General features: G+C 33.0%; 2 protein-coding genes across 2 annotated transcripts; one reads left to right on the forward strand and one right to left on the reverse strand.

The window, feature by feature from the left end:
* Positions 1-17,195: 17,195 nt before the first annotated feature.
* LOC133198441 (uncharacterized) lies at positions 17,196-28,110 on the forward strand. Its single transcript, XM_061334535.1, has 7 exons — positions 17,196-17,322; positions 20,854-21,081; positions 22,357-22,391; positions 22,646-22,700; positions 24,891-24,955; positions 25,450-25,644; positions 28,051-28,110. Exons 1-7 carry the CDS (start codon positions 17,196-17,198, stop codon positions 28,108-28,110), a joined length of 765 nt encoding a protein of 254 aa, XP_061190519.1.
* A 1,742-nt stretch (positions 28,111-29,852) lies between these two features.
* On the reverse strand, positions 29,853-33,660 carry LOC133198442 (microfibril-associated glycoprotein 4-like). Its single transcript, XM_061334536.1, has 5 exons — positions 33,465-33,660; positions 32,090-32,226; positions 31,815-31,911; positions 31,287-31,454; positions 29,853-30,112 (listed from the first exon to the last, which is right to left on the reverse strand). The coding sequence occupies exons 1-5, from the start codon at positions 33,658-33,660 to the stop codon at positions 29,853-29,855; spliced, it is 858 nt and encodes a 285-aa protein (XP_061190520.1).
* Between the last annotated feature and the right edge of the window lie 38,429 nt (positions 33,661-72,089).

Genomic DNA, 72,089 nt, shown 5'->3' on the forward strand with positions numbered 1-72,089 from the left:
TAGTAGTCTTTTAATACTAAGGGGGGTTGATTATAAAATTTCATTAAAAGAAGCTTAAAGAATTCTGGAGTTATCTGGAAACTGTTATTAGCAGTGCTTTCATTGCTGTTTTTGACATTTGATCTTTTGGTCTCAAAATAATTAGGTTTTGATTATGTTATAATGAGTTGTGTTATAAAATATCGTTTCAAAATCTGAAAAAAAAACTTTTAAGATATCGCCTGGAAAGTGATAAGGGCGAGGCAGCGAAAGTCAGACGGTTTTCCCGATCCCTCGTTTGCACCTTTGGTTTACGCTCCAATCTCACAAGTTATACACAGAAAGTTAATGGTCACATGAAATGACGTTGTTAGCCTCTTTCTATCCTTAATTTTTATTGCTTCAAGGCTTTCTAATGCTATAAATCAAAACAAAACACGGGAAGGCAGAGGCTGATAAAGTTGGACATCGACAGCGAAAGTCAGACATACAGAATTTTAAGTCTGAAGTCTGACATATACCGGTTTCCACGCTTAAAGTTCATTTTCTTCATTTTTTTTTAAATACTTAATCATAGTTGGGAAGACTTTGTAAATATATAGTTAATTAGTAGTCAATGATTGAATTAATTATATAAAAGAGCCATATAACTGCCTTGCTGACGACAAGGGCGACTCGAGAACATAAGAGAAAATAACCTGTTTCTATTTATAGATATACCTTTTCAATTCCATATCAACCTATGTAATATCATTTGTAGACAAGTGTTACATAGTATGATATATAACAATCATTTTACATGTTCATTGTTCTAATTTCAAGATATTATTCTTAATTCAAGACAAAAGATTTAAAAATCAGTAAAAATAAAACAGCTATGAATTACATGTGTAGTTCAGAACTGTCTTAGATTTAGGTACTTCAAAATGAAACCTTATTATAAACTTGTGAAATTAGGCTTAAAATTAAAAAAAAAAACTAATAACGAAAACATACACAAATAAAATAAATGGAAGACGCGGGACTCGAACTTGGAATCACCAAATTTACCGGGTACATAACTGCAATCATACCATGGCACTATGAAATCACTGATGTCGAATTGATAAATTTAAAACAGTTTGTTAACTGTAAAGGTAATAGAAGAAAAATTGAATACTGACAATGTAAATATACTCAAGGTCAGATCAAGAACAATTTCTAAAGGAGTCTATATCCACTCAAAGACAAAAAGCCAGCTCAGAAATCTGTTGACAAACTCCCCCCGACTACCCCTCCGCTATAGATTTGCACATGGTGAGTTTTGTATTTATGTATTCAACTTTTTGTACATTTCAGTATTAAATGAGTTCATTCCCTCACAATTTTTGTGCACAGTTTTTATGAAACAGAAGCTGAAAAAACTCATTTGTCGAATTTTGTTAATTGTGAGTCGAGGTTTCCACCTTGCACAAAATTTGAGGACATCAAAACCCTCTAAAACAAATCACCATGGCAATTATTCCAGTGGTGAGTTTATTTAGCGTCAGTAGAAAGGCTTGCGTGAATTTGATCGCCCGCTAAGTATCGCCAAATTAATTAAACGACTCGGACATATTGAAAGATGAATAAAATATTCCTCTTTGGGCAATATTTACGAATAGAATTGCAGAATGCATTACCTAGTCTTTTATCATCAAACAATGGAAACTGTACGCGTTATCAGAGCAGAAAACTTCAAAGGTGAATGTGCGTTAAACTGTGTGATTGTGGGGTAAAATAAGCGACTCTACAGCCGGGAAGGGGAATTATATTGGTATAAACACAATGTGAAAAATATAATAGAGACCCTTGCTGGAAAAAATAAACTTATCACCTTTGTACAAATTAATAATGTAATATCCTTAGTTTAACTTCTGGTAAATGTATCATCTCCTTTTACATTTTAGCTTCCGGTAAATGTAAATGATTTGTTGTGAAAAGGGTTTATTTTTGTGCAGTAAATATCAATTATCATTAGATAAGAAGGTCTTTATCATTTGAGGTAAAATCGCATAACTATTTCCTGAATATATGATTGACAAGGAACTTAGTACATAATTAATTCACGATTCTATGTAATGAATCAATTAATCAATAGCCTTTATATATCTCAAATCTATCAACCGGATACACACGAGGAAGAAGAAAATGCAACATCGTTTTATTTTAAATTTATTTGGCGTTTATCTAATTATGAAGGGAACAGAATTTCATAGAAACTTCTTGTGTACTAAAGATCAAAGGAAATAAAGCTAAAATATTACATATCCACTTCCTGCTAAGAACTTTTAATGGGTTTCTCATACGTATTTCAAATGCACAGGGGATTTAAATGAGTTCAGAGGAAAAATAATTTTTCGTCGCAAATGTCTAAAAACATTTAGTTTTATTATTATACAAATAAGATCCTTTTCGCGCTAACTATATGATTTATTTATGTAACGCTACAACTGAAAATGGTCATCTACTTTCAGTAATGATAAAATCATACTTTCACCAACTTTATTTTGTTTACTTTGAATGGTTTTTTTTCCTTTTTTTTATAAACGTATTTGAAATAATTGAATATCATTTTCCAACGGGCCGGGTAATTATGGGTTAAGGGGCCATATTTCATTTTCATTTCTGAAATGTACGCTTCGCGGCCAGGTTAACGACTCCCATATTTACGTCAGCCTATGCGGAGGTTCAGGAAAGCTATTGTGAAGTCCTGTTTAAACAATATAAATGAATACTCAACACCCTCAAATACTTTCGTTTCTCACAAATATTGTAAAGATAAATGGATGTGAAAATTATCTTGCCATATTAACACTTAGCAAATGTAGAATGAAAGCCAGTTTGATTTCTCTGTACTTACTGAGATGACGTCATTTCTCAGTTTGACACGAAGTTTCTCTGTACTTGAGGCGTAAATCAAGTTATTATCGTAGTTTGTAAAAATAAAAAAAAATACGAAACAAGCGTAATTGAACCAAAAAGAGACATTAATCCACATTCTATTGCCAAACTTAATTGATAATGTGTACACTTTATATAAAGCCGTAGGGAGCACATTTGTACACAAGCTTAATTGGACCAAAATAGACATATTCTAAAATATATTAATCCACATTTTATTGCCAAACTAAATTGATAATGTGTACACTTTATATATAGCCGTAGGGAGCACATTTTGTACAGTGACGTGCTTGAATGACCGGTCCAGTCCCTCAAAAATATCAAAAGCTCAACGATATCAGCTTCAGTATAAATTCGGAACTTTTAAAGCCGTGTAGCTATTATTCCTACTATTCTGAAAAGTGTTGGGAGGTGGTTGTGCATTGTTTATCTATTCCGTAATATAACATTATTCCAGTACATCTATATCTGGAGTTCATTGAAAAACGGTTAAATTTTACGCAATTCCCGAGCAGTAGGATGGTGCTCCCAGCACTTTTCATGTTAAGGAATTTGTTTCCAACGAAACAGAATAAATTGTATAGCGGAAAGATACCCGTATATTGTTAAATTTTGACGATCTTATATGTTCTAATTTTAAACCTTTCACATTACAAACAGCTGATGTAAGCAATGTCGCTTTGGCCGAACTCAGCAGAGACCCGATATATACAAGTGCAAGCACCACAAATCACATCCATCAAAACTTATGCTGTTAAAAATTTTTAAAATTGTATTCATTTTCTCTAATTATTTTAAGGCGTTTATATTTCATGGGCGTCCTTTACCTAACTGCGTTTGCAGGAGTGTAATTTTCAAGTCACAACAATTGGGAACATGGGCAAAGTTTTGACTCAATCATGGCTCTTTCTAAAAAATGCCTTTAGCGGATCTTTAAACTAATGTGAGTCCAACACTTCCTTCTTCAAACTAAGTTAGACAAACCATAAAAGACATTGTTGATATTGCAAAAGGTTTATCATGTTAACTCTGATGAGATTGCAGCATTTATTGATAAAAAAGTATTTCAGTTTAACTTGTTTATTTCAAATACACAATGTTCTAATACAAACATAAATATGTAAAATTACCATAATCTTGTAATTGCATTATTCATTTTTGAGAGAAAAAGGGGGTGAAAAAGATGGAAAAAAGAAACAGAAAGAGAGAAAGAGGGCGGGTTAAAAAGAATATGGGTGGCAGATAAAAAGGAAGAGGAAGCAAAGTTAATTAAAGATACAGTACAGGCAACGCGGATCCCGTGTTAGACCGCGTCCCCTCGGCGGTGTGTTAATCCTTTCCGCGTTACACCGTCGCGGGTTTTGATTGCGGTACTCCCTGCGACCGTGTTTACACCGCGGCGGGGCCAGCTACCGTTTTTCTTCAGCTTAGAGTTGTTACCTGTAAAGTGTTTTCGATTTTTCATCGCGACGAAAAAGGGGGGGGGGGTAATTTATTGAAGATCATGGCCTACATTATATCGTGAATACCATTAAATGAATTTTTGATTTAATTCTAAGTAATATCAATATTGTATAATAATTATTTATTTCCTATGTTTTTTTATCAATAGCCACTCAAAATTAATTATTTCTCATATTAAAAAAAGCATATACATGTATAGCTAGTACGTGTGGTAAAATTCAATGATTATTTAACACCAATAATTCCAACATAAATTATCTTGAAATCGCTAAAATAATTTGAACATACAACACAACAAAAATTATTATATTCAGAGACAAAATGTGTTAGAGCGATAGGCTACGAGTTTTCAGGTGTCTGTGTACCGGTAACTGGCCATTACCCCAACAAGATACCTGCAAAACCTTCAGATTGCGTAATATTACATCGTAAAGCAATATTGGCGATCTAATAAATAAATGTCCTGTAAGGAGTTATTTTTTTATTTAGTGAAATAGTGTCTGTGGCCGTTACTGTTTCCGTGTTTTTCAGAAACTCGATCGTAGAATTAGACAATCAAAGTCCACAACTGGTCAGTATAAATTGGATACAGTATAATATTATCTGTTCACAGAAACGATTATTTTAATTTGAAACTGAAAAAAAAAAATCCAGAAGGAATTCATTTCATTGAAATTTTATCATGAATATTTTGTTTTAATCGATGGACTCGATAAATCAATGAACTGATTGAAGGAAAAACGATGTGCCGTAACATTCTGTACGGTTTTTAAAATTCTACTTACATAACATATGCACATGTAACATATTTAAACATAAACATAAATATCAAACCCTTTGGCATTTATAGAAAATAGTAATGAAACATATTGATTTGATTTATTTTATTTAAACTCTATTAATTTGTTTTAAAAGTATGATTGATCTTTTTCCTTTAATACACTCATGGAAAAAAATAGCAAGTATGTATTGACTCGCGTAAATTTCATGGTTGTAATATCATTTGAAAATCAAGAAATAATGAAACATTGAAGGGACCGGTGTGTTGTATGACTAGACAACGCCTTGCGCATTCCCAGGTACTCTAGGACAGGTGTGAAACCCCCAGGGCATGCCGTTTTCTGTTCTTGGTCTGCTAATCCCTATACACAGGAAATGATCGCGACTAATACTTAATACACAAAGAAACAGAATATATTCAAGTAAACTTGGCATTTTCATTTTTTTTCTTCACACATTGAGAAAAAGAAGTTTAAGTGTTATACCCCCCCCCCCCCGAGAAATAATTAAATTAAAAACAAAACACTTTTTAGTTTTTACCAAAGAAGTAAATATTGAGGAAAAGAAAAATTATGTTATATTTTATCAATATCTTGTATAAAGTTCACCTGCCCTCACCACCGAATATTACAGCTTTTCGGTCATTCGACAATTTCAGAGAATTCCTTGCACATTTATACAATAATTAAATGAATTAATTAAATGAATCATACTGTAACAGTTATAAATTTGGTAAAAATACAAAAAACATAAACAGTATATAGATGTGTTTTTTTTCCTCATAGGAATGCTGAAAACTGCTAATCGGAACTCGCACTGACTATTGTATAGCACGTGTATGTAACAGTATAATTGCAGTTCGCATATAATTTGAAGAGAGGTTTTAAAAATTTAGAACTTATCTTTCCGACATTAAAATTTGTCATGTTAAACTCTCATATGACACAGCTTATAAATAGTTTTCTTGATAGTATTTAAAACAAAAGAATCGCTTTAGTATTGACATATAATATCAAAAAAATAATTATATATATAAAAAAAAAAACGTTTAAAATATCTTCTGCTGTTTTACAAATTCTTTTTAGGAGTATGTTCATTATTTTCACCTCACTGTTACAAAATGGAAGAAAATACTTTCATAGTACATACACTGCGGATCTTGTTTTTTTTTTTTCTTTTTTTAAAATTCCTGTTCGGGGAGATAACTCCCCTTTGTTTACGATACTAATTGATCGATGATTTAACCGCGGCGGGGACAGGTAGGTGATGAATTTCCCGCGGAGGGAACGCGGTTTACCTGTCTCACCTGGCCAAATCCCGCGTTGTGTTTATACCACGACGGGGCGCGGGAAATACGGGATCCGCGTTGCCTGTACTGTAGGTTCATTAATGTCAGTTTAAAGTATGGAGTGCCATTTTTGCCAGGAGATGATAAACTCATTTATTTTATTGCATTCCTTGGCTATAGATTTCAATGACTTTTAAAGAAGTTTGAAATCATTAAAAAAAACCATGGATAGAGAGGCTAAGGTTTTGACAACAAACTCTGTACATATATTCCTACATTGACATAAGCAAAATATTTGAAGATTTTGATGATATAGTGTGTCTTGTATTCCCAAATATGAAAATTGTACAATCTAAACTCAGCTTAACTTCTTTTTTGTGACAGAATCTTAAAAAGTCATCTACAAATTGCTGTACAGCTGGAAATTGCCAAATTAGATGATAAATTGTTCCTGCTTCATAAAATGTACATAGATTTGAGTCTACTTTACCCATATTAAACATAAGACTATTGGTGGATACTACATTATGATTGATTCTATAATGAAACCATTCTAATTTACTGTCTGGGTTTTTAAAAAGTGTAAATAATAAAAGTGCTTTTCAGTGTGTATCTGTCAAATTGAAAAAAAAATGCCCATTTTCCCATACCCACTGGTTTATTACTGATTTATTTAGCATATCATACATAGGCTTTGATCCTTTTTTTAACACAAAACTTTGATATTGCCTGGAATTTCTGGTTTATGAATGAATTCATTTTACAAAAGTTATAGCTCTTTAAATTTGCCAGTATTGCTTGTCGTGTGCCTTGTTAAGTTAAATGGTTGATTTGAATTTCATTTGAATATCATAAATTAGTTGAATGTTTTCTGATGATAAGAAGTTACTATTTTCATCAAAATGTCATTTACATACGTGGGTTGTCCCAGAAAAATGCGAACATTTCCAATATTTTTTCTTTCACTAATATTATGAAGTTAAGAATTGGCATGCATCAAAATCAAATTTTCTTTTTAAAAAAATCACAGAAATTTCAGTAAAATATCTCTATAAATAAAATTTTTCTCTTTGGTAAACGAATCATTCAAAATAGCTACCGGCGCAACACCGACGACGTCAAAACGTAGCTCGTGTAGTTGTTGAATTTGTTCATGAATCGTGCGTCTTTAAAAATTCGTTCGAAGCATAAATTCGATACTGCATTTTATTTTATTTAGTTACCGAGTTATCCATTTCACACATACTACAGTTAAGAATAAATCAAGGAATAAATTCTTTTTATATACATTTTCCCAACCCCGATCAGAAACCTAATTGCTCGAATAATTAACGTTGGTCAACGTGTATGACGTCCAGCTCCAGCCTTTTCAGTTTGTCGTCATTTCTGTTGGTCTACCAAACGCTTCTTCCATCGGATAACCAGTCCATTCATCTTTGAGTCTCTTTTACTATGTATAAACCTGTGATCGATACATGTATTTGTGTCGTTCCCAGCTCTTTTTCCGTACGAACAGGAGTGAAACTCCGCTCCATACAACACAGAACGATAATTTGATGCGCCACGTCGCCGTTTCTGGTAGTATCTAATTAATAGTGTTTGTGCATATAACGTCATAGTTTTGTTATTTATGATGTCAGGGTATTGATTTTTTACACACAAGTACTCTAGAGCATATAGTTTTTAAGGATATAACTTTTTTGTCACATTATATTTCCGTATAGCCTGGTAATAAAGAAAACATTGCTGTCAATGCTATTTTTGAAAGTCAAGACATTTTCCTTGTGCCGACCACCGATATTTAACACACTTTAAATGTTGTTTATAAATGCATATCGCAATGAATTCATTTTACAAAAGTTATAGCTCTTTACATTTGCCAGTATTGCTTGTCGTGTGCCTTGTGGATATTTTATCTGAACATTTTAAACTTGGACTATATTCATAACGTAATTATTCTAGTTATTAATAGTGACAGTAAAATAAAATAAAAGTTTGTTAAACGGGGATATGCATTGTTTGTGTACCACATGCAGTGATTTTATAATTGGAAAAGAGACTTTAACAGCATGAACTATACTTATATTGTTAGATAATATTGGATGTTGTAATTGATACAATGAACTATAATTTTGTAAACTCATTTGTAATGGAATTGATCAGAATAGACCAATCAAGTCCATCGATACTTAGTAATAAACTTTGAACGGATATACAAAGTTACTATTAAGATTATTGGCCAAGAGTAATAAAATTGGGAACTTTGAAGTAGACAAGTAAAAGAGCACTCTTGGGACTAATCTAACCAGTGTATTGGTCTGTTCTGATGAGATTTCAGAAACTAGCATTGAAAACTCTATACGATCACGGTAGTTTAATAAACTTTTCAAAAAACGTACAAATTTTGTTATTGGCTTACCCTAGCCTCATTTTCTACATCCAGCTGAACAATTCTATTTTATACAAGTCACGTGACACACAGCTGATACATGCTATATAACTGGTATTGAGTAAGCCACAAACCTATCCATTATGGATATCTATAGTACCTTTCCAACATGTTTACATTTACTTTGTTACAAAATTTTTTGAAAATAATACGTATTAAGAATGTACTTAGATTGCATTTTCCATTTCCTTCCTTAACATAGCTGAGTATGCTTATTAAATGTTTGAAAATTCATTGATATATCTTAAGTGTTTATAATTTAATGGCGCTAGTCCACGAATTTTCTGATAATTTTCGTGTGGTGTAGAGCAATCCAACAGATTAAAATAGCAAATCATTTCAACTTATGTTAACATGAAAACTTCTTATTTTTGTGTGATGTCATTTCCCATATAATTTAGGCCAAGTCTCCTTCTTTTAGCCCTAACGGTGCTTTTAGGGTTGAGGATGATCACGGACAGAAAACAAAATTCAATGGGGAAATATATATTTAATTCAGAATAATAAAAGAGAGGAAAGTGGCGGAAATTGAAATTAACGCAAATAAGCAAAAGGCAAATTTAATGAGAAATCCCGGGTAATATCTTCATTTTCTGATGCCTGTCATGATCATGTCATGGGAGAGAAGGAAGAGTTTAAAAGAATAGAAAGAAGATCGGTCGATATATTTGATCAAGTAATGAGAATCTCCTCTGAATTAATGATTAAAAAAATCTCTGTTTTTGTTCTTGATTATCACGGAAACTGATACATATTAATACGTGTTTTTGTTATAATAAAAATGCACAACGCGAATCTTTAATTAAAGTTAGAAAAAAATAAAAGCGATTCAATATGATACATAGAATAATTCATTATACATTTGGTGAAAATCAGAACATGTCACAATATCAAATGTTTCTTTTGTAAGATTTTACTTACTATATGACACAAATATATCCTTAGTTTAGAGATTTCAAAATAAGAAAAATACAAGGTTGTTGCTCTGGCATATTTTTAAAGACGAGTCAGCACTGTTAAGACATGCTATGTGAAAATCCGCGAAATGTAGAAGGACTCAAATAGATACAGTTTCAAACCGTATTTCTATTTATAAATCTTTAATTATGTTACTTACTTACTTACTTAGGCCTGTCGTTCCATTAGGAACATAGGCCATCGACGACAGTCCTCCAACGAACTCTGGGCTGCTTTCACTGCATCCTGCCAGGTCATATCCTGTGTCTTAAGTTCCGACTCCGAGGCACGCCTCCAGGTGTTTCTTGGACGTCCCCTTTTTCTTTTGCCTTGTGGGTTCTAAGCAGAGCCTGGTGTGTGATGCTGGATGGTGGCTTCCTTAGCGTGTGTCCAATCCAGTCCCACTTCCTCTGTCTGATTTGTACGTGCATTGGTTTCTGTCCTGCTCTTGTCCATAGTTCTTCATTTGAAATCCTTTCAGGCCATCGGATGTTGAAGATGCACCTGAGACATGTGTTGTAGAATGTCTGGATCTTCTGCAGGGTTGCTTTGGTCAATCTCCACGTCTCTGCACTATACAATAGGATTGATTTTACATTTGAGTTGAGGATCCGCAGTTTGGTGGTAATGTGGATGTTCTTTGAGGCCCAGATATTCTTTAACATGGTAAATGCAGTCTTGCCTTGCCAATTCTTGACTTGATATCACGGTCTGTGCCACCCTGTTTGTCCATCACACTCCCCAGGTAGATGAAGGACTCAACTTCTTTGATGGGCTCACCACCAACTGTGACTGGTGTTTGGGCAGTGGTGTTTATTTTCATCAATTCTGTTTTCCTCAGGTTGATTTTGAGTCCCGTTCCTGAGTTGTTTTATCCTGCACCTGATTGTTGTTGTGTGAAAGGAGAGTCAGGTCATCGGCAGTCTAGATCATCAAGTTGCGTCAGGAGTGTCCACTGAATACCATTGTTCCTGCCTGATGTGGTAGTCCTCATGATCCAGTCAATGATCAAGAGAAAAAGAAATGGTGACAGCAAACATCCTTGTCGAACTCCTGTCTTGACCTCGAAGCTCTCGGACATATGGCCAGCATGGCAACCCTGCATATCATGCCTTGGTAGGTATTTCGAATCGGGGAGACTAGCTTCTCTAGTACTCCATAGTGCCTCAGTATCTTCAATAATGTCTCGGTCCACGCTATCGAATGCCTTCTCATAGTCGATGAAGCTGATATAGAGGGGGACTTCCACTCATGTGATTGTTCAATGATGATGCGCAGACTGTCTATCTGGTCAGCACATGATCTGTTGGCTCTAAAACCAGCCTGCTGGTCACGGAGCTTTAGGTCCACTGCCTCTTTCATCCTCTTGAGAAGTATCCTGTTGAGGACCTTGCCAGGCACTGATAGGAGCATAATTCCCCTGTAATTACTGCAGTCCCTCAGATCTCCCTTCTTTGGCAGCTTAAAAAGGATGCCTTCTTTCCATTCCTCTGGAATGTTCTCTTACTCCCAGATCTTCTTGAAGAGGTTGTGTAGGATGTTAACGGCTGTCTCTGTATCAGCTTTGATGGTTTCTGCTGGTATCTCGTCAGGCCCTGTCGCTTTTCCATTCTTAAGTTTGTTAATTGCTCTCATGATCTCTGTCTTTGTTGGCTTGTCACAGTTGATCAAGTCACATGGTTAATGTACATAATGTGCACTGTATGGAGGTCAAAAACAAATTTCAATATCGCGAAGGCATACTCTCATTCTATGCAAAATTTCAATGCATAAATTATTTCTATACATTTTCTGCTGTCTGCAAAATTCTGCTGCTTCATCTTGCATTCGCATTTTGTTACCGATAGTTTAAATTTCGAGACAAGGACTCTTCCTAAAAATGCGTGACCTTTGTCAAGTACTATATGTGTTTAATACGTAATGATCTCGATTTCACGAAACAAGCATCCGATTTCAAGATTAAGGAAAACCTATCTTTATTTAAAAAAATGTCGAGATCTATTAAGTGTATGCCCTTGCGCTAGGGGCATTTGTCGAGGCACCTCGATGTTCAATGTGCAATTCCTTTACACAAGATAAATAATTTAATAAATGTTGTAGATAAAAAATTAAAAATGACATTTAATAAATGTTACACATACAAAAGGAACTCATGCTTTATACTAATAATTTTACAATAATGACGCCATGTTAAGTACATAGCGATCAGTGACTTTTTTAATGATGCTGTGTGGGATTTAACTAGCGAAAAAAAAATGCTGTGGTAAGTTTTCATGTAAATTCATACTATAATATATGAGAACTCGCAGATTATTACATTTTATGATCTTTTGAAGGACTCATATTTTTGCATGATGTCACAGAAAGCATTTCACATAAAAAGTAGGGCACATCTCCTTTTTGTCGCCTTATCGGTGCCATACATTGTAAAAACTCTTGCAGTATTTTACAAACATATATGAAGGTTATTAAAATAATCATATTTTACTTTTTAAAATGTACTCCATCGCTTTTTATAAAAAAAAAAATTCGCCCATATAATTTGTATATATACAGAATAATTTTGCTTGTCAACTGCGGGACCGTTGTACGCCTTTAAAATGTTAGAAGTTTTTACACCAAGGAGGACTACTCTTACTATCCCCTGGATTCTGTCCTTTATTTCTTGAAATGACGTTAAAGTTTAAATTTACTCTTCAACCGATTACTACCCTTCTTGTCTATAGTGCACAGGTTATTGGGAGTGGGAATGTTACCAAACCTGTATTAATGCAACCAGAATTAAAGGGACACAATCAAGCTGACCACTCTTTATAAAGTTGACCAATACATTCTAATTATTGATAATTACCTAAGATTTACAAATCACAGTGGAATTACCAATACTATTAATATTACTATTACAATATAAACTAATTTGCAAATAAATTGAACCATCTGAAAATTTTACCCATTTTATAAAAATTGCACAAGTCTACCAATATATCTTACCTGTATAAATGTAACCAGAAAGAGACACAACCCAGCTGACCCCTGGTCGGCTCTCTCTATCTGAGCCACATTTATACTGTATATGTTCTGGATATTTAAGTATTTCTCCGCCCTTAAACACTCTTTAATTTTAATTAATTTATTTTTTTGATTGCATAAAATTTATGTTGAACCTTTTGCATAATTTTTACTTTTTTACGTTTTATTAATTAAAGATAATTTAATTTTGTTCGTATTCTAGCCTCTGACTGGTTAATATCCAAAAAGGAACACAAGTTATTTCTGTATAACCTGGTTTGGTATGGGGACACCCCCCCCCCTGACAACCAGCTGAATCGTCTGTATCCATGCAATCCTCTCATTTCCAGTCCTCGGGATTCATGGAAAATTCCAGATTTAATAAATGTACCTTTAACTTCAAACAGTAACTCGGATCTTACCACCTGTAAACAAACAACATGGCTGCTAGAACTATGTATCAGTTTTTACCTCCCCTTGCTTCCCATCACTTCCGTTACTACGGTTGTATTATTGAGCGGCAAATTTGAACAAATAAAAAGCAACGAAATTTTACACCCACAGTTGTTTAATGATTTTAGAATTGAATTATAAGTAATGACTCTAATTCTTGGCCAAATTATTCGAGTATAACCTGGTTTGGATCAGTTTACGCTGTTTTATAATCCGCTTCGCGTATTGTAAAGCGTAAACTGGCCTAAACCAGGTTATACTCGAATAATTTGGCCAAGATTTAGAGTCATTCCTAAAATAATTTATACAGACGAATGACCTCTGATAAACCTCTTTAATTAGTTACACTCTCATTCTTGACCAAACTTGTATCTTATAAACAAGTGCTTAATCTACAAACAAATAGTAATACACATCAAGCCTCCTATCAGCGAAGAAAATCCTCCACTCATGCCAAACATCTGTTTTCTTCTATTGTTATCCTATATGATCGACTAAACGTTAATGACTTTGCTCTACGTTTTCCCCGAGATTCCCAGATTTCATAACTTTCTATTTTTTTTATTCTTTATGCATTTGTTATGATACCCCCCTAACACAATCCTTCTCCTCCAGATTTGGTAAACATGTTTTCCTTGAGATCTTACATAATATATCTTTATTTACTGTTCGTTATCTTCATAATTCATTTCAGATGGTTTATACATACAACCAAATACCCAATATAAAACTATACATTCACAGGAAGAAAATATGTTACTCACAATACAGATTTTTACTTTTTGTGAATTTTGCTATCTTTAAAGAATTGTTTTGTTGCCCTCTCCCGACCGACTGGCAAAAAATGACCCGACTCAAAACTTTTTTAACATCAACAAACCAATTATTTTTTTATGCATTCAAAATGATAAAGTTTGAAAATTCAGCATTAATGGTGAAATTTTCTGAGAGAAGAATTCGCCACCTACCTACTGACCTATTTTTTGTCTTGAGTCGGGAGGGGGCAAAAACATTTTATTAAAATTGGGCTTATGAAGAATTGATATTTTGCAATATGTCACAGTAAACATTTCCCGTATAAATAATGCCACACCTCCTTTATGGAGAATTAACGGTGACTCGAACTGCTTAATGAATATAATATATCGTTAGTAAATTTTATACAGCGTCTTTTAAATGCCATAAATTGCAAAAAAAAAAAAGAAAAACAAAAACAAAAAAACAAACTTGCAGTATTTTACATAAATAGATGTAGGTGATATAAAGGCTTATAATAAATAATAGTTGACACATGAAGGTCAAAAAAGAAAATATAAAAATGCGTGTCTTCAGTTTAAAATATCAGCTTGCAGCTTGTAAAGAAAAAAATGTCCTTCTTGATATAACAAAGTCCATATAATCATAAAAACCAAATTCAATATATATATATATATATATATATATATATATATATATATATATATATATATATATATATATATATATATATATATATATATATATATATATATATATATATATAATTAGATCTCGCTGTCCTTATTTTGAAATTTCAAACGGGGCGTCTTGCATAAACATTATAAAAAAAACACAATGTTATACTCTCTCACATGAAAGTACTTTTTTCAAAGTGCAGGAATGCCTTATTAAGGTCAGAGGATACGTTCTTCGAATATCCGTTTTAGCATTCCTTTATAATATACCCAAAATATTTATAATTATTATCGTTATATTTTGATTTCTAAACAATTTTTAAAATGTCTGAAAAAACATAACATTTAGGCCAAAAATTGTGATATCAGCAGTTCAAGTGTTTTCAGCGTAGGATTATATAGGAAATATCATCGTCCGGGGTCTTGCACAAATGCCTGGTAATGTACATCGATTTTTTGTGAGGGAACTTCCTAAAGTAGGAGTATTTCGATCTCAGAATCTTGAGAAAAAATATATATTTTTGAGGAACGTGTCGTATGACCTTAAATAGTACAAAAATCCAAATCTTACCACATTTATCAAAAATCAAAAACATTCATTTTTTAATTAAAGAAATAATTTTCTCAGAACTTAACGAATTTTTTTTTTACCAAAAGTTAGAACAATAACTATTGTATTCCGGTAAAATACTCGATCTTTTACCGAATTCCACCATGGTCAGATGTACTCACTAACCGTATTGTAGTGAAAAACTTCCCAAATAAAATATTATGCATAAGCTGATTCCGATCTACGGAACACATCTTTTCTTCCAATTATAAACATGAAGGCAAGTTCTTAAGCATAATAAATTAAGGGTTTTTTTTCATATTTTAACGAAACCAAATCACATTTTTATTTTACTGAGTCTTATATATATCTATATATCTATATATATATCTATATATATATATATATATATATATATATATATATATATATATATATATATATATATATATATATATATATATATTAAACAAATATAAAAAGAAAACACAAGAATCCTCCGTAAAGCTTTAGCGCTTTCATTAAAAATCTTCAGAAGCTTTACATTACAAAAATGTATACAACGGTAACATAGTAACAATGATTATGACGTTAAACTAAGCGGAACGTTTAATGTCTATATTGTGACGTCATAGATAAAATACTGCAATGATGATGAAAAAGTTCGGGAAAATCATAGGTAGTTTATAAGAGACTATTAAGTTTTGGCTTTAGAATACAAATAAAATGTTTTTCTTTTTCCCGTCTCTGGATATCACTGGCACATCTGAGTTTATAAAAAGGGAAAATGTTAAATCGTTTTTTTCCACAAGTTTCCAGGTGTGCACTTAACTGGATTTGTCTATATTCAGGTGTACTGATGTGTTGCTTATGTACACGTACACGGGCACGGAGACTGTTGCCAGTTTCACCAATATAATATTCTTTGCATCCAGGACATATGATGGCGTATATGACATCTTTCGTATCACATGACATGTTGGCATTAACTTTAAATTCACGCCCGTTAAAACTATAACTCGTCCCTTCTGTAATGTAGTCACATGTGCCGCAGCGAGGGTCCGTACACTTTGACACTGTATAATTATGGTCAGCGAATTGGGAGGAACAAAGTATTCTCTTAAGGTTTTTAGGCTGACGTTTACTGCTGATAAAACGACTGTTTTATCTTATGGGATGATGATGTCGACAAATTATCGGAGTTTTACGATCTAATAAACCAAATTAACTCGGATATCAAATTCACGATGGAAACAGATGATACGCAAATGCCATTTCTCGATGTTCTTATATCAAAAGATAATACCAGGTTAAATACGGATATATACTATAAGCCGACAGATACACACCAATATCTGCATTTCGGATCGTGCCATCCCCACCATACTAAAACGGCTATACCATATAATCTCGCAAGAAGGATCTGTACCATTGTGAGCAATATTAATACGAGGGATATCCGTTTGGAGGAATTAAAATTGTATTTATTGAGCCAAAAATACCCAGAGCAACTGGTAGATAATAGTATTATGAAAGCCAAGGAGTGTGATAGAACACAATTACTTTCAAACACACGACGTGCGAAGGACGGAGAAACTATACCCTTTGTTCACACGTACAATCCGAGAAATAAAAACATCAATTCAATTGTTTATGAATTAAATAGCTTACTTAGAGAGGATGAACAAACGAAAACTACATACAAAAACTGTCGTTTTATCAGCAGTAAACGTCAGCCTAAAAACCTTAAGAGAATACTTTGTTCCTCCCAATTCGCTGACCATAATTATACAGTGTCAAAGTGTACGGACCCTCGCTGCGGCACATGTGACTACATTACAGAAGGGACGAGTTATAGTTTTAACGGGCGTGAATTTAAAGTTAATGCCAACATGTCATGTGATACGAAAGATGTCATATACGCCATCATATGTCCTGGATGCAAAGAATATTATATTGGTGAAACTGGCAACAGTCTCCGTGCCCGTGTACGTGTACATAAGCAACACATCAGTACACCTGAATATAGACAAATCCAGTTAAGTGCACACCTGGAAACTTGTGGAAAAAAACGATTTAACATTTTCCCTTTTTATAAACTCAGATGTGCCAGTGATATCCAGAGACGGGAAAAAGAAAAACATTTTATTTGTATTCTAAAGCCAAAACTTAATAGTCTCTTATAAACTACCTATGATTTTCCCGAACTTTTTCATCATCATTGCAGTATTTTATCTATGACGTCACAATATAGACATTAAACGTTCCGCTTAGTTTAACGTCATAATCATTGTTACTATGTTACCGTTGTATACATTTTTGTAATGTAAAGCTTCTGAAGATTTTTAATGAAAGCGCTAAAGCTTTACGGAGGATTCTTGTGTTTTCTTTTTATATTTGTTTAATATTGTAATCCGATTACTGAGACTTTATTTCAATTTTGGATATATATATATATATATATATATATATATATATATATATATATATATATATATATATATATATATATATATATATATATATATATATATATATATATATATATATATATATATATATATATATATATATATATATATATATATATATATAATGACAATTAACACTGGTAGTCTCTGAACGTATCAGACCGACCTCCACCTTGCATAATAAGTGCACGTGTAGCTAATGCATTGCTAGTGGCGGGCCTGATGATCTAGTATTAACGCATTGCACCAATTGTATTTTATTTTTGACATAGACAGCACACTATTTCTAAAGAATAATGATTTAGGATTACTTTTATCATATTACCTGTATCCGATAGATACAACTTTAAACATGTATTAAGTTTGATCTGTTTAAGATGTAAACATTGGAAGTTAGATCATAATTTTTCTATGAATACTATATGGAAAATCGATATTCACGCTATGTATGCAACATGATTTTTTTAAATACCAAATAACAATTGCTAATTTAATACAAGTATTTGGACTGCGTAGATGTATAATGTCTTACAGACCTGTTTTAGACTTGCTCAAGTCTCTATGTTTTTTATTTTAATTTTTGTCCTATTTATTATTGATTCCTCTGCTCTCTACCATGCAGTTAATTGTTATCAAACATAGTGAAAAAACACAGAATCCTTAAAACAAGACATTCTTAAACCTATAAGACCCCAACACTCTTAAGGAAGCATTTGTTCAATTACTAATATATTACAACTAGTTTAGAGTCTTACGGCGGTGCATTTCATATAAGTTATAAGGCCTGCAAGGTACAGTAACAAAAAAATAAAAACAAAAAAATAAATAGAATGATAAAAACGACGGCATGCTAACAACCAGATACGTCTAAATCTTGTTTCAACTCTCTTAAAGAAGCATTTAGAAATTATCAAAAAGAGAGCCCTCCCCTCCCTCCAAAATGTAGAGGCTTCTTTTTCTTGTTTATTAATTAGAAATCTGGAGTTTTTTAAATTGAATTTTGTTTTTGTTTTCTTCTAAAACATGAATTCCTCTATTATTTTCCTGTAAAGATTGAAATTATCAACAAATGAAAAAAAATAAAACAACTTTTATAGATTTTACTATAAATATCTGAAATGATTTCTATTACATTATGCAAACGCTTCGTCTAACTTTTTTTTTTCTTTTTCTAAAAAAAACATGGAATATTTTTGTCGAGTCTTAGATTTTTTTAATTCGTAATTTATTTTCTTTTCTTATTAGTATTTATATATAATAGTGAGGCTTTAAGCATCCATAAAAAATCAGCAAAAGAAACATTCTGGACTTTTTAGCTTGATGAATGTTATCTCCACATATCACAAAACAAATTATTAGCAGAGCAAACATGGACTCATGAAAATGTGGATAAGTGTAAGTAAAAGCGGGTTCTTGATTATATGTCTTACAATATATCAATTTCGCAGAACTGTTAAGGTGTATTATGGAGAAATCAACGGAATATAAACGTGCATAAGTACATATCTTTTTTAAACTAAATTAATTTTTTGTAAAGCTACTATATTATCACATGACTTTAATTTAAATTGAAATGACATTGTATACCCCGCTCTGTACGGAATTTAGTTTGGTCACTTTATTTGACAGTCACGTGATAAATGTATGTTATGTGTACTGTATGTAGGTCATAAACAAATTTCAATATTGCGAGGGCATACCGTAGTTAGAAATGAGAATTTCAATATAAAGTTGTCTCTATATAACTTGTAGTGTATGGAAAGTGCTGCTGCTTTAGATAGACTTCGCATTTTATTAGTTTAAATTTCAAGTTATTTGGCTCTAGTCGAAATATGTGTGACTTTACTATGTACTTCATTTATTTATTTTAATGAGGCACCTTGGCGTGAAACATGCATATCCTGTACACACACAAAAAGACCGGTAGAAATAATTCAATACATTCTCTCGATAGTTTTTAAATATTGGCACTAAACAAAAGTTTCAAATTTGTATTAATGGTCTACCTCAGATTTGCAAATAATACTCCGTTCAATAATAAAATCCGTATTTCACTGTGGAAAAATTACTTGATCTGCCTCTTACTGAACATAAAATGCGTCAACTCTTGGAGGCGGCGAATTCCCAGTTTTCGTAATGGCTCCGGTTCTGACGTTTTCCTGACACATAAAATATCAAAATTGTAAAAAAGCCAGGAAAACGTCAGATATTTCGGACTATTCAGTGATATGTGATGTGTTATATATAAACCTCAGTATCCCCACAAACTAAAAATAAGGGTCCAAATTTAAGTTAAATTTAGATTGAAGAAAAATACAATTTAATTGCTTAACAATATTAAAAGTGATTGACGTTTTTGTAAATTGAATTTACTTCATTAAATTAACATTTTATACATATTTGAATTTATCCAGTGAAATATCAGTCAGCGTTACTTCAACTAACATGTATCTCTCAACACCAAATTGGCCTAACTATTATCTATAGGTGTATCCGTGTCACTCTCCAATATCACGGTATGAATTTAGCCAATTGAGACATTGCAATTGGAGAAAGGTTCACGCATCCAAGATTTTATTCACTTTTCCATGCAGAAAAAGTTCTTTAAGTGTGTCATAGCTTTCAGTGAGGAATTACCTTCAAGTTGTTACATGATAGAACCACCATTTGTGTTTATTTACGGTCACCTAAATGTTTGTAGAGGTCTCATATATCAAAAAGCGCTTATTTGATTAAGATGCATTCTAAAATTTAAAACCCACCAGTTCAGCTGAGAAAAATCCGGAAAAATATGTCGGGAAAAAGACATTTTTTTAATTTTCATGATTGGTGAAAATTAGGGTCGGCGGAATCGTAAACCAAAAGAAAAAGAAAACTTTGGCCTTATTGTACATGTACCTCTGGAGTACCACACAGTAATGTTATCGTTGATATTGCAGCATATTTTCAGAGGATTTTTTTTTTTAAATAACGCGTCCTATTGTTGTAAAATGAAGTACATGAAAATTATATATAGTTTGAAAATATAAAAAATGTGAGGGCGGAGACACGTTAAGGGTTAATATGTAAAATCTGTAAAAACATATTTCATTTAACAGTTTTGATCCCCATTGATTCGGAGTCTTTGACATGTGCCCCTGGGTTTTCCGCCTCAGAGGTTTTGAAATGGTCCCTGGGATTCGTGAATGTGAGTGGATGGTGTTTCTCCTTCCATAAGGAACCCACGTCCATGTTAAATTCCAGTGATATCTGTCATCAGCAAGGAGCTCACATGGTCGTACTAGACTCGGAAGTGAAAGAGAAAGTACTCACAAAATATATTGAAAGTAAGCAAAGGAGTGGATCTAACTAAAGTTTAAAAAAAATAGGCAACATAGAATTTATTTTTAATTTGCTTATTTCTGAATGTCTGTATCAAAGAATCCCATCCATATTTTTTTTTTATGCGTTTTTTAAATTTGTTTAAAAAACCAGTCGATATACAATAAATAAACTTAATTTTAAAAACTATTTGGCAAACAACCAGAGGGCATTGTATGCTGCGCCATACAACGTTTGAATTACCATGTATGTACCCCCACCCCCCTAAAAAAAAACCTTCGTTTATAGGGATTTTTTCGTTCTTTTTTTTAAAAATTTTTTGGGATGTCTAATCTGTTGCAGTTAATTTAAATTATCCAATTTCAGGACAGATTGATGGTTAAATCTTGAGTAGTTAAACATTGTTGTTAATGCAACAATTCCTATAAAAAAAATCAGTTCTAATTAAGCTAACAATTTACACTTTTTTCTGATTGAAAGGGAAATAAAATGCCATATATACTCGCCTCTAAGTCGGATAAGGGATATAAAGTACCGTATACAGTCGCCTTTAAGTCATTTAAGGGAAATAAAATACCGTAATATACACTCGCCTATGAGTCGGATTTGTTAGAGGTAACGTTTGGGCCAAACCTCAATCTCCGAATTATACGCGAGTCAAAAAAATATTTATTTTTTTCTGGAAAACGAAACATGGTATATATTTATATAACTGATTACAAAGGTGAGAACATATAGGTAGATCTAAGGTTTCAATAAGAATACACGTACAAGTCTTTACAAATTTAATTATCTCAACGATAAATAGTCCATTAATGATCAAATATCGATGTCGTACTCAAACATACTCTAAAATAGGAGTAAAGACACTAGAACATTTATCTGAAAGAAATTGCCCCCCCCCCCCCAAAAAAAAAAATAACCCTAACCCTGACTTACAAATGGGTTAGGGGCAAATTCTCTAAAATTATATAAAATATATATAACCCGGATTATAAAAATATATAGCCCGACTTATACGCGAGGAGTATATACGGTACATGAAATGATATAACCCGACTTATAGGCGAGTATATACGGTACATAAAATGATATAACCCGACTTATAAGCGAGTGTATACGGTACATAAAATGATATAACCCGACTTATAGGCGAGTATTTACGGTACATAAATGATATAACCCGACTTATAGGCGAGTATATACGGTACATAAACTGATACTTCCCGATTTATAGGCGAGTATATACGGTAATAGAATAGTAAAACTTTTTATTTCAGAGATGAATTTTTTCAACATATATCAAGAAAGAAATGTAAGTGAGAGAGAGAGAGAGAGAGAGAGAGAGAGAGAGAGAGAGAGAGAGATTTGTGTGTGTGCGAGAGAGAGATGAGAGAGAGAGAGGTGAGAGAGAACGAGAGAGAGAGAGAGAGATTAATACTTATTTTTGAATTATTGTAAGATCAAAATTCAAAATTCATGCGTTTCCATCAATTCCTCGCAAAATGCTTTTTTAATTAAATATACCTTCCAGCATATATAACGTACATCATTCTATTGCATTCACAGGAGCTTTTTAAGATTGCTCAGAGGGAATGGGATGTTGAGACTGAAAAGAAGAACTGTAAGTATTAAGGTTCATTGACCGCCTGAAAAGGGAAATAACTCTTACTGGAATAAATTACTATTGTTTCTGTAGAAGAATCTAGTTAATTGGCCATTTCTGTCAGTTTCTGCACATTTTAATCATAAATAAGATTTTTATAAGGAAAATAATTTTAAAAAGCAAAGAAGAGTCAATAGAGGGAAAGTGATACTTCAGATTTAAAGCTTATCTCAAATAGTGATGTATGGTTACTGATTATTACAAAGAAGAGTCAATAGAGGGAAAGTGATACTTCAGATTTAAAGCTTATCTCAAAGAAGAGTCAATAGAGGGAAAGTGATACTTCAGATTTAAAGCTTATCTCAAATATTGTTGTATGGTTACTGATTATTACAAAGAAGAGTCAATAGAGGGAAAGTGATACTTCAGATTTAAAGCTTATCTCAAATAGTGTTGCATGGTTACTGATTATTACAAAGAAGAGTCAATAGAGGGAAAGTGATACTTCAGATTTAAATCTTATCTCAAAGAAGAGTCAATAGAGGGAAAGTGATACTTCAGATTTAAATCTTATCTCAAAGAAGAGTCAATAGAGGGAAAGTGATACTTCAGATTTAAATCTTATCTCAAAGAAGAGTCAATAGAGGGAAAGTGATACTTCAGATTTAAATCTTATCTCAAATAGTGTTGTATGGTTACTGATTATTACAAAGAAGAGTCAATAGAGGGAAAGTGATACTTCAGATTTAAAGCTTATCTCAAAGAAGAGTCAATAGAGGGAAAGTGATACTTCAGATTTAAAGCTTATCTCAAAGAAGAGTCAGTAGAGGGAAAGTGATACTTCAGATTTAAAGCTTATCTCAAAGAAGAGTCAATAGAGGGAAAGTGATACTTCAGATTTAAAGCTTATCTCAAAGAAGAGTCAATAGAGGGAAAGTGATACTTCAGATTTAAAGCTTATCTCAAATAGTGTTGTATGGTTACTGATTATTACGTTTCATTTGTTCTTACAACGTTAAAAGTACATGACCAGCTTTACTTGAACGTTTTACTGACTACTGACGATTGACTGTAACAGCCAACTAACAACTTGTTGTATGACAAACGAGATGATCTTAGCTCTTACAACGTCATATTTCCTTATTTATCGAGTATTATCTGCTATCACCATATTTTCTAAATATGAAAAAAATATGACAGGCTTCTTTTATTTCAAGTTCACTGGGATAAATCGAGTCGACATATGAATGGAAGTAACTATTGTTAACTGATTATACGTCGTCAATATTTCTGAATATCGAATTGAAGGCCACAGCAAGTGCTTTCTTCTTCTCATGTAGAAGTTTTAATTCTGCTTCATATAGAAACAGGTCGGCTAATAAAAAGATTCAAAAAGAAAAAAAAATGGAAAAACGGGAGGGGGCATACCCCAAGTGCCTGTGAGTAACGGAGCATAATTAGTGCCCATCGAAATTCCAACAGTTTGTTGGCAGATTTGGTCTCTGAAGATATGATAAATTGTTGATGTTCCGCATGAGAACCCAAATTAATTTCACGTCACCTGACTACATTTCACGTCGCCTGACTACATTTTACGTCACCTGACTACATTTCACGTCACCTGACTACATTTCACGTCACCTGACTACATTTCACGTCACCTGACCACATTTCACGTATCGCTTTACTCGATCTACTTTTCAAACTTCACTACCTAAACTACATTCACACCTCATCCTATCTTTTTTTTTTATTTCACACCTCATTTAACCTGACCTTCATTTCATACCTCACGCGCAAAAAAATTCTTTCTTTGATCATAAAGAGTTTCTAATGCAAAGGTAATGTATATGTACATGTTTGAATGCTTTTCCATATAGTATTTTCTATTAAATTAATTTGTCAAAAACGTGTGCACAAATTTAAAATTCGATACTTCTATCCAAGTTAATCAATTTCATGGTGAATTAATAAAGTATCACTTTCTTAAAATAACTCCATTCTGTTTAGCTAATACACACTTGATTTAAAAAAAAAAAAGAGCATTGATGTAAAAAAAAATCAGTGCTTTATTAGCAAGAGACTTGTTATGGTATTAACAAAACCGATGTTATTAACACATTTTTATCAGGATAATACATTTCGAATGAAAATGTTATGCTTTGCATACCTAGGACAGTCTTGGTACAATTTTGTTTTTCTTTGCAGTTTGTGCAGATTACATTAAACACGGTGTAAAAAGTTCTAAATATAGACACATTCCTAATGCAAAGGTATGTACTTAAACAATAAAATGCTTTCTTTGGTTGTTAGTACGGGAAATAATGTTGCAGCTGTTGCAGAGAAAATGCATTACCAGCGTAATCGTAATTTTTTTCTGCAATAGCTGCAACGTTAATTCCCCTACTAACAAACAAAAAAAGACGTACGTTTTATTGTTTATATTTATAGTTGTACAAATAATCATTTAAAGTAGAATTAAATAGATGGAATTGTGTATTATTGGTATGTACGCCATTGTATGTTTCATTGATGGAACAGCCACTTCTCAAGAAATCTGTAGAGGTGATATGCTTAGCGGTGTTTACCGTGTGAAAAACGGCAATAGTTTTCTCAAGAAATAAAGGAGATGATATTCAGTGGATGTAAATACAGCAAAATGAGCTCGAATACTATTCGTTATTTCCATATATCTCATCATAAAATTATTTAATTATCTGTCCTTGACCTATGTTTCGTGTCCTTGACATTATCTTGTACATGTAAGATTCCTCTAGGTTCCCTTCCACATCAGCGAGCTAACCTTACTACGCCACCTGGATTCTCCATAAAAATTTCGTCACTTCCGGGGGCGGGAATGGGCGCATGGGCGGAGACCTTCGTACCTAAGTTCACGATCCTCTGGGTTTATGAAGGACTTATTCACACTGTAGACCGGAAAGATGACTATCACCCATGGCAGGTAAAATTATCTGAAGAATCATTCAAAACAAAGTACAATATCTCATCAACACACAGGACATTCTATATATTCCCGATATACAATGTTTGTAAAAGAATGTTTTAAAGGAGAACATCTAAAAGTTTGACATCAAAAAGGCTGTTAAAATTACTACAACAAAAGAAAAATTTAATCTTTAATCAATCATTTGTATCGAAAATTCTAATGTTTTGATCCATATGATGATTTGTTAAAGAAAAGTCAGCACAATATATGAATGTTGAACCTATGTTAAAATCATCAGTTAAAAAAAGAAATTAATTTTTGAGAATTCATCAGGACATGAACTAGGACGCTTCACGCTGGCTAACGCGCTTCATGATAAATATGCAGGCATGAAGCATTGTAGTTCATGAACCCCATGGATTCTCAAAAATTAAATTCATTTCTTATATTTACATTGTTTTCTAATGACTTACCACATATTTTTGTCATTCAACGATCATTTCTGAAAAAAAAAATTGCACTTTATTTTTTTTTATTTCAATTACTTCACAATGAAAATATTCTAACTCATACCACGGTAGTTCATGAGAATAGGAACTTTTTTCTAATTTGCAAAGTATCTTAAGGAAAAATATTTGGAAATGAAAATAATTGAGATGTTAACGTTCTGAAAGTTTAAATAGTGTTAAAATTAATCGCATCTGCCCGAGCCTTTCCTGCAAGCTCGGCAGTGTATGAAATTTGTAATTTTTCAATTGTTTTTCCATTTTAAAGACCTTGGTTATGGTTTCAAACACCATTCAACGATACTTATTTTCCTTTGTTCTTCAAATTGAATTTTAGTTATGCCTAGACTGGCTTATGCTTACATGTATCAGAAAATTGTACTTTTTTACCTAGGTCGAAAATGGGATACTTTCCCTTTGAACATCTGTTGGTTTTCGATACATAAGTTCAATTTTATCGATTTATAAGTTTTTAAAGGGTATGGGTGTAGAACAACAAACAAATTATATAAATAGAGTTTAGAACGTTTATATGTTATGACACAGAAATCAGTATATCAATAATGATATTATTTTCTTTCCTTTTTCTGCAGAAGTTGATCTGAATGGGTTTTTGGAAATTCTGTGCAAATGTTTTGACATTTAACAATGAAAGACTAATTTTTGATAATTGGACACCTGTGACATATCAGAACTGGAATCCAAACGACGAGGGTGAGACGACAGTTGATCCTATCTTTGGCCTCCTTTTGACTAATCATAACGACGGTAGGTGGCGCGGGGTTACTGAAAGGAATTATACGTAATATACAGGAGAAGACGGACTAAAACTTCCCTTTATTTGTGAGGACTCACCGTTTTATTTGGAGCCGGAAGAGTGTTATATTACGTAATGTTTCATTGTTTTAAAATGAAAATAAAATTTTGCCACCATTATATTTTTATCATTGGAAAAATGCAGTGTTAGACTAGTCAGTAAAAAAAAAAATGTTAATAATTGAATGGAATCTTCTAAATTTTATGTAATACATTTGTCTTCTCGGGAGAGATTTATCCTCAAGTTTTTAAATAAACTTCGGATAGCTTGTAGACAGAATGCATATTGTGGCGTCTCGTTATCTTCGCACTTCTTCAGGGAAACTTACATTCCGATCTCTTTTTTCCATAGGTAGAAAAAAATACCTAACACCAAGTGTTATTATAAAGTTTATGCACCCGTAATCGAAGATTCGGGACCAGATATATTTTGCTCTGACCGCCCGTCTGTTTTTCTGTCTGTCTGTCAGTGTATCTGTTTGTCTGTTAGTCAGTAAAATAATAACATTAACCTTACCCATAATTTTTGATTGGTTAAAGAATGGTTTTCAATCCTTTCAGGTGTATTCCATGCGAAAAGACCTTTCCTAGGGTGTAAATATAGATGACCTTTTAAACTTGATCTTGGAGTTTGACACACTTAAAAAAAATTACCAAATGTTAACCTTGGTCATATCTATTGAACGGTTAAATCAGATAATTGCATGCTCCACGTGTTCATTTCTTTTGACAAGACCCCATCTTGGGTACCAACAATATTGACCATTTGACGTTGATCTTATGAGTTTGACCTACATTTGAAAATCTTTAACCTTGGCCGTAATATCTGAATGGTTAGTGCTAGGGCTTTAATATTTCACCGCTTTATTTCTTGTGGCAAGAGCTTTTCTTGAATACCTCAGACTTTGACCTACTTTTAAAATCTTCGATCACAACTTTTTAATGGCTGATTCTAAACCTCCCATATTTCACCTGTGTTTTTCTTCTGAATTTCAATTGTGTACTATTAGTTTTGGTCCTTTGGCCTTGACAAGTTTTGACTTACTTTTGAAAATCTTTAATTTTGGCCATAATTATTGAACTGTTGGTGCTTTTATAGCTTTTAGATTTCAAAGATGAACTCATTGTGACAAGACCATTTTTTGAGTACCAAAAATGATGATCTCTTGACCTTGACCTCAGAGTTTGACTTGCAAATGACAACCTTTGCTATATGCCGCCATACGAGGGCATCATTGTTTCCCCGAAATTTTGTTGTTTTAACATCAGCTCCTAAAAACTTTTATTCTTTACTGGACGACAAGTACCAAACAGCAGTTTATAAAATTTTTGGATATATGTATCATAGTCCATACACCGCATAATAGAGAATGAATTGTCTCAACACACACTTAAGCATTTAATCATTTTTTTTTAAAGATGTTGTCCCATAATATTAGCGGTGTGTGCAAACAAAATGAGAAACGTGCGCTAGCGACTTATGAAAATTTGTTTCCACACACCGTTGGAGATTCGAGACTACATCTTTCAAAAAATAATGATTCGATGCTTATATATACTTTTTTTTTTAACTCCTTGCTTTGCTTCTTTTTTAAAAATATTTGTATTATTCCTCGGGTAAATTACAATTAATGGAAGTAAACGTGAATTTTTATTTTCGCTTATGACATTGCACTTGTACGGCGTTGAACTTTTCTGACAACAAAATAAATTGCATACTATAACTTTTTTCGTCCCCGTCTTTGTTACAGTGTTTTGAATGGGTAGCTGTCAACACATGTTATAACCAAAGTACTTGTGAAATGTAAATATATCTATCTGCGTTCCAACTCGACTAAAAATTACAGTTTCTATATGTCTTCGATGACGGATCTTGTACATTCAAGAGCGGAAAACTCTAATTTTTATTCTTTTTTTTTAAATAAAGTATATTAAGTATATAATGGAATATGTCTGCTCATCTATTCAAAATACTGCATGCATGGAAAAAAAATGGGGGATATCTCTTTTAAGAAGCATAATCCTGGATATATTGTACTGCGGTACATGAACATCCAATGTAACTAATTATGATTAGGTTATGAAATATCTTTAATACAATGAAACCTGTTTTATCCGACATGCACTTGGAGAAAATAAACATGATGTGAGATTACACAGTGTAAAGATAATAGAAATTATTAGAAATGAAATTCAATGTCGGAATTCACGGATTGTACAGCTGTCGGAGAAAACAGTTCCCACTGTAATACGTTTAATAATAGAGCAATTTTTATCTTAATTATCCGTCAAGGCATCTTCATGTGGCAGTGTTCGTAAATAAGAACAAAATATTTCTAATTTCCAATTTATTACAACACATATTATGTACAGCTTTAACTGGGTACATTTGGTAAGGAAAATTGATAAAACATTATTGCTTCAGCAAATAGTTCAACCACAAAACCCCCTTCAAAACACAATCCTTCACAAGTTTTCTCTCTTAATATATAACATTGTCTAAAAAAATTGAATAGAATCCCATGATAAATTTAAAAATTGTCTCTTTTAGTAGAAATATTTTATCTGACTGATTGTTGGTCGTCGTCAATTTGAGGCCTGGTCTCTCAATTTTGAATGTCCATCTGTTGTAAGTAAAAGAAAATAATAAAAGTATTAAATAATGTTTAAGAAAAATAAAAGGGTTTGTTTTATTAAAAAAATAAAAGAATTAGATAAAGTTTTATGAAAAAATAAAAGAATTAAATAATGTTTTATGAAAGAAAGTAAAAGAATTAAATAATGTTTCAGAAAAAAAGAAGGGTATGTTTTATACCTCATACAAATTTTCTAATAACCGTTTAAAATGTTCAAGGAAATATCAAAGAGTAAATACGGGTTTTAAGTTTTAGTGTTGTATACCTAGTGACGTCTTATTAACATTATGGTCTGCCTCACATTTGTCCCCCACTCTACTGTAGGATGCCAAGGTCTCCACCATTCTGCCGGGGACCATTGACCGTTAAGGAAGGCGAAGTAACAGAAGTTAAACCACCAGCCTCCTCTCACGATACTGACAGCAGCACAGTTACCACTACTCCCGTCATTATCTCTCTCTGGTGTGCTGAATGACATCCCTGACAGATCACCGACAGAACTCACCGTGTTTAACATACTGTCACCTGTAGAGAAAATACATCACAGAGATCATTGATTGATTGATTTAAGCAGTGATTCATTATTTTATGCAGGATATAGTCTCATAACTGCAGCAGTATGTGCAAACGAATTGAGTAACGAGCTTTATCGCTTATATTTACATTTTTTACTCCTTGCCTTGACTGTGAATTTGATTTAGATTTCAAATTCCCTGTATTATCCCTAGGGTAAGTTGTAATTAATGGAAGAGACATTGCAACAGATTCTGTTCAATGTTAGCCAGAATTTTGATTTTGATTTTCACTTATTACGTAGCATTTCCACGGCGTTCAACGTTTGTGACGACAAAATAAAACGCATACTGTAACCTTATGACCCCCTGTCCATTCTATGGTGTTTTGAATGCCGTATCTTTTCTCACACTTTATAAGCAAAATACATGTGGAATATCAATATATTACATTAATTTTATTGTCAATAATACTGAAGTACATCTAAGATAGACGACTTCTCGTGCTGTCTTCTGTAAATAGCGATAATGTTTATTAAAAATACAATACAAAATACAAAACGCTGTGCAATTTATAAAGCATCCTTTCTAATGGAACAATAAACTCCAGGCGTGTTACACTTTTAAAGTATGATTAAAAAAAATAAATAAAATAATTGTAATAATAGAGACTTTGCCTTTAAAATGTATAAAATGCAATACGAAGCAAATCATTCAAAATAATAAAAAGGTAAGAAATGATGTACCTGTAAATGTTTTAAAATATTAGATTTTCATTTAATATAGAATAGGTATTGTAAAAGTGTAATGCGTTGCGATTTTTTGAATTTGATTTTTTTTTATTTGACTATGTTACGGCTCAAATCATTTTCTTTAAACATTGAGCTTTCGAGAACATGTCACATTATATATCAATTACGTGCTGTAATTTCCTATTCCGTAGTAGTTCAAAATGTGGATAATTGAAAAAAAAAATAAAAAAATAAAAAAAAAAAAATTCGTAAATTATATCTACGAATGATATCGTGAAATATTAAAATCTTGGAATTAAAGACGTTTATGGAATATTAGAAAAAAATATATCTGTATATTTTTTCAACAACTTAATAATTGGTCTATGCATAGAAGTATATAATTTTATACTTGATTCGTAACTAATTTTAAGAACTTAACTTAATTACACATACCTAAGGTTCCCGTGGCAGGTCCTGCTAGAAAGAGTTGATATTTCTCTGTTTCATTGGAAACAGAGAATCGATCGTACATTTCATACAGCGTTGTACCATTCTGTACAGTGATGGACACATAAAGGAATGGGTTCTTTTCTTTTGTTAACTGATGTATTACGTCATTTCCTGCATTTAGGTATATTTGAAATCAACTGTAAAGTCTATTGGAATACAATAATTCTATTTTAAATATGAATATACATTAATGAAATATCAAATTATTTTCCTAAGCTGTAGACATTGATGCTAAATTTGGTATCTTTCAAAGACCATGCCGCTGAGTGATGTAATCCTCTCGCTCTCATTTGTTTTCTTTTTTATTTCAGATTGTAATTAAACCTGATGTGTGAGTATTGTCATGAACATATAATCCAGACTTACAATTAGATGTTTGATGCGATTCCATTTTTTATTTGGCACAGTACAGCAATTTTGGAAAATTTTGAAGCAGATGAAAGTCCTTATTTGATAGTGATTTACACTTACCAACCCAGACATCCTGTTCAGGTGAACCGAAACCATTTTTATAATCTGTCCAACTCCTGTCAAAACTCAGAGATCCGTTTACGCGTTTTTGGATTGCCTTTCAAAGTGAAGAAAATGTATAGCAATACAATTCATTGTTTCAAACAATTGTATGATCAATATATTATGATATAAACTAAAAATATTCATATTTTATTATTCTTTATTCTTTTGAACAACGGAATCACTAAATATGAATTATATAATCCACCCTAATTTTGAAATAAAGTACATACTGTCCATCCTCCGCCCATTGTTACCATATCACAGTAAACTCTCACAGGACTGGTAATGGTTCCATAGGGATAAATTTCATACACTCCTGAATTAGTGTGACCATCTTTATAAAGATCCTTACAATCTATGGGAATAACTAAAGCAGAAAAATAAACTGACAATCTACAATGATAGAATCATTTGTTGAGGTTTCAGCGGTATACTAGTATGCTTTTATAAAATCTACATTATTGTTTAACGCTGAGTTACCAGAATCGCAGTATATATTAAAAATTTCAAAAGATTTTTATCCCACCGCTTTTTCCTTTAATTTTCAGTTTAGTCTATAACTTATATTAAGCATTTATTGAAAAACAACCCCCCATTTTTTCCTTACTATTTGAAATTGTATAAACTCTCATCTTTATTTTCCCTATTTTTTTCTGCGTTGACATTATACTACATGTATGGCCTGCCACCAAAAAATTGATTGCTTCAGTCTCCTCGGCTGGGTGACTTGGTGGTACGTTTATTTATGTATGATTTATTTACTTAAAAAAAAAGATTTATTAAATATATTTATACGGTCATGCAGAGGCCTATCCATTTCTACTTCACTAGGAAAGTGTTGAGAAGAGGGAACAGTGATTTGAGGCTGGAAGTATAAGGTGAACAAATAAGAAAAATAAAAATTCTTATCACCAATGAACGATTTATCCTGATAAGATTAATCAAATATATACACAGGTAGCAAGAGGATACATAATACCTGTAAGAATGATTAAGGTTAATTGCTGAAGTTGTTAACCACAATGTAGATTATGTTAAACCGCTCCTCATTACTAAACATTATTTAAGTTTCACAAATTTGTCAAGTCTTTAATCTATAATTTCTTATAAAAAATACCGGATGGCAGAGAATGCTTAGTAGTCAATGGCGCAGGGTTCCCATCTCAGCTTTCAGAACAGTTATTGCGAGATAATAATTTAGAGTTACTAAAGCTTGAAGAGCATCCTCTTTTTATTTTTTAGTAAATTATAAAAAAAAAAAAAACTTTCTTATGATTAAAAGTGGTATAATGTTATGATGCTTAAAATGAAGTTCATTTCTGTATTGTCACAGTGTAAGCTCTGATATTATTTTTTTCATTAGTATTTCCTTCACAGTAGAAGTTCAAAATTTTTATCAAAGATAATACTAACAAAATGTAAACATACATAAAAAAAAAATAATTTCTTCAATTTCAAATTCAGTTTTCATTCAAAATAAGATTAATTAGAATAAATAAGTAAATAGACAGGACTATTATTTAGATTAAATAATGTTGAGCGATAAAAACGAATGATGTTTATGTGAATTGTGGCAAACGAAAAAAAAAATACAATTATACATACAGTCATGGGAATAATATTTCCAGCCCCCCTCATGAGACATCGACGACGTGAAAATTTTCTTGTGGGCACGACATTTCTTCATCTGAGGATTAAATCCATAGAAACTACACTCCCTTTGACAGAGCGCTGCACACTCTCTCACTGATGTAGAATTGTATTCTCCTAAAAGATCGTCATTTGATTTCTTATCATCCATTTCCAGTTTTGCAGTATAATTCCGCGAAATAATGGTAGACTGAGACACCGCAAAGAAGACAAAAATTAAATAGATAGCCCAAAGAGCGCCCATATCGTAATTTGTATTTAAAATACTTGCTGCGTTGCTGCGTTCCTGTAAGAATTTGCAATATGGTATACCAAACGCCAAATGTAAATATCAAAACATATATCAGTTACCCAAAAGTGATTGGCTAACTGTTACGTACTCCGTATGTTTCATTCATTAGAATATTGATTTGTTGAATCCTATGTAGATTACCATACATGTTTACTTTGCAAATCCAAATATTAAAATGAAAGTTTGCTTCTATTTAATGCAAAGTTCATGTCTATAGCATGTCTAATATTAATTCAGTGTTATGTGTTTCTGAATTAGCTATCCTTAAATTATCGAACTTTTAAAATTATTTTCTTCATTAGATGAAGATTTCCATCTCCTAATAAAATTAAAATTTAAATATTTAAAGGTCACAAGGACAACTATCTTATTTGACAATAATATATAGATTTTTTCTTCAAGTGTTTCGACTTTTGTTTATACTTTTAAGCCTTAAAAATCAGTCAGCAACACCTTATTATCTGTCTTATTTAAAATCTTAAAACATTGTCAAATAAAAAAAAAAATGGGGAAGAAAACAATCAGTGGTCGATCTAAACTGAATACTCAACAATACAAATCTGTAAACAGGGCATAAAACAAGGACCCTGGAAACTTATGAGGAAGGATCAGGTGTCTAGCAGGAGTAAGCATGCTCTGTTGTCCAGTCAAAGCCTCCTTTATTGATAAACATTGTGTAAAAACAAAGTGTATAATTGATATGGAAGACGAGCAATTGAAAAATTGTATTTTCTAACTAGGTCCTTATAATGACAAATGAATTAATTAAGTGTAAATGTTTTCAGCCAGTCTTTTTTGTGATGTTACGATTTTTTTGTTGTTGTTGTTTTTGTTGTTGTTGTTGTTGTTTTTTTGGGGGGGGTTTGTGGATTGAAATAAAAATCATGTATATTTTGATTATTCTGAAGTCTGTTGATGTGGATTTCAAGTTTTTATTATAATATTGATCCTTCATACGAATTTTAAAGCATATGGTTTTTAAAAATATTAAAATAAGGGGTTTCCACAAATTATACTGGATAAATTAAAAAGTAAATTCTACGGAGCTTAATTTTATTGGATATATTTTCTAATATAAGAAAGACATGCTCTCAAAAATATCATTAAAACATTTTATATGAAGAGATCCTCCTTAAAAATAGTAAGTGTTCGTATCATTTGTTTTAAAGCTATTTAGAGGGGATAACCTGAAATTTATATGCAATCAAACCTCTTAATTTCGATGGGACTTGTTCCTATCCTTTAGATATATTTATACACAATAGATCAATACATTTAAATCATCAGTTGACACTAATTTCGAGAAATTGTGAAAAATTTGATTTATTTCAATATGTTTCAAATCGATACTTTTTCCGGTATTCTGAATAATTGACGTTCTAGAGTGATACCCATCTGCTTTTTTTCCCTTAAAACAGATACAAGGTCCATGATTTTGGGTACTCCACACAATCTTCCAGTCTCAACTGGAACAATTAATTGTTCTTCTGTGTGGAATTCGGATATGGCCAAATAGTTTACTATTGCATCATCGTTCTAAAAAAGAAATATTCTAGGGTTCGAAATGTTTAGAAAATATGTGCTTTGGACTCCTTATCACTTCAATATATCCATGGTATTCGAGATATCCGTGTTCAGGATACTAAAGTTTAAGTGTGGTTTTCTTAAAAAGTCCATTTTTAATGAGGCAAAATACGTCCATGTTTTCTTCTCTGTCTAAATGATTAATCCTGCCAAAGATTTTACATTTATTTTAATATTCGATAATCGACGCAAACGTTAGTATCCTTCACTATTGCTTGAATCTAATATGATAACATTTATAAGGATCCTCTTTAGAGAAAACAGAAAAATGTTAAACAGCATATATGATATGATGATTTCAGTTTTTTTTTTTTTTTTACCAATTACCTTTAAGCATTAATGACTCAATGCAGTTTATATGAATTTCATATGGACCCTCAGTTCACGATGTTAGGTACCTTTTATCCCCTGATCCTAATATCATGCCTATTTTGCATTTTTTTTACTTGTCAGTCGCTCTAGAATGACGTCACAAAAACATTTTAAAACCGAATAAATCAAGGAAACAATAAAAACTTAATTGGAACCAAATTTAATAAAAGTAAACTTATACAAACCAAAAAAAAAACCCATAAAACTAAAAAAAAATAAATAAAGAAAGAAAGAAAGAAAATAAATGAAATGAAATGTTAAACTGTTTATAAAGTTCAGAATCTTGTTCAGAATTTCATGTTTCCCTTTGGTGTATTTTCCGAATATATAACATTAAATTTTCAAACAAATCACTTTTTCAAACTTTCACAGACCTTACGGTAGTTTTTAAGTCTTGGATTTAAACAAAGAATTTTTAATGATAAATGTTCAATTCATATGCTGTTATTTCTGCATCAAACGGACGCTCTCATCCTGGAATGGCTATTGCAGCAGCAATAGAAAATCCAGCACCCTTGAAAGAGAGCCGTTGTCATCATGTATCGATAATCATTCACCTGTTTTGGAGATATTTTGGGTTGCGAAGAGCATAATGATTTCCGATTTGTATTTCAAAGCTTATTTATCAGATAAAGCCTTTACATTAAAAGCTTCTCTAGCCCACATTTACTCTTATTTATTAGATAAAGTCTTTACATTGGAAGCTTCTCTAGCCCACATTTACTCTTATTTATTAGATAAAGTCTTTACATTGGAAGCTTCTCTAGCCCACATTTACTCTTATTTATTAGATAAAGTCTTTACATTGGAAGCTTCTCTAGCCCACATTTACTCTTATTTATTAGATAAAGTCTTTACAGTGGAAGCTTCTCTAGCCCACATTTACTCTTATTTATTAGATAATGCCTTTACATTAAAAGCTTCTCTAGCCCACATTTACTCCTAAAGTAATATTGTCCGGACACGATTCTTTTTTACAAAAATTATCATGAATCTTTGGGACATTGATCAGGAAATGTACATGTGATTGGCTGCATCCTCAAGGAAAGCTTTATATCATTTTAAAAATAATGAATAGATCACCAATAAGTACAGCAAATTGCACACACACAGAGAAAGAGAGGGAGGAGGAGGGATTTTTTTTTTTTTTTTTTTTTTTTTTTTTTGGTCTGTTTAATGTATGCAACATTATATTTCCATTGTGTAGGTCGTACATACAATTATTTTTTTTTTTTTTTTGCTTCATATAAAGTATACCTGTAAATAAAGCAGATTAAGCTAGCTCTAATTAATATAAGACATTCATTTGTTTGCATCATGTCTATGAATCTGATCCAATGATAAATTTTCATTACCCGTTATTTTGTGAGGCCTATATGTAGACATTTGAAGAAAAACTTCTTTCAAAATTCTTTTCACACGTAGATCTGTATGTACATGCCAATGTACCTGACTTGAGATTGGCATATTATTTGACTCATCGTCGTTTGATTGGTTGTATGCTGTTTAACGTCCCATTCAATTTTTTGTTCCACTCATATATGGGAGTCACCGTATGCCTTCAAATTTAACTTAAAAGCACATAACTTTTCTGCACTTTATTCAACAAGTCATCAGGTTAAATTAGAAACTAGAATTTTTTTAATATCATAGACAAATGCTTCAACGTTAAAAATGGAACTCAGAAGTCTTCAGATCCTATGATTGGTCATCAACAAAATTACTTTGTTAAAAAATAACTCACTAAAATAACTGATTTTACATACAAATATTCTGAAGTTAATATTTAAAGGATGCTGATGTTCCTTATTGACAACATCTATGTAGTCTTTGGAGACCAGATCTTCCAACAAATTATGGGAATTCCCATAGGTACTTACTGTGTTCCTTTATGAGCAAACCTTTTTGAGGCAGAATTTATTTAGAAACCTCAACATAAGAAGAAAAAAAAACTTGCTGTAGCCTTCAACTCGACATTCAGATTTATCGACGACGTTTCATCAATTCAGAATGGCTACTTCCATTCAATTCAGTGCACACAAAATAAAAGACACAACAGAGTCTGCCACATCTGTTTCATATTTGGATGATTTACAAGCTATAGACGATAGGGTCAACTAACATCTAGATGTAATCTGTATGATAAACGAGATTAACTCAGAGGATGCTTATTCATCTTAAACATCTGATCCCATCTCTGGAATTTCCAGAGTCCGTGACTTATTCCGTGTTCACAAATTTGTATTGTTCTATGATTTGTTTTTATATCGATCACTTTTTTATATCAATGTTCGTTACCATCATGTTTTTCCCCCACTTTCCCATAATCAATTTTTTTCATTAATGAAAAAAAATTCTGCTATCACCTGCATTTTTTTTTACTCCCAACCTATTCGATACTGAAGAGCTTGCTGCTCTTAGTAGGATTTATTTTTAAACTGAAGCAGGATACTGACAAATTAATTGGTGTCACAAGATTTCAACAAACTTGTTTAAATTTACCGTACCATAAATTCTATGGTCATTTAAATGACCTTGTTATTAAATAAAACCTATCATTAAGTGGTTTTTTGAATAACACATTTTATATCAATTGCATGGCGTTTGATTTAATACTTATTTTGACTAAGGTGTATACCGTCTGCTTGATTAAAATTTTGTGTGACCGATCGAGAGGGGATGCTTTCTCCTCCTAGATGCCTGATCCCATCTCTGGAATTTTTTAGTGTTCGTGTTTTATGCGCTGCTTAAAGATTTGTTTAATTTGTAGTTTTTTTTTTAATCTTTAAACCACTTTAATTCACCTTACACCTTTGATAAGGAGTTTTTATTGGTAAAATATTATTTAAAAAATAATTTCGTCTCACCAATTAAAAAGTAACGTATTTGTTAACTCGTGGCATAAAGATTTTTAAAAAGAAAATTGATTCTGCAAGATGGCCATGAACTAGATTTCACGACCTGCTCCTCCATTATGAACATTCTAACAATCACACAACCCCCGCTCTTTTTTCAGCTGCTTATTATACATTCTATATCATTGCGTAATTTGTATTTGACTTAAATTTGTGTTATATGGGATATTTTCTGACTGTAGACTGTTTGATAATTATATTTAAAAAATGCACTTCAATATTTGCTATATATCATAATTGAAGAATGGGATGCCATGAAATGACCATATTATAAATCATGTATTTACACTAATCTTCTCGCTTTTATTTTCAAAGTTAAAGAATTGGAATGCAATAAGAATAACAAATTTTTAATCAAAACAAATATATCTACTGAAAATAAAGGGGGAAAAGTATAATAAATATGGCGTGGATATTCAAGTTTCTGTGTGCTAAATTATTGTACAGTCTTTACGAAGCATTGGTCTTAAAAAATGTTTTATGATGGTATCCATTCATTCAATCTTTATTTCTCCCTTTCGGGGATTTCATGATACATACAAATTAAAAATTATAATGCATAAAGAACATCATAGAAAATGTATACGACATGTAAAATAACATATATACATGTCAAAGAGAAACAAAAAGAAAAAAAAGAGAGAGAAAAAAGGAAAAATAATCATACTTTTAGTGGACATTTTCAACATTTTGAGTAGCCTTGCCATAGTAGGCAGTGGCACCACAAAACCATTATGAGCTTGTACAAATAAATTCTTTAATGTCATTTATATCTGTTAAAGACGTTGTTCTGAGCCCTCCTAGTAACGTAAAATACAACACATCATTGATTGACTGTGAGAGCTCTACGTACAAGTGTACATCAAAGTTATCTACTATGTTATCAAAGAAAGCATTTCTGATATGACCAGTGAGTGGGCACCCCAACACACCATGCTGAAATAGATTATGATACACATTTTGACATAAACTACAGATTTGTTTCGTAGACGAAGGTTGGATAGTCCAGGGTTTGGCGAGAAATTTGATGAATGGAGCATCATTAAAGGAAAAGATTAATTTACAAATGTTGATAGGTTTAACGCTATTATGAAGGATTCTAAACATTCTGAAGTCGGTGTCTGCAGTAGAAGTAGTAGTAGCAATAGTAGTAGTAAGATTAGTTGTAGTAGTGGCAGTAGTAGTAGTATATTTTTATAAGTGACATAACCAGATATCTTTGCAAGGCTTCAAATTTAGACCCAAACTCGACAGTAAAAGGCCAAAGAGTAATGAGGGTTTTAGCTTTCCACTGTCTGTCGCGAAATGAAATCTCTATTTTTAAGGTCTCATCTAAATGAAACGAAACGTTCACTTCAATGTTGCCGAATGCCTGTCTAAAAACAAGACAAAGAACTAAGTACGTTACGTATTATTCGAAGGCCCACAATTTTTCGTATTTTGATATACAAGTTTGTAAAAATATAACTACTATGTACATGTAGAAGACGATTGGTAGTTTTCATATATGCATAACAAAATTTCGCAAGTACGTTGATTAGAGGTATTCACGTGATTTAAACATCCGTTCTTTCCGGAAATTGCTATTTTTTCCACTAATTTTACAACAAATTCCCAAAATTGAAGTAGTGCACACTCCTCGAGCAAAATAAAACATATATATTTGAAAATAAATTGATAAAAGACAAGCAAAAATAATGGTAAGAATTTGCTCGAGGAATGTGCAGTATGTTATTTTTGACATTTCATGACTATTTCCGGTGGCGGATACCGAGTTAGTCGAGGGGCGATTTCTTATCAAGGAGTTATCAAGGAGTTATAATAATGGTGTATTTCGTGTAATAATGTTAAAAAATAAATTTATCATTGATTGACTATATTTATATTGCTCATACAAATATATTTTTCATGAAAATAGCATAAAAGCTCAAAAAAAAAATGTTTATAGAAATGACAAATTGCAATATTGTTTTATACAAATAAGCCTTACACTTGATAAATGCTGCCAGGAAGAAGGGAAGAGATCAATTTTAATAATATACTAAATAAAAATGTTCAGCTAATAAATGAAATCACTTAAAGTATTATTGCAGAAAAGAAAATGCTTAAATCCTAGCCTTTATTTTATTTTGCTACTGAAACGGCCTAGTTGACTTCTGCATGTATGTAAATAAATTACGCAATAAACTCAAAGATGACGTCACAATAGGTCCCCTTGCAACACGTACATTTTTTGTAAAGGGGGGGGGGTAAATTCCCAATCTTTTGGATGCCGTTTGTCAGGACTGATCAGATTAATTAATATTCTGAAGTCTTGCACGGTTGATGTTTCAATATATTTTCAGATTTTATGATTCCACGCACAATATATGCGTGTTGCATCTGCACAAGTTCATATTGTAGACATTGCCTGCCGTTATTATTATGCATATAAAAAAGGCTCATATATCACCTAGTAAAATTTATTTTTTACCCGTATATTCTACTTAAGATCATTCCACATATATACCAGAATTGTAATTTCTTATCTGTCGAGGATCCAGTGACGTTAAAAGAAGACTGGAATGAGAAAGCGACAGAAAGGTCCAAAAAAGAATTTCTGTCAAAAAAAAAAATAAATAGATAAATAAATAAATAAATAAAAAGCTGTATCGGACGAAAGGTTCACTTTTCAGCAAGGTTACCTGTCACTAATTTATTTTATCCCATTACGGCGGTGTATGTGCATCACACAATTTAATATAAGTACTGTGGAACAAAATTATCTGTCAGTGTGGACAAGTCTGAAAACAAGTTATTTATCAGGCACGAAGAGTCAGGGGAGCAGGGCCCCTTCCCACTTTCCCCAAACTTTGAAAATGTTCATTCCAAGGCTAACCCCCCTATTTTTGCTTTAGCATAGGTAAAGTTAAGGAATTTAGTGTATTGGGGGAAAATTGGTTGTGAAAAAATAATTGTGAAAAGAAGTTTGAACTTTCCGTGACACGGGCCCTCGGTTTTTAAGGTCTCATCCGAAAGACCCAAAACTTTCACTTCAAAGTGGGTCGCCCGCGTGGCGCAGTGGTCAGAGCGTTTGCTCTAGAGTCGCGGAGTAAGGAGTTAATCCTTACATCGGAGGTTCGAATCCCACTGTGGGATGTGAGACCGGTCCTTCGGATGAGACCGTATAAACCGAGGTCCCGTGTCGCAGTAGGTGCTGGCACGAAAAAGATCCCTCACTGCTCAATGGCCCTCAGTGCCGAGTATAGGTCAACATTTTCAGCTCTCCACCGGCAAGTGGTGGCGTCTCCATATGAGTGAAAAATTCTCGAGAGGGACATTAAACAACAATAAACAAACACCTAAGCACAGGCACTTGTTCCGTATACGGGGCACCCCTACTTATAAGTAGGGGTCGCCCGTATACGAAACAAGTGCTTGTGCTTATGTCGGTAGCGGTCGTGATTCGAACACACGACCTTCCGATCACGGAGCGAGCGCTCTGCCTGAAATGGATTGAAAAGCAGGCATAAAGGCCTAGGATCTTTCTTCCCATAGGTTTGGTATCGAAGGCTTACAATACTTAATAAAAGATAGGCTCTCATATTGAGCGAAAGTTCAAGCAACAAAGTCAAAACTTTAAGCAACAGTATTTATCTTTAATTATATGTAGTATTCAAAAAAGATCGTAAATGTGTTCTTGAAAGAGAGTAAATGTTTATGCTTGTTTATTTTAATTCATTTTTTTTTTTTTTTTTTTTTTTTTTTTTTTTTTTGAAAAGCTATACTAAGTTGGTAAAAAAAAAACCTCAATAAGTTGCTAAAGACAATGCGATAGAAAATTGCCTATGCCAGCTATCCAAGAGAAGTGCTGCATCTCTACCAGCTTGTAAAGGGGTGCGGAGTGGGGTGAAACTTGATTCGTGCATTTGAGAAATACCATCCAGTGACATATAAAATTATTAGTCGAATGACAGTCCTTTTTTCCAGTTTTTTTTAAACTTTCTCAGATGAAAAGACAGAAACGTTTTAAACACATTTTGTTTAGATAAATTCATGAATGACGCCGCGACTCGTTGGAAAGGATGGGCTGGGGAGTTTGCCCTTTCAATGTTATCTATTAATTAAAATTTTAAATACTTTTCGAAAATATCTTTAATGCTTTCTCATAAAATTTCATAGGGAATCTGACATTCTAGAAAGTAGTGTTAAAAGTTTTAATGCAATCTTAAAATCAAACCAAGTAATTTGCATAAAAAATATTGTCTAGCTTTTAAAAATCAAAATTTTGCTTGAATTAGAATAATCGGATACTTATAATAAACGTACTATTAGATATATGCGTTACGCATCTCTCTCTCTCTCTCTCTCTCTCTCTCTCTCTCTCTCTCTCTCTTGTTTTAAAATCATATAAATTAATCTTTCATTTGAACGTATATTGTCGGACCCAAAAACCAAACTGTTTGTCCGAGGCCGTTATTTAATCGATCGATGGGTCGACAAAACTCATTTTCCCATATATTAGTCAATAAATGTTTTGTTATACCTTTGTATCTTGAGCTGGCTTCCATGAGTAAATTAACTTAAACCACACTGCGTTTAAACTTGGTCAATTTCGTCACTGTCGAACACCAACGAATGCAAATGAGAATTAGCTGAACCCGCCCACAATTTTGACGTGAGCGGTCTAGTTTCTCATCGACGGGTCAAATATCTTACTCCGCGGCCAAACATCGATGTTTTTAATGACCATTCAGTACAACATTGGAAATGTGTATAGATGTATATAGAAATCAATTTCTAAAGTTTTACAAAATTTTGTGTTGTACTCTGAAAATCTTCAGAATAAACTCTGAAAATGTCTCAAAAGCGATTTGTGCATATGTGTATAAATGATAGAGGCTGTATTCGAATGATTAAAACTCTTTATCAGACAAGGGCGTTCCGTGAGAAAATGAATTTTCTGTAAAAAATCTTAACAGAAACTTTGAGTTGATAAAGTCATGGAAAGAGAAAGGCGCTTCACAGTTGCTGATCTTGTAAATGCACAGTTAAGCGGTAAAATAATAATAATAAAAACATGGACAAACAAAATTATGCTACTGGTACGATTGTTAGCAAAATAAATTAAAATTGATAGAGAAACGTTTTTAATAAGTAGCTATTGGGCCAAACTCTGTGAAATGTAAAGGGAGGAATTTTTAAAACACCATGACGCAATGTTTTTGACGTTATAATGCATCTCCGGGGTTACCAAAACATGTTAATTTTAAAATTAAGTAAATTGATTTCTGTTAAGTAGAATGGAATGGAACTTCACACATCAACAAAATAAATATTTGATATAAAAATGTGTTCTTTTTTATATTTTTTGAAAGTAATATAACGAACTTTCCAATAACCCTCGTATTTGCGTAACGTCGCTAGGTAGACGTCATAACGTCATAGTGTTATTTTCCAAAGAAACTCTCTATATTCAGATAGTTTTGTAGGAAAATTGATTTGAGATAATTACAAAAGTTAAGCTGAATTAAAAAGAGGACATCTTAGACATGTTTCAAAAAAATCTTCATCAGATTTGGGGGCATGGCAGATTTTGGTCCATAACGTATTTTCTTCTTTCATTTCTTCACTTGACTACGGATTATTTCATTAGGAGGAAAGGGAAAGATTTCTACTACTAGGCACCATATTCCGCACCTGGTATTTCCTGAGAACCCTTTTTATGCCCTGTTCACAAATTTATATTGTTGAAATGAAATTTGAGATCAATCCCTCTTCGGTGTTGTCAACTTTGTCATTTAGGATGTTCATTTAGACACGGTGTAGGAAGATAGAAATTAAATCTTTTTTTATCAAGGAATCCTGCAGTCTCACGAGTTTATCTGATAAACCTTTTCTATCATGTAATATGGAGATAAAAAAAAACAGTATTTAAGCTCTAAAATCCATTTAAACAATACAAATCAGGAGCAGAGCAAACACGAAACTTGAAAACATAAGAGGTGGTATCAGGTGCAATGGAGGAAAAGCATCCACTGCCGATAGATCACAACCACCGTGTACTCCTTCCCATTATCGGGAAAAACGGAAAAATCATCAGACAATTCACTGTGAAAATAATGGCCTAACAATTAGTATGAAAAATGAAAGACCGCATTCGACTTTATGATAAATTGTATTTGCTGACAAGGTCATTATATTGATCATAGAACTTGCAAAATGATGAGACTGTTGATATTTTTGTTTCATCAACTTGTTTGACAATAGCTAGCCTCGTTTTTGAAATTGTTCGTAAGTAGAGCATGTTTTTGCGTATCGAATCAACTGGGAGATATAAACCCCATATGCAGGTGGTAAGGGTATAATGCTACATAAATAAGGGTAGTTGGCGATTGAAAAGGCGAAGTCACCACGCTTATCATAAAGCTTGGATGTTAGGTTACTATTCACGTCTTTCTCTAGTAAAATATCGAGATATGAAACAGATGTGGCAAACTCTGTAGTATTTTTTATTTCAAGCTCACTGGGATATATCGAGTCGACATATGAATGGAAGTAACTATTGTTAATTGATAATACGTCGACTATATATCTAACTGGTGAGCTGAAGGCCATAGCAAGTGGTTTTCTTCTCATGTAAAGTTTTTGAATAAATTCTGTTTCATATGAATACAAAAATATATCTGCTAATAACGGGGCGCAATTGCTACCAATGGGAATTCCGTCAGATTGTCGGAAGACCTGGTCTCAAACAACTACGTAAAAATTGTCAATCAGAAATTCAAGCATCTTTTCAATTCACTTTCAGAGTACTTGTGTGTACAATCAGAATGTTGTTTAAAAAAAAAATGCAAAAGACCAAAGACAAGGTAAGCTAAATTTACGAGTTCCATTTTTATTGAAAAAGCAGCTTAAAAGTTTAAAGTATCCACTTCTCATTTACAACAATTCTTGAAAATTTTCTTGCACGGTACTACTGAAGATTCTCCTTCACTGTTGTTAATTTTTTTAATTGAGGAGTAAAGGGAGAGACTTGTTAGAACATTTACTTGAACCCGCTAGGTTTCTTTGTTTGAAAGGATTTTTTTGAAGTTTAGGAATTCAGTCTAGGTATGGTAATTCAAATTCATTTTGACTGTTGGGAATTTTAAAAATATTCAAAACTGACAACTGGCTTTGTCAGCTCGGACCAGTACTGACTGATCCCGTAATCAATTTTTTTTTTGACTTCTGTGATATTGAAAACACAGAAAGATAAATGGTTTTCATATTGCACCCAATCGCGTAATCACTTTTAGATTTTATCATCCATCTGATACAATTAAACAATTCTCACAAAGTGTCAAGGTCTCCTTTTAATGTTAAAATACTGCAATGATGATGAAAAAGTTCGGGAAAATCATAGGTAGTTTATAAGAGACTATTAAGTTTTGGCTTTAGAATACAAATAAAATGTTTTTCTTTTTTTTTTTATATCATCATTGCAGTATTTTATCTATGACGTCACAATATAGACATTAAACGTTCCGCTTAGTTTAACGTCATAATCATTGTTACTATGTTACCGTTGTATACATTTTTGTAATGTAAAGCTTCTGAAGATTTTTAATGAAAGCGCTAAAGCTTTACGAAGGTCGTGTGTTTTCTTTTTATATTTGTTTAATATTGTAATCCGATTACTGAGACTTTATTTCAATTTTGGATATATATATATATATATATATATATATATATATATATATATATATATATATATATATATATATATATATATATATATATATATATATCACAGCCTTATAATGTGGTTAAATACAACACAACACGGCTGCTGGGTTCGATGTTTATATATAATATATAATCTACGATTATGGAATTTATAACATAGAAGGAAGGGTGACCTGGAATATAACAACAGGTATTAAATATCTCTCGCCTCACTCACACTTTTACGCGGATCATAATTTAAATTTTATAAATTTGGATAATTTAGAAAATACTCGATTTGAATAAAATGATCAAATAGATATTGAATAATAATTGAATCCTTAGAAATAATTTACCACTATTTCTTACCGTAATTCCTAGACTGAAGTTCACAATTATCGTGAGATAAAGTTGTGTTGGGGAGAGAGAGCGTCTTCTCTCCCCAAAGTCTTAGGTTGGAGTGCTTGAGAATTAGTATTGGCGCGAATGCGCAGGGGACAGAATAAAACCAATTTGACCACTCACACACCCGTACTCTCACTGACCACTCACCCGTATAAATGAATGAATGAATGAATGAATGAATAAGGCAATGAATGAACATAGTAAATTCCGTAGTGAGAACGGAATTCACTAGTTACTATAATAATATAATGCCTTAGACAAATGTATGAATTTCAATATGATATGAATGATAATTAGTAATATTAATTAATTAATATAATTCACCCTGTGACATTCTCCTCATCTTTGAGAAAATGTGTCCTCACATTTCATCAAATTACATTGTAAAAAATATATATCAACTGAAATAAAAATATTAAATATCAAAAATATCAACACACATATAATTGATAATTAATGTTTTGCAACATCTTCTGCTCTATAACTGAAAGCATTTTGTGTTAGCACAAGCTGAAATACAAAATCATTCAATCAATTCATATCAATGTATTATTGTCATAAAACTGGAATCATGAATGGCTAAGCTGAAAAGCAATCCATGATTAATAAAGTATCCTAAAATCTAGGTAATATGATCAACTAGCGATCATGTAAATCATAAAACTATCAACTATCACATACGTCCTAAAACTATCAACTTTAGATGTCTACGTCATAAAACTATATACAACTGGCTATATGAAATATAGTATCTGAAATCTAATCCCTGTAATAATCCTGTGACATTCTCCTCCTACACATACCATACTTGAGCATCATGCTCCCCACAACCCAATTTCCATATCTATCAGGAGGATTTTTAACTCTTGTGGAACGTCTTATACTTGGTTGAATAGTAGACGGGCTCGATTCACTACATCGCGACAAATTATCACGCATTTCGGACAAATTTGTACTCGATATTGTGTTAAAAGAAGAACCACTATCCTGTATTTGATATCCAGGGTCAACGGAGGAAGAATTTTCTAACCTTGACATAGGTCTACTAAAATCTGAAATATTAAATGTGTTAAATGTCAAACCATCTGATCTCATTTGTTCATTTGAACTATTAAGATGAGTATTATGGTTAACACGTGAAGTGTTATGAACATTTTTACACTTATTTGTATTCGCTGGTTTTGTCACCAGTAACACCTCTGATTCAGAATCACTTGATTCAGAATCTGTTCCACTTTCTGTAAACACACTATGTTTGTATTTAACAGATTTCTTACTTTTCTTGGTCTTATTAGTTGTAAGACAGTCATCATCTGACAAGAACATAAACGGTAACAGTAAGTTTCTGTGAAGTAAACTTACTGGTCCTTTGCCAGATGACTTCTGTACTTTATGAACAGGAATGTCACTATTGGGAATATCTAACACAACATATGGATCTTTTTCCCATTTATCAGATAGTTTACTTTTTCCAGTCTTTACTAAAAGACGAACTAGAACCCTGTCTCCGATCTCTAACTTTGAGAATCGGACTCTATTATCATAGTTCTCTTTGTGTCTTGTAGTATTTTTTTCAACATTAGATCTTGCGACATTATAAGCAAAGTTTAATCTTTTCTTCAATTTGTCAACATAAGTTTGATGACTAACTAGCTATCAGACATTTCTGAAGGATCTAAATTTAAAAATGCATCAACGGCCAACTTTGGATGCTAACCAAACATTAAATAATGTGGAGAAAAACCAGTTGTATCTTGTTTGGTTGCATTATAAACATGAACCAACGGTAAAATATAAGATTTCCAATCATCTTTCTTGTAATTTTCTAAAGTTCCCAACATTTTAAGTAAAGTTTGGTTAAAACGTTCAACTAGACCATTACCCATGGGGTGATATGATGTTGTACGTGATTTACTCATACCTGCTAATTTACAAAGTTCTTTAATAACTTTACTTTCAAAATTTCTTCCCTGATCTGAATGTAATCTTTCAGGAAAACTATAATGACATATAGAATTTTCAAATAATACTTTTGCTGTTGTTCTAGCAAGTTGGTTCTTCGTTGGCACAGCCATTGCATATCTAGTAAAATGATCTGTGATCACCAGTATATTTTCAAATCCACCCTTTGATCTTTCAAGAGATAAAAAATCTATACATAAAATTTCTAAGGGTTTAGTACTTTGGATATTAACAAGATCAGCCCTTGGGGTATCACCAACTTTTCTTCTTACACACCTTCCATAAGTTTCTACTCTGGATTTAATATCATTATCTATTCCATTCCAAAAGAATCTTTGTTTAGCTAACCATAGAGTCTTATCCCTACTTTGGTGTCCTGCATTGTCATGAATTCCTTTAAAAGCTACATCTCTGTACTGTGCTGGTAGGACTAATTGTTTAATACTTACTCCATCTTGAATAGTGTTTCTATAAAGTATACCTTTACAAATTTCTAAGTTCTTCCACTCTCTAAGATACTCCTTAACGTCTTGACTTTCGTTTTGTAAGTCTTTACCTGAAGGTTTCAATCCAGTGTGTATTAACTCAACTACTCTATTAATGGCTGTATCTTTATCTTGTTCCTCTTTCCAATTGATATTACTGGTACTAAAATCTGTATTCTGACTCTCTATTTCTACATGTTTTAACTGAGCATTCTGTGATAAAACAATACATTCGGCTAAAGGTAGTTCTTCCTTTTCAATTAAAACTGCAGATGTTAAAGCTTTTATAACATCAGGAAAAACTTCTACCTCTGTTGGTCTCCGTGATAATCCATCAGCATCTCTATTAGATTTGCCAGTTTTGTAAACTAACTTGAAATTGTAATTTGAAAGAGACGCTAACCAGCGGTGCGATGTTGCATCCAACTTAGCTGTAGTTGTTACATATGTTAAAGTGTTATTGTCAGTATAGACCGTAAACGTATTCCCATATAAGTAATCATGAAATTTATCACACAGTGCCCATTTCAAGCATAAAAATTCCAAATTGTGAGCGGGGTAATTGCATTCACTGAGGCGCAATCCCCTACTTGCGTAAGCTATAACCCTGTCTAACCCTCCTTGATTCTGGTATAAAACAGCGCCAAGACCTTCCCTACTAGCATCAATATTTACAATAAAAGGTTGGGAAAAGTCTGCATAGGCTAAAATAGGGGGTGACGTGAGGTTTTCTATTAGGGAATCAAAATCAGTTTGTTCTGTTTTACCCCAAATCCAAGGTACTTTCTTTTTCTTTGACTTGCTTGCTCTTTTGTTTGTAGGGTGACCCACTAATAAATCATTTAGGGGTTTTACAATTTTGGCATAGTCCTTAACAAAACGCCTATAATAACCAGTGAATCCTAAGAAAGAACGTAATGATTTGATATTTTTAGGGACAGGCCATGTTTTCAAAGCTGATATTTTATCAGGGTCTGTTTGAATACCTTTCTCAGACACAATATGTCCTAAATATTTGACCTCTGACATAAAGAATTCACATTTCGAGGGTTTCAATTTCAAATTATGTTTTTCTAATCGCTTAAAAACACCCTGAAATCTCTCTAAATGTTCTTCAAAAGTAGATGAAAATACAAGTATATCATCTAGAAATATCAAACATTCCTTAAGATTCATCTCACCCATGCAAGTTTCCAATAGCCGCTGAAATGTAGCGGGTGCATTAGTCAAGCCAAATGCCATACGGTTACACTCATAAAAACCAAGTGGACCAAGCGAAAATGCAGTCTTATGTTTGTCTTCCTCTTTAATTTCCACCTGCCAATAACCAGATCTTAAGTCTATCTTAGAAAAATACTTACTGCCAATTAAAGTGTCAATTGTTTCATCCACTCTAGGAAGATTATATGCATCTCTTATAGTTTTGTTGTTTAACTTCCTGAGATCAATACAAAATCTAAGTGAACCATCTGATTTTCTGGCTAGTACTACGTTTGAACAATAAGGACTCTTAGATTTTCTAATAGCATCAGCATCTAGCATTTCTTTGAGATGATGCCTTACCTCCTCGAACATTGCTGGTGGAATCCTTCTGTATGGTTCTTTAAAAGGAATATTATTTGTTAATTTTATCTCATGTTCAACTAGATCAGTTCTCCCTATGTCCTTGAAAGATGTAGAAAAGATGTGTTTCCACTTGTTAAGAAAATTATGACACTCGTCTGATTGATCTGGGGTTAAGTTATTATGATTAACCTTTATACCTGCATCCACAAGATTAAATGAATTATGGTCCTTAGAATCTAACAATGGTGAATCTAAAGTATCAACCACCTTTGCAGCACTTACATTACAAATGACAGATTTTGGTGCTATTTTAATTGGTTGTGCTGACATATTGCAGACACGAACAGGTACTCTACAAGTTTTGCCACTTTTCATTGTAACAACCCTTGGACATATCAAAAGACTACCATTTTGATTTGTATTAATTTGCTCTGTAATAGCAGTACTTACCTTGTCCATGGTCTTAACTAAACTAGAAATTGTTTTCACCTCGTATGGTGCTACTGTAATGGGATACTTATTTGTGCTTTTGACAGGCATATCACTATCAATGCTTAAATTTGTGAAAGCTAATTCCCATTCATCTGGAATAGTTGTTTCCATGCACATAGAATATTCTTTACACAGTCTTATAATATTAGTACCAACAATTATTGGGACTTTACTACTGTATTCTGTTCCTTTCATAACTAAGACTGGTACATAGAATGATTCTTTTGACAGAAAAGGTACTTGAAACTCTACTTCAACATAACCTGAATATGGCAAAGTACTACCCTCAGCCCTATATACTTTCAACTCAAACTCTGCAATACTGTGAAGTTCAGGTTTATGACTCAATGAATGCTAAAACTCTTCTGACATGCAAGTAACCATAGAACCTGTATCTATTAAAGCTTCTGTCTCAACACCATTTATAATGATTCTACTTTCATTTGAATGACCCACCATTTTTGACAACAAATTTTGTTCAGGGCTCTTATTTACAGATTCCTCCCCCATTTGCCCTTTAATAGAAGAGGTTACTAGTTTGTTGAATTGTTACTCTTTTGAGGCACTTGATTGTTTGACCGAGTTCGGTTGTTCTCATTTACATTGAAATGACCTTGACCCCGAAATTGACCTCGTCCGCGAACATAGCCTCTACTAGAATTCCACGAAAACCAAATCCTCTTGCTCTACATCTACCTGACCCAATAAAATTTGGACTTTGTTGGTTTGACATTTTTTCCAACTGATTAACTTTATTGCTTAATTGCTGAAAACTTTGAGAGTTACCGTCAATTTTGCTCTCTAACCTTTGCATTGTTGATGTCAATTTCTGAAATTCCTTTTGTAAATCTGTTGTTTCTGCTCTCTCAGCCTGTTGGAATACTTTCTGTGTCTTTCTCACAGGAGTTGATAATTCTTCCTGGTGTACTTTTCTAATTTCCCTAAGAAGATGTTCAAAGTTTTTAACTGAATCAAATAAATGCCTAGTACTTTGTTTTAATTGTACATTGTACAAACCAGTCCAAAATTTACCTCTAAGCATAGCATCTTTTGCAACGGCATCTATATGGCCAAATTTTATAGCTTTGGGTAAAGTATCCTCTAATCTAGAAGCATACACTACAAGTGATTCTCCCTCTTTTTGCATATCATTATAAAAAGATTGCATAAGAGTTTCCCCTGAAGCAACATTTCCAAAAAATCCATCAAGTTTGGTTAGAATATCTTTTAGAGAAGCATTTTCTCCAATAGAAACTAACATTGATCGGGCAAGCCCTTTTAATGAATTTCTTACAGACTGGAGCAAAATGTGCCCAGGGTACTGGCCTGAATTTTGAATACACTTGACCTCAAAATTCAATACTTCATTTTTTTTTTTTTTTTTTTTTTTTTTTTTTTATTGTTATAACACTTTCATAGGTATATGTATACAACATAAATTTCATCATCTGGTACAAGTTAACATCCGATTACACATATTTTGTCTTGTCTTAATCATATTTACACAGATCTACTTTTATACACTATGAAAGTTGTTTAGAGAGAGAGAAAAAAAACAAACAGAAACAAAAAGGGGGGGGGGGGTCAGCAAAGAAAACAATTATTCTATATTACTTCATATTTGACCTCACCATGTTTAGGATCATCAGCACCACTAAATGTTGGTAATTTTGGAAAGTTGTATTGGGTACTGATTGTACATGTAGGGGTAGAAGGGACATCTGGTGTTTTGGGGAAGTCAAAATTTAATGGTTTACTATTTAAGAGTCTTGCCATTGGTGACATATTTGGTTTACCCAAAGGGGTACTAGAGGCCCTGGGTTCGAGTCCCGGTTGAGACTTGATTTTTCACCACCTGTGACATTTGGCGTCCAACGTACAAAATACCCACTATTCCCTAGGAACATGCCTTACAGCATTTCCTTAACTCCTAGAATTCGAGGACGAATTTCTACAAAGAGGGGGAATATGTCACCGGGTTCACAGGTGCGTGAAAGTCAGTCAATATATCGGGTCACAGTAGCTCAGTGGTTAGAGCGCTGGCATGGTATGCCAGAGGCCCTGGGTTCGAGTCCCGGTTGAGACTTGATTTTTCACCACCTGTGACATTTTTTAAAACATTTTTAAACTAGCATTTACTAAAACGTCATATTCCTCTTTAGTTAACACTCTGTAGTTGGGGTCTTTCTGTACCTCAGAAATATGATGCTGTATAGAGATTGCATCAGTATCCTCACCTGTTCCTGCCATGTCTGATGGTATCTTTTGTTCTTTCTTACCTGCTTCTGCCATTTTGTAAAATAATGACAGTATCACATGTAATAGTAAATTTACAACTTATTAGGTATAAAAGTATGATTGGGTCAATCCCTACCAATACAAACCCAACAGTGTAATACTATGTACATGAATAAATCTATGATACAGTGTATTGAGTAACAGGTATGATTTCTGTGATTGGGTCAGTCCCTGCCAACAGATACCTGTTCCCAGATGAACAGTAATGTATCAATAACACTGTATATATTAAGACATTTAAAGGCAGAGATTTTTTACCGGGTGGTAAATTCCATGTGAGGGAGGAGCTTATTTTGTACAGGTGTGAATGCCTTGAGGGCTAGCAGTCTACCTGCCGTCGTTTGTCTCCTAATCCCTATACACAGGAAGTGATTTAATACACAGTAGAGTACCCAAGAAGTCAAACTTTATCTGTGTTGGAATTTTGAGATGATTTTAAAATAGAAATAAAAAGTTGTAAATAAAGTTTAATCTCAATAATTTTTATTAATATGTAATTGAATGTGTTTCAAAGTATCCCCACCCATTAAAAATGCATTTGTTGAGCTTTGGAAAAAAGTTATACCAAATTTGATATATTATCAATATTATATTATCATAAAGAATATCATAATTATTTTAAATATTAAAGGTGTGTACGTATATATATTATCAAGCTAAAAATTCCATAGTAATACAGGTTCTCTATTGTTTATACCATGTGTGGTAAAAATCAAAGAATCAAAAGTTAATTCGAAGGACACCACAAGTGTCAAACAAGGTGTACAGGGTATACACAGGGACTAGTAAGTAAACGTCAATCAAGTTCTAGCACCCAATGATGTACCTTAACTCACTTGATTGACAGGGGTACACAGACCAGGTATTTTTGAAGGCGGTGCTTAAAATCTCTGCCTTTAAGAACTGTGTACAAAAATGTTCTCTATAAGTCTTTTTAACCACGCTCTGGCCAACATTGGACCGGGATGAACTCCATCCAAATACAATTGAAAAAATAAATGAAACTCTTTGAGATTTTCCTTTATCTTTTCTGTACTTCAAAATATCGAGTTTAAGTCTGGGACTATAGACAGATAATTTATTGTTTACATTCCTAATATTAAAATTTATGGAATCTATAATTTCGATCAAAACTTTGTCCTGATCAAGAAATCTATCAGGATCAATATGTCCTCTACTTTTATTCCATTCTACTATAGAATATGGAGGAATTTCTACAAATATGAGTTTGACTCTCTTAAACTCTTTCACAATTGAATGAAAACTATCTATATGGTGAACAACATTCTCCACAATAGACTGTGAGTCATCGAAAACTAAAGAAATAAACTTACCAGATTTACTAGTGATATCACATGTTCCAAGCCAAACATACAACGTCAAATGGCCGTAGTCGTCCAAAAGAGCACGTAAATTGTAATTTAACCAAGGATAAAAATCCGTAAATCGAGTACCACATCTACATTCAAAATGCAAGAATAAATGATATTGTTTTAAAAGATCTAGATGTTTTTTTCAGGTAGTTACCCAAACTTGTACTAACTAATACAGGTTGACTAACTAATTTCTTCTTTTCTACTGGTCTATCTAAATATTTCTGTAACTTACTATTACTCATTAAATATCAAAGCTAATTACAGTAAATTAAACTCTTAAAACAACAAATTATAAACTAAATACAAAAGTAAATTTTGGTTTAAATCTGTTGATTTCTTGTAATCTGTAATAAAGAAAATAGTAATTAATATTTCTTTGTAACTGCTATACACCTTATCCTGTAATCTGAAATAACAGAACGAAGTAATGTACGCGGCTATGATAAGGCTGTCCGAAGAATGTCACAGTGTACCAGCCGTAGTAACTTCTCTGAACTACCTAGATATGACGTCATAATGGCATATGACGTCAAGTCACTGCATACTTGAGCTGACATGACGGGGAAAGTGTCATAACTTTTACATTCCTTTCACATCACATGTAGATTTTTTTTACGTTGATGTTTAATTCATGTGTCTGGATTGCTGTTTTAAGGCTGTAATGATGGTGAATATTTGCATTATAAATATCGTTATTACTTTTTCTTGTCTAACATGTACGTATTCAAGCAATTGAAAAAAGGATGTGAAATGCCCCCTTTACTTGTCTCTAGACAGAGTTAGAATCTATAAATCTTATATATATTAGACTGGCACAAGTGAATAATAAGGATTAATTGAACATATTCTGTGTGAATCTACTAGAGAAATATGTCTTCTAACTGATTTTTGCTGGGGGATTGTCTGTAATTTATCCTATTTTGTATAAATTGCGATGAAGAGTGGAAAATGACCCCTTGTATGTGGGTAAGTTGAATTTCTCGTGAAATATTTTCTTATGAAATAAAATTCAGACTTGCCCCCAGCACTTTATATATACCCAAGAATACGTTTAATTGATTTATATAACAAGCCGTTCACAATAATTTTGTTTTTCACTTGTGCCGATGCGATTTTTGTGCAACATTTAAGAAATTTTTAAGTGTCCGTCACGTGATCAACACAGTCATGTGACATCACAAAAATGCTTTTTTGTAATACCTTATTCAACTTTCTTTACAACTTAACTGTGTAAGTATACATAGATTACAAATTGAAATCAAAACATTGCTCAATATAAAATAGTATGTATTTAATGCATATTAAGCCTTCGGACAGCCTTAACCTAGCTGCGTAGATCGTGTATCAGCTAGTCGTAAGAGTGTAAGTCTGAGCTCTATTATGACTACACTGTACAATTTAAATTTAGTCAAATATTAGCACTGTTAATTTCATAATAATGATGAATGAAATGAATGATCTAAATGATGACTGAAACTGTCACAATCTAACGCGCACCTGTTCACTCGAATTTCCTCTGCTCAGAAAAAAATAAGAGAATGTTAATAGAGTGCAATAAAAATGTTAGCGCATGCTGACATGTTAACTTGTCACTAATTTAACTGTAATGCCACTTGACTGTGTACTAAATTTCAACTGAATTAAGTTATTTAAGTTTTACACTCTCTTACGTGCACGCTCTTCACACACGTCTATACATGAATATAAACAATGACAGAAATATACGATATTAAACAAATGAATTGAAAATTAACAGTCAATAAAATAAATATATAGAGAAAGTCACAGTCCCTGGAAAATGAATCCTGGATGGCATGCGAAATGTCTAGATGGGAAACGCATTCCAGCGGTGTAGGCTTATCGGTGTATATATAGTAACAGCTGTAAAAGTCACGCACGATGAATGAAGTATTGAATGGTTTGGTGATCAGCGTTCAGTTCTGCTCGAGCGGGTCCAATTCAATATAACAGATGAACAGATGAAGACACAGTTGAATTGAATATTAAATAACAGCAATCAAAGGAACATTTATAAAATGATGAACAAATGAAGAACTCCAACGATGATATAAATACGAATCACCCTTTAGACTTTATGAAAAAATGAAAATTCCAGCGTAGAAAATATTAATCACGTTGGGCGCCATTATCACAGCCTTATAATGTGGTAAAATACAACACAACACGGCTGCTGGGTTCGATGTTTATATATAATATATAATCTACGATTATGGAATTTATAACATAGAAGGAAGGGTGACCTGGAATATAACAACAGGTATTAAATATCTCTCGCCTCACTCACACTTTTACGCGGATCATAATTTAAATTTTATAAATTTGGATAATTTAGAAAATACTCGATTTGAATAAAATGATCAAATAGATATTGAATAATAATTGAATCCTTAGAAATAATTTACCACTATTTCTTACCGTAATTCCTAGACTGAAGTTCACAATTATCGTGAGATAAAGTTGTGTTGGGGAGAGAGAGCGTCTTCTCTCCCCAAAGTCTTAGGTTGGAGTGCTTGAGAATTAGTATTGGCGCGAATGCGCAGGGGACAGAATAAAACCAGTTTGACCACTCACACACCCGTACTCTCACTGACCACTCACCCGTATAAATGAATGAATGAAAGAATGAATAAGGCAATGAATGAACATAGTAAATTCCGTAGTGAGAACGGAATTCACTAGTTACTATAATAATATAATGCCTTAGACAAATGTATGAATTTCAATATAATATGAATGATAATTAGTAATATTAATGAATTAATATAACTCACCCTGTGATATATATATATATATATATATATATATATATATATATATATATATATATATATATATATATATATATATATATATATATATATATATATATATATATATATATATATATATATATATATAAGCGGTCTCCTCAAGTCCCACTTGAGAGGAGAGGCTACAGTGCCCGCACCGTACAAACTGCTATTGATGAGATGGCGGGACATGACAGGCAAAACCTATTACGCTACAAGGAAAAAGACAATAGCGGCAGGGTCACTCTGGTATCTACATACCATCCCGTCCTTAGGAACCTCAGCGGTATCCTTCAAAAGAATCTGCCAATTCTCCATTCAAATAAACGAATGGCAGAGGTCTTTAAGATTGATTGGCTGCATACAGACGAGCGAGGAACCTAAAGGACATGGTAGTAAGAACCAGACTGTAAGAACCAGAAAGTTTGCTCCAAAGAGTATGTTGGTGAAACAGGAGATCTCCACAGGAGAGCCAATAATCACCGTTCTACCATTAGGACCAAAAAAACTCAATGAACCCGTTTGGGGAACATTTCAACCTTGAAGGTCACAAATGGAAGGACATGACAGTAGTGGTTATTGACCATAATCCAAGATGGACAGAAGAATAAGACAGTGTACGATTTACATACATGGTCGTAATCAATTAGCGATAATTAATTCGTTCAATTATGAAAATCGCACTTCACCAGAGTACACCCGATAGACCGGACGCAATTCATAGCGCTCCGGATTTCTTTCTTCACAACTGTTTATGAACTTCAAATTAAACATGTAACACTGTAAATATTTAGTGTTTGGTATTTTAGTAGTAGTGCTAGCTGTTTTTGTTTCTCTGTTTCCTTTGTTTCTATGACTTCTTAACTGTCTTCTTTGTCTTGAGGAAGGGACAGGTTGTCCCGAAAATTTGACAATTTTTATTGTTCGTCATTTTTAGTGATATATATTTATATATATATATATATATATATATATATATATATATATATATATATATATATATATATATATATATATATATATATATATATATATATATATATATAAAACTTTACTGGTAAAGGCCTAAAAAATGGAACGAAAAAATAGAACGAAAGTTGTCTTCTGGAAATCATTTTATGCAATATGTAAATTTTCGACCTTGATATTTGACCTTTTGACTTCAAAACCACAAGAGTCCTCTCTTGGCCATAGAGAGTTTAAAATTTCAATGCAAGATTTCAATGGCTTTTTAAGATATGATCCAGAAACGGGAGTTTTACACATTGACAGGATGTATGAATTATTTATCATGACCTTTGATCTTTCTTACCTCAAAATCAATAGTAGTCTTTTAATACCAAGGGGGGTTGATTATAAAATTTCATTGAAAGAAGGTTAAAGAATACTGGAGTTATAATCTGGAAACTGTTATTTGCAGTGCTTTCATTGCTGTTCTTGACATTTGATCTTTTGATCTCAAAATAATTAGGTTTTGGTTATGTCATAATGAGTTGTGTTATAAAATATCGTTTCAAAAAAAAAAAACTTCTTTAAGATATCGCCTGGAAAGTGATAAGGGCGAGGCAGCGAAAGTCGGACTGTTTTCCCGATCCCTCGTGTGCACCTTTGGTTAACGCTCCAATCTCTTAATATATTAACAGAAAGTTAATGGTCACATGAAATGACGTTTTTAACCTCTTTCTATCCTTAATTTTTATTGCTTCAAGGCTTTGTAATGCTATAAATCAAAACAGAACACGGGAATACAGAGGCTGATAAAGTTGGACACCGACAGCGAATGTCGGACATATAGAATTTAAAGTCTGACATATACCGGTTTCCACACTTAAAGTTCATTTTTCTTCATTTTTTTAAAGACTTCTTCATAGTTGGGGAGACTTTGTAAACATAGTTAATTAGTACGTCCTGTAGTAGTCAATGATTGAATTAATTATATAAAAGAGCCATATAACTGCCTTGCTGACGACACAGGCGACTAGAGAACATAGGAGAAAATAACCTGTTTCTATTTATAGATACACCTTTTCAATTCCATATCAACCGATGTAATATCATTTGTGGACGAGTGTTACATAGTATGTCATATAACAATCATTTTACATGTTCATTGTATGAATTTCATATGTAGTTTAGAACTGTCTTAGATTTAGGTACTTCAAAGTGAAACCTTATTACAAACTTGTGAAATTAGGCTTAAAATAAAAAAAAACATAATAACGAAAACATACACAAATAAAATAAATGGAAGACGCGGGGCTCGAACTTGGAATCACCAAATTTACCGGGTACATAACTGCAATCATACCACGGCACTATGAAATCACTGATGTCGTATTGATAAATTTAAAACAGTTTGTTAACTGTTAAGGTAATAGAAGAAAAATTGAATACTGACAATTTAAATATACTCAAGGTCAGATCAAGAACAATTTCTAAAGGAGTTTATATCCACTCAAAGACAAAAAGCCAGCTCAGAAATTTGTTGACAAACTCCCCCCGACTACCCCTCCGCTATAGATTTGCACATGGTGAGTTTTGTATTTATGTATTCAACTTTTTGTACATTTCAGCATTAAATGAGTTCATTCCCTCACAATTTTTGTGCACAGTTTTCATGAAACAGAAGCTGAAAAAACTTGTAAATTGTGAATCGAGGTTTCCACCTTGCACAAAATTTGAGGACATCAAAACCCTCTAAAACAGATCACCATGGCAATTATTCCTTTGGTGAGTTTATTTAGCATCAGTAGAAAGGCTTGCGTGAATTTGATCGCCCGCGAAGTATCGCCAAATTAATTAAACGACTCGGACATATTGAAAGATGAATAAAATATTCCTCTTTGGGCAATATTTACGAATAGAATTGCAGAATGTATTACCTAGTCCTTTATCATCAAACAATGGAAACTGTACGCGTTATCAGAGCAGAAAACTTCAAAGGTGAATGTGCGTTAAACTGTGTGATTGCGGGGTAAAATGCGTGACTCTACTGCCGGGAAGGGGAATTATATTGGTATGAACGCAATGTGAAAAAGATAATCGAGACCCTTGCTGGAAAAAATAAACTTATCACCTTTGTACAAATTAATAATGTAATATCCTTAGTTTAACTTCTGGTAAATGTATCATCTCCTTTTACATTTTAGCTTCCGGTAAATGTAAATGATTTGTTGTGAAAAGGGTTTATTTTTGTGCAGTAAATATCAATTATCATTAGATAAGAAGGTCTTTATCATTTGAGGTAAAATCGCGTAACTATTTCCTGAATATATGATTGACAAGGAACTTAGTACATAATTAATTCACGATTCTATGTAATGAATCAATTAATCAATAGCCTTTATATATCTCAAATCTATCAACCGGATACACACGAGGAAGAAGAAAATGCAACATCGTTTGATTTTAAATTTATTTGGCGTTTATCTAATCATGAAGGGAACAGAATTTCATGGAAACTTCTTGTGTACTAAAGATCAAAGGAAATAAAGCTAAAATATTACATATCCACTTCCTGCTAAGAACTTTTAATGGGTTTCTCATACGTATTTCAAATGCACAGGGGATTTAAATGAGTTCAGAGGAAAAATAATTTTTCGTCGCAAATGTCTAAAAACATTTAGTTTTATTATTATACAAACAAGATCCTTTTCGCGTTAACTATATGATTTATTTATGTAACGCTACAACTGAAAATGGTCATCTACTTTCAGTAATGATAAAATCATACTTTCACCAACTTTATTTTGTTTACTTTGAATGGTTTTTTTTTCTTTTTTTTTATAAACGTATTTGAAATAATTGAATATCATTTTCCAACGGGCCGGGTAATTATGGGTTAAGGGGCCATATTTCATTTTTATTTCTGAAATGTACGCTTCGCGGCCAGGCCCCAAGACCATAAACTGAGAACAAACTTAAGTCAAAATTTCAAATCAATATAACTTTTGAAATAATTTTGATAACAAAACAAAATTTTTACCATTTGTTTAAATTGAAATATTATACAAACCTGCAAATTTTTGATTACGTATGTGTTATAAATGAGAAGCTATTCAAAATCAAAATTTTGACTTAAGTCTGTTCTCAGTTTATGGTCTCGAGGCCAGGTTAAGACTCCCATATTTACGTCAGCCTATGCGGAGGTTCAGGAAAGCTATTATGAAGTCCTGTTTAAACAATATAAATGAATACTCAACACCCTCAAATACTTTCGTTTCTCACAAATATTGTAAAGATAAATGGATGTGAAAATTATCTTGCCATAATAACACTTAGCAAATGTAGAATGAAAGCCAGTTTGATTTCTCTGTACTTACTGAGATGACGTCATTTCTCAGTTTGACACGAAGTTTCTCTGTACTTGATGCGTAAATCAAACTATTATCGTAGTTTGTAAAAATAAAAAAAAATACGAAACAAGCGTAATTGAACCAAAAAGAGACATTAATCCACATTCTATTGCCAAACTTAATTGATAATGTGTACACTTTATATAAAGCCGTAGGGAGCACATTTGTACACAAGCTTAATTGGACCAAAATAGACATATTCTAAAATATATTAATCCACATTTTATTGCCAAACTAAATTGATAATGTGTACACTTTATGTATAGCCGTAGGGAGCACATTTGTACAGTGACGTGCTTGAATGACCGGTCCAGTCCCTCAAAAATATCAAAAGCTCAACGATATCAGCTTCAGTATAAATTCGGAACTTTTAAAGCCGTGTAGCTATTATTCCTACTATTCTGAAAAGTGCTGGGAGCTGGTTGTGCATTGTTTATCTATTCCGTAATGTAACATTATTCCAGTACATCTATGTCTGGAGTTCATTGAAAGACGGTTAAATTTTACGCAATTTCCGAGCAGTAGGATGGTGCTCCCAGCACTTTTCATGTTAAAGAATTTGTTTCCAACGAAACAGAATAAATTTTATAGCGGAAAGATACCCGTATATTGTTAAACTTTGACGATCTTTTATGTTCTAATTTTAAACTTTCACATTACAAACAGCTGATGTAAGCGATGTCGCTTTGGCCGAACTCAGCAGAGACCCGATATATACAAGTGCAAGCACCACAAATCACATTCATCAAAACTTATGCTGTTAAAAATTTTTAAAATTGTATTCATTTTCTCTGATTATTTTAAGGCGTTTATATTTCATGGGCGTCCTTAACCTAACTGCGTTTGCAGGAGTGTAATTCTCAAGTCACAACAATTGGGAACATGGGCAAAGTTCTGACTCAATCATGACTCTTTCTAAAAAAAAAATGCCTTTAGCAGATCTTTAAACTAATTTGAGTCCAACACTTCCTTCTTCAAACTAACTTAGACAAACCATAAAAGACATTGTTGATATTGCAAAAGGTTTATCATGTTAACTCTGATGAAATTGCAGCATTTATTGATAAAAAAAAGAATTTCAGTTTAACTTTTTTATTTCAAATACACAATGTTATAATACAAACATAAACATGTAAAATTACCATAATCTTGTAAATGCATTATTCATTTTTGAAAGAAAAAGAGGGTGAAAAAGATGGAAAAAAGAAACAGAAAGAGAGAAAGAGGGCGGGTTAAAAAGAATATGGGTGGCAGATAAAAAGGAAGAGGAAGCAAAGCTAATTAAAGATAGGTTCATTAATGTCAGTTTAAAGTATGGAGTGCCATTTTTGCCAGGAGATGATAAACTCATTTATTTTATTGCATTCTTTGGCTGTAGATTTCAATGACTTTTAAAGAAGTTTGAAATCATTAAAAAAAAAAAACATGGACAGAGAGGCTAAGGTTTTGACAACAAACTCTGTACATATATTCCTTCATTGACATAAGCAAAATATTTGAAGATTTTGATGATATAGTGTGTCTTGTATTCCCAAATATGAAAATTTTACAATCTAAATTCAGCTTAACTTCTTTTTTGTGACAGAATCTTAAAAAGTCATCTACAAATTGCTGTACAGCTGGAAATTGCCAAATTAGATGATAAATTGTTTCTGCTTTATAAAATGTACATAGATTTGAGTCTACTTTACCGATATTAAACATAAGACTACTGGTGGTTTCTATATTATGACTGATTCTATAATGAAACCATTCTAATTTACTGTCTGGGTTTTTAAAAAGTGTAAATAATAAAAATGCTTTTCAGTGTGTATCTGTCAAATTTAAAAAAAAAATGCCCATTTTCCCATACCAACAGGTTTATTACTGATTTATTTAGCATATCATACAGAGGCTTTGATCCTTTTTTTAACACAAAACTTTGATATTGCCTGGAATTTCTGGTTTCTGAATGAATTCATTTTACAAAAGTTATAGCTCTTTAAATTTGCCAGTATTGCTTGTCGTGTGCCTTGTTAAGTTAAATGGTTGATTTTAATTTCATTTGTATATCATAAATTAGTTGAATGTTTTCTGATGATAAGAAGTTACTATTTTCATCAAAAGGTCATTTACATACGTGGGTTGTCCCAGAAAAATGCGAACATTTCCAATATTTTTTCTTTCACTAATATTATGAAGTTAAGAATTGGCATGCATCAAAATCAATTTTTTTTTAAAAAAAAATCACAGAAATTTAAGTAAAATATCTCTATAAATAAAATTTTTCTCTTTGGTAAACGAATCATTCAAAATAGCTACCGGCGCAACACCGACGACGTCAAAACGTAGCTCGTGTAGTTTTTGAATTTGTTCATGAATCGTGCGTCTTTAAAAATTCGTTCGAAGCATAAATTCGATACTGCATTTTATTTTATTTAGTTACCGAGTTATCCATTTCACACATACTACAGTTAAGAATAAATCAAGGAATAAATTCTTTTTATATACATTTTCCCAACCCCGATCAGAAACCTGATTGCTCGAATACTAAACGTTGGTCAACGTGTATGACGTCCAGCTCTAGCCTTTTCAGTTTGTCGTCATTTCTGTTGGTCTACCAAACGCTTCTTCCATCGGATAACCAGTCCATTCATCTTTGAGTCTCTTTTACTATGTATAAACCTGTGATCGATACATGTATTTGTGTCGTTCCCAGCTCTTTTTCCGTACGAACAGGAGTGAAACTCCGCTCCATACAACACAGAACGATAATTTAATGCGCCACATTATCGCTCGACGTCGCCGTTTCTGGTAATATCTAATTAATAGTGTTTGTGCATATAACTTCATAGTTTTCTTATTTATGATGTCAGGGTATTGATTTTTTACACACGAGTACTCTAGAGCATATAGTTTTTAAGGATATAACTTTTTTTGACACATTATATTTCCGTATAGCCTGGTAATAAAGAAAACATTGCTGTCAATGCTATTTTTGAAAGTCAAGAAATTTTCCTTGCGCCGACCACCGATATTTAACACACTTTAAATGTTGTTTATAAATGCATATCGCAATGAATTCATTTTACAAAAGTTATAGCTCTTTACATTTGCCAGTATTGCTTGTCGTGTGCCTTGTGGATATTTTATCTGAACATTTTAAACTTGGACTATATTCATAACGTAATTATTCTAGTTATTAATAGTGACAGTAAAATAAAATAGAAGTTTGTTAAACGGGGATATACATTGTTTGTGTACCACATGCAGTGATTTTATAATTGGAAAAGAGACTTTAACAGCATGAACTATAATTATATTGTTAGATCATATTGAATGTTGTAATTGATACAATGAACTATAATTTTGTAAACTCATTTGTAATGGAATTGATCAGAATAGACCAATCAAGTCCATCGATACTTAGTAATAAACTTTGAACGGATATACAAAGTTACTATTAAGATTATTGGCCAAGAGTAATAAAATTGGGAACTTTGAAGTAGGTAAGTAAAAGAGCACTCTTGGGACTAATCTTTTGGACTCTTTATTATTCGGACTTTTAGTTCTACGCTCTCTGAAATATTTGGGACGGATCTTAAAAACTTTTGCTATAACCAGTGTATTGGTCTTTTCTGATGAGATTTCAGAAATTAGCATTGAAAACTCTATACGATCACGGTAGTTTAATAAACTTTTCAAAAAACTTACAAATTTTGTGATTGGCTTACCCTAGCCCCATTTTCTACATCCAGCTGAACAATTCTATTTTTATACCAGTCACTTGACACACAGCTGATACATGCTATATAACTGGTACTGAGTAAGCCACAAACCTATCCATTATGGATATCTATAGTACCTTTCCAACATGTTTACAGTTACTTTGTTACAAAGATTTTTAAAAATAATACGTATTAAGAATGTACTTAGATTGCATTTTCCATTTCCTTCCTTAACATAGCTGAGTATGCTTATTAAATGTTTGAAAATTCATTGATGTATCTTAAGTGTTTATAACTTAATGGCGCTAGTCCATGAACTTTTTGATAATTTTCCTGTAGTGTAGAGCAATCCAACAGATTAAAACAGCAAATCATTTCAATTTATGTTAACATGAAAACCTGTTATTTTTGTGTGATGTCATTTCCCATATAATTTAGGCCATGTCTCCTTCTTTTAGCCCTAACGGTGCTTTTAAGGTTGAGGACGATCACGGACAGAAAACAAAATTCAATGGGGAAATATATATTTAATTCGGAATAATAAAAGAGAGGAAAGTGGCGGAAATTGAAATTAACGCAAATAAGCAAAAGGCAAATTTAATAAGAAATCTCGGGTTATATCTTTATTTTCTGATGCCTGTCATGATCATGTCATCGGAGAGAAGGAAGATTTAAAAGAATAGAAAGAATAGAAAGAAGTGAGGTCGGTCGATATATTTGATCAAGTAATGAGGATCTCCTCTGACTTAATGATTAAAAAAATCTGTTTTTGTTCTTGATTATCACGGAAACTGTTACATATTAATACGTGTTTTTGTTATAATAAAAATGCACAACGCGAATCTTTAATTAAAGTTAGAAAAAAATAAAAGCGATTCAATATGATACATAGAATAATTCATTATACATTTGGTGAAAATCAGAACATGTCACAATATCAATGTTTCATTTGTAAGATTTAACTTACTATATGACACAAATATATCCTTAGTTTGAGATTTCAATATAAGGAAAATACAAGGTTGTTGCTCTGGCATATTTTTAAAGACGAGTCAGCACTGTTAAGACATGCTATGTGAAAATCTACGGAATGTAGAAGGACTCAAATAGATACAGTTTCAAACCGTATTTCTATTTATAAATCTTTAATTATGTTACTTACTTACTTACTTAGGCCTGTCGTTCCATTAGGAACATAGGCCATCGACGACAGTCCTCCAACGAACTCTGGGCTGCTTTCACTGCATCCTGCCAGGTCATATCCTGTGTCTTAAGTTCCGACTCCGAGTCACGCCTCCAGGTGTTTCTTGGACGTCCCCTTTTTCTTTTGCCTTGTGGGTTCCAAGTCAGAGCCTGACGTGTGATGCTGGATGGTGGCTTCCTTAGCGTGTTTCCAATCCAGCCCCACTTCCTCTGTCTGATTTGTACGTCCATTGGTTCCTGTCCTGCTCTTGTCCATAGTTCTTCATTTGAGATCCTTTCAGGCCATCGGATGTTGAAGATGCGCCTGAGACATTTTTGTAGAATGTCTGGATCTTCTGCAGGGTTGCTTTGGTCATTCTCCACGTCTCTGCACCATACAATAGGATGGAATTTACATTTGAGTTGAGGATCCGCAGTTTGGTGGTAATGTGGATGTTCTTTGAGGCCCAGATGTTCTTTAACATGGTAAATGCAGTTCTTGCCTTGCAAATTCTTGACTTGATGTCAGGGTCTGTGCCACACTGTTTGTCCATCACACTCCCCAGGTAGATGAAGTACTTAACTTCTTTGATGGGCTCACCACCAACTGTGACTGGTGTTTGGGCAGTGGTGATTATTTTCATCAATTCTGTTTTCCTCAAGTTGATTTTGAGTCCCGTTCCTGCTGATGTTGTTGCAAGGCGAGTTGTTTTATCTTACACCTGATTGTGGTTGTGTGAAAGGAGAGCCAGGTCATCGGCAGTCTAGATCATCAATTTGCGTCAGGAGTGTCCACTGTATACCATTGTTCCTGCCTGATATGGTAGTCCTCATGATCCAGTCAATGACCAAGAGAAAAAGAAATGGTGACAGCAAACATCCTTGTCGAACTCTTGTCTTGACCTCGAAACTCTCGGACATCTGGCCAGCATGGGCAACCCTGCATATCATGCCTTGGTAGGTATTTCGAATCAGGGAGACTAGCTTCTCTGGTACTCCATTGTGCCTCAGTATCTTCAATAATATCTCTCGGTCCACGCTGTCGAATGCCTTCTCATAGTCGATGAAGTTGATACAGTGGGGGGACTTCCACTCAAGTGATTGTTCAATGATGATGCGCAGACTGGCTATCTGGTCAGCACATGATCTGTTGGCTCTAAAACCAACCTGCTGGTCATGGAGCTTTGGATCCACTACCTCTTTCATCCTCTCGAGAAGTATCCTGTTGAGGACCTTGCCAGGCACTGATAGGAGCATAATTCTCCTGTAATTACTGCAGTCCCTCAGATCTCCCTTCTTTGGCAGCTTAATAAGGATGCCTTCTTTCCATTCCTCCGAATGTTCTCTTACTCCAAGATCTTCTTGAAGAGGTTGTATAGGATGTTAACGGCTGTCTCTGTATCAGCTTTGATGGCTTCTGCTGGTATCTTGTCAGGCCCTGTCGCTTTTCCATTCTTAAGTTTGTTAATTGCTCTCCTGATCTCTGTCTTTGTTGGCTTGTCACAGTTGATCGGGAGGTCTGTTTCAGCTGGTTGTATATCCGGAGGTGTTTCTGATGTTGGTCTATTTAATAGCTCTTCGAAGAGTTCTACCCACCTCTTCAATTGTTCTTCTGTTGTTGTGAGAGGTTTCCCGTTCTTGTCCTTCACTGGCTTGTCTGTCTGCTGGAACTTGATAGCTTCTTTGTGACCATATACAGTTCTCTCAAGTTTCCTTGTCCAGCTGCTTCTTCAGCTTGTTTGGCCAGGTTGTCAATGTGATCTCGTTTATCTTTCCTTATGCTTTTCTTAACTTCTTTATCTGCGGTTGTGTAGTCCTCTTACGCTTTTGTCTTTGCTGTTCTTGTCCGGCTTGTATTCAATGCCGCTTTCTTTTCCTTCCTCATATTCAGTTTCCTCATGGTATCAACAGAGGTCCACTCCTTGTGTTGAGCCTTTCTTCTGCCGAGGACTTCCTCACATGTGTCTTGCCACATTTCCTTGATGTGCAGCCATTGGGACTCGATGTTGGTATCATTGTTTTCTAGCTGGTCTTGTAGCAACTGGAATCTGTTGGACAAGCTGAGGTGGAATGCTGTCTTCACTTCCTTTGTTTTGAGGACACTCACGTTGTACCTTGTCCTCATGTTTGTCATGTTGTTGAACTTCTTGAGGCGCAGTCTTAATGCTGTCATCAGCAGATGGTGGTCTGATGAAATGTCTGCTCCTCTCATCACCCTGACATCTTTCCATGCTCTTCGAAATTTCTTGTTGATGCAAATATGATCAATCTGGGTCTCCGTTACATGGTGAGGGAATCTCCATGTGGCCTTGTGAATCCGTTTATGAGGAAAGATGCTTCCTCCTATTACAACCTGGTTAAGGGAGCATAGGTCTGCAAATCTCTCGCCGTTCTCATTCATGTAGCCCAATCCTTGTGTACCCATGACTTCATTTTAGCCAGTGTTGTCAGCTCCAATCTTGGCATTGAAGTCGCCCATGAGTACTGTCATTTAATTATGTTACATAGATTTAATACTAATTGAAATGACGTAGTAAAATTCCAATCTGTGGATTTGGCTTGGTCAACTGAGTTGACAGTCACATGGTTAATGTACATTATGTGCACTGTATGGAGGTAAAAAAAATTCAATATCGCGAAGGCATACTCTCATTCTAAGCAAAATTTCAATTCATAAATTATTTCTATACATCTTGTGCTGTCTGCAAAATTCTGCTGCTTAATCTTGTATTCGCATTTTGTTACCGATAGTTTAAATTTCGGGACAAGGACTCTTCCTTAAAATGCGTGACCTTTGTCAAGTACAATATGTGTTTAATACGTAATGATCTCGATTTCACGAAACAAGCATCCGATTTCAAGATTAAGGAAAACCTATCTTTATTTAAAAAAAATGTCAAGATCTATTAAGTGTATGCCCTTGCGCAAGGGGCATTTGTCGAGGCACCTCGATGTTCAATGTGCAATTCCTTTACACGAGATTAATAATTTAATAAATGTTGTAGATAAAAAATCAAAAATTACATTTAATAAATGTTACACATACAAAAGGAACTCATGCTTTATACTAATAATTTTACAATAATGACGCCATGTTAAGTACATTGCGATCAGTGACTTTTTTAATGATGCTGTGTGGGATTTAACTAGCGAAAAAAAATGCAGTGGTAAGTTTTGATGTAAATGCATACTATAATATAGTAAAAACTCGCAGATTTATATATTTCATGATCTTTTGAAGGACTCATATTTTTGCTTGATGTCACAGTAAGCATTTCACATAAAAATTAGGGCACATCTCCTTTTTGTCGCCTTATCGGCGCCATACATTGTGAAAACTCTTGCAGTATTTTACAAATATATATGCAGGTTATTAAAATAATTATATTTTACTTTTTAAAATGTACTCCATCGCTTTTTATAAAAAAAAGTTTGCCCATATAATTTGTATATTTACAGAATAATTTTGCTTGTCAACTGCGGGACCGTCGTACGCCTTTTAAATGTTAGAAGTTTTTACAGCAAGGAGGACTACTCTTACTATCCCCTGGATTTTGTGCTTTATTTCTAGAAATGACGTTAAAGTTTAAATTTACTCTTCCACTGATTAATACCCTTCCTGTCTATAGTGCACGGGTTATGGGGAGTGGGAATGTTACCAAACCTGTATTAATGCAACCAGAATTAAAGAGACACAATCAAGCTGACCACTTTTTATAAAGTTGACCAATGCATTCTAATTATTGACAATTACCTAGGATTTACAAATCAGAGTGGAATTACCAATGCTATTAACATTACTATTACAATATAAAATAATTTGCAAATAAATTGAACCATCTGAAAATTTTACCCATTTTATAAAAATTGCAAAAGTCTACCAATATATCTTACCTGTATAAATGTAACCAGAAAGAGACACAACCCAGCTGACCCCTGATCGGCTCCCTCTATCTGAGCCACATTTATACTGTATATGTTCTGGATATTTTAGTATTTCTCCGCCCTTAAACACTCTTTAATTTTAATTAATTTATTTTTTTAATTGCATAAAATTTATGTTGAACCTTTTGCATAATTTTTACTTTTTTTATATTTTATTAATTGAAGATAATTTAATTTTGTTCGTATTTTAGCCTCTGATTGGTTAATATCCAAAAAGGAACACAAATTATTTCTGTATAACCTGCTTTGGTATGAGGACACACCCCCTGATAACCAACTGAATCGTCTGTATCCATGCAAGCCTCTCATTTCCAGTCCTCGGGATTCATGGGAAATTCCAGATTTAATAAACGTACCTTTAACTTCAAACAGTAACTCGGATCTTACCACATGTAAACAAACAACATGGTTGCTAGGACTATGTATCAGTTTTTACCTCCCCTCGCTTCCAATCACTTCCGTTACTACGGTTGTATTATTGAGCGGCAAATTTGAACTAATAAAAAACAACGAAATTTTACACCCACAGTTGTTTAATGATTTTCGAATTAAATTATAAGTAATGACTCTAATTCTTGGCCAAATTATTCGAGTATAACCTGGTTTGGATCAGTTTGCGCTGTTTTATAATCCGCTTCGCGGATTATAAAGCGTAAACTGTCCTAAACCAGGTTATACTCGAATAATTTGGCCAAGAATTAGAGTCATTCCTAAAATAATTTATACAGACGAATGATCTTTGATCAACCTCTTTAATTGGTTACACTCTCATTCTTGACCAAACTTGTATCTTATAAACAAGTGCTTAATCTACAAACAAATAGTAATCCACATCAAGCCTCCTATCAGCGAAGAAAATCCTCCACTCATGCCAAGCATCTGTTTTCTTCTATTTTTATCCTACTTGATCGACTAAACGTTAATGACTTTGCTCTACGTTTTCCCCGAGATTCCCAGATTTCATAACTTTATATTTTTTTTTATCTTTATGCATTTGTTATGATACCCCCCTAACACAATCCTTCTCCTCCAGATTTGGTAAACATGTTTTCCTTGAGATCTTACATAATATATCTTTATTTACTGTTCGTTATCTTCATAATTCATTTCAGATGGTTTATACATACAACCAAATACCCAATATA

Source organism: Saccostrea echinata, unplaced genomic scaffold (genome assembly GCF_033153115.1).
Source record: "Saccostrea echinata isolate AGI-Se365-2 ecotype Australia unplaced genomic scaffold, CSIRO_AGI_Sech_v1 ptg000033l, whole genome shotgun sequence".
Taxonomy (NCBI): Eukaryota; Metazoa; Mollusca; class Bivalvia; order Ostreida; family Ostreidae; genus Saccostrea; species Saccostrea echinata.

Bases quoted from the DNA above. Each gene is read 5' to 3' on its own strand.
- LOC133198442 (XM_061334536.1), bottom strand. From the start codon at position 33,660: ATGGATGATAAGAAATCAAATGACGATCTTTTAGGAGAATACAATTCT. The intron at 32,227-33,464 runs GTATGTATAATT...TTTCTGCTTTAG, and splicing joins GAAATATTATTCCCATGACT to TTATTCCCATAGATTGTAAG. The intron at 31,912-32,089 runs GTATGTACTTTA...TCACTTTGAAAG, and splicing joins CAATGGGCGGAGGATGGACA to GCAATCCAAAAACGCGTAAA.
- LOC133198441 (XM_061334535.1), top strand. From the start codon at position 17,196: ATGTCATATACGCCATCATATGTCCTGGATGCAAAGAATATTATATTG. The intron at 22,701-24,890 runs GTAAGTATTAAG...TTTTCTTTGCAG, and splicing joins TGAGACTGAAAAGAAGAACT to TTTGTGCAGATTACATTAAA. The intron at 25,645-28,050 runs GTAAAATTATCT...GTGCTTTTATAG, and splicing joins ATGACTATCACCCATGGCAG to CTTTTAGATTTCAAAGATGA.